At 36.8% G+C, this 72,089-nt stretch overlaps 1 long non-coding RNA gene across 6 annotated transcripts; it reads right to left on the bottom strand.

Moving 5' to 3' along the window:
- Positions 1-21,286: 21,286 nt before the first annotated feature.
- Positions 21,287-51,031, bottom strand: LOC311581155. 6 transcript variants are annotated; one of them, XR_014773669.1, is made up of 6 exons: positions 50,912-50,940; positions 48,739-48,882; positions 47,784-47,946; positions 33,374-33,492; positions 30,554-30,743; positions 21,287-21,698 (listed from the first exon to the last, which is right to left on the bottom strand). It is a non-coding gene; the product is annotated as an uncharacterized lncRNA (long non-coding RNA). The 6 variants fall into 6 exon arrangements; XR_014773665.1 differs by lacking the exon at positions 48,739-48,882 and having other exon boundaries at positions 21,288-21,698; positions 50,912-51,031; XR_014773668.1 differs by lacking the exon at positions 48,739-48,882 and having other exon boundaries at positions 21,288-21,698; positions 47,784-47,937; positions 50,912-51,001.
- Between the last annotated feature and the right edge of the window lie 21,058 nt (positions 51,032-72,089).

The raw sequence follows: 72,089 nt of genomic DNA, 5'->3' as shown, positions 1-72,089 counted from the left end.
CCCTGCTAGTGTTAGGAGCTAGGACACTGGGGTGAGCTGGAGGAAGGCAGCTTCAAGGAGAAGTTCTCTGTGATCATGGGTCATGGGTAATGGGCTCAGAAAGAGAGGAAAGAAAAAAAAAAGACCACAACAGGTTTCCTGCTATAAGACTTCAGATGAGACTGATAGTATTGGATCTTAGGAGCAGTAGGAGAGGTATGGATCTGCCTTCAGACTACTTGGTGCCCTGGAAGGAGAAGTTCTTGGGTTACTAGTGAGGGGAGAAAGGGTATAAGGGGAAAATCTGTTGGATCCACTGGAGATAGGTGCAGGGGGGCAGTGAAGGCTGTTATGGGGGTACTGTTCTAAAACTGGCCATGAAACTGGGGTATTGGATCTCAGGGAACAGGAATACTTATATAATTTAAATATATATCTACTTGTTTGGGTGGCTTTATATACATAGCAATATTTCTTAAAGTATATGAACTTACATATGGAATATGGAATAACTATTTTGAAGTTGCCAAAGTGAGAGGATTAACATTTTCAGTGTGTGTGTGTGTGTGTGTGTGTATGTGTGTGTGTGTGTGTGTGTGTGTGTGTGTGTGTGTGTGTAATATTCACTTACACTTAAAATAACTTTCACAATAAGGTGAGTAATGTAAAGGTGTAATGTCATTTTAATTTCTACTTTAGTGATTTTTTTCTTTACCCAGGAATATATTCATACAGAGAAAGTTCAGATTTGGAGAAGGGAGGGTTCCCTAGCTTAGAAACTCTTTATTATTGCCTTGTACCCTGATTTTTATTTTAAGAAATCTTAGTTGTCATATATAGCCACACTCAATTAAAAATTTTGTATTGTTATATGCAAATGAAGTAATTTTACTTTCAATCTTTGGTAGCTAGAATCTGAGAGGCGGCATGGAGCTTCTGAGTCATTTCTCTCTGGTGGGAAGTCTTTCTCTAATTAGGCACACACACTCAACTCATACCAGCTCCATTTGTATTGAGTAGAGCACAGTCAGAGGAGCCAAGATCATGACTCGGTAGAAAATGCACACGTTCACACCACTGCTTAGAAGATCATGCTTAGCCTTCATTTTTAGAAGTGTCAGAACAGTGTAGGTTTGAGCTACTCTGACTACACAGAGAGTTTTAGAGATGCCAACAGTGTGTCTGATAGTGATGAGTAATTAAACTTTATTTTCCTATTCAGTGTAAAATTGCACAAAATAGTATATAGTAAGAGTAAAAAGTGGCCTCATAGAAACATACTGAATTTTCATTATAGAGTTTAAAAAGTTGACAGTAGTTATGCTGAAGTCCTTGAGTCTAGCTTAGTTTTTATGTCAATTACTTACTAGCTGGGAGAAGTTAGAAAGTCTATGGATGCTGTATCTCACTTCCTTAGTTAGATAATAACTGCTTTATGATCTGAAGCTAATAAGCCCGAAGCTTGGGGGTTTTGAGGGAACTCAGAAAATGCTATCATTATCAGACCAGTTTCAAGCTGAGAAATTTTCTGGTAATCATAACCTCAGAAGCATTATTTTCTAGTCTGATTTTTCTTTTTCTTTTTTCAAGAGTGAAAAAATGAAACTGTGTATCACAGTCTGGCCTAAAATTCATGTCCCTCCCATCTCGGCTCCCAAAATGCATGATTTACAGCACTTTACCAACAGATCTACCTTTATCGTTCATAATATGAAGTATTTTAACTTTCTGAAGCTTTCAAGGTTTTCAAGATTTTACCATCACCTACCTTTCCACATGCATTTTGTATTAATTTATATTTTGGTAATTTTGCAAATCACATATTACATGATTATTGTAGATTTGTTATATGTTTAAAAATCTAGAAATATGATGTTTCCAGCTTTTTATTTTTCCTAAAGACATGTTAAGATATACATACCAATGAAATGAGAGAGAATTTGTTAAACAAATACAGGTGTAAACTATTAACAGATACTTTCTATGAGTACCAAGATTATGTGATAAAAATGAATAGTGTTCTCAAAAGATAATAGTAGGAAAACTGGATATTCACATAGGAAAATGAAATTAGACACTTATTGGAAAAATATGCAAAAATCAATGAAAACATAAGACTTCAAAACTTGATATAAAAACAAGGAAAATGTGGAAACATTAATGACTTCACTCTGCACAAATGTTTCATGATTACAAAACCCCAACATGGAAGCCACAAAAGAAAAACTAATAATTGAGAGTGAATCAAACTGAAGTTTTGCAGGGCTGCAGAGATGTCTAGTAATTAAGAGTGCCCTCTGCTCTTACAGAAGACGTAGGTTGATCCATATCTACCTTATTAGGCAGTTACAACCATCTGTAACTACATCCTTAGGGAATGTGACCTTGTCTGCATTCAATGAGAATCTTCTCACAGTGTACACACCTACACACAGATAAAGAGACCCATAAACATAGGGCTTTTTAAAAAGATTTTCTTCTTCATTGAAAAGCTTGTGCATACAAAAGGGAACAAGCAGCAGAATAAAAAGATAAACTTGGAATGGTAAAATATTGACAAAGCATATGCCTGCTAACAGAGTGAATAATCTTTAAAATAAGTTTTCCTACAATCAATTATAAAAAAATCCTCTAATAAGCCAATTTAAAAATGGGCTAAGAATCGAAATAAGGATATCATCAAACTCTTACTAATTTATGAGTGCTCAATGTTACTGTCATCAAGAGAATACAAGTCAAGATATCTCATATCTGCTAACATGAACATTATCAAGATAAAAGTGTTTTGAGACTAAGGGAAAGTTAGAATCCTGCAAATGAGAAGAGATCCAAGATGGCGGCACTGATTGCACACTGCATCTGATTAGCAGGACAACCACGACTGCATAGAGACCTAAAGACCAAACTGAGATCTCCAAAACACACTGCTGCTGATTCCCAGGTGAGAGGGATCCACATTGTGTGGTACACAGGTGGGTCCAATCCCTGGCCACCCAGCTAACCCACAGAAAAATCCTAGGGGAAAGCCCATATTAGCCACGACATTGAGAACGACTGTGGGATACCTGGGCACCTTTGGGCTCTCACAGCATGTCTACTGCTTGCGGGATTCCATATGGGGAACGGACAGGCAGAACTGAGTTCTGGAACTGGACACAATCCACATTAGCTGCCTCCCAAGAAAGAGTTGGTGGCACCCAAGCACCTTTGGGCTCTGATCTCTCTCAGCCACTCAGCTGCTTGCTGCCCTAGCCCAGCTGGGTCACAGAGCAGATAGGGAGAGCCCTGCCATCTCAAGAGGGCCTATGGAGCGTCCAAGCAGCTTGGAGCTCCGATTTCTCACAGCCCCCCAGCACCTCACCAGCTGAGCCTATTTATGACAGAGAGCATACAGGCAGAGCTGAATCCAGGCGCTGCCCACAATCTACATTAGCTGCCAGCCTGTGAGCAACTTCAATCCTGGGTCTGTCTCTACCCGCCCACCTGAGACATACTGCTCTGAGGCAGCTAAGACACAAGACAAACAGGCTGAGCTGAGGTCTGCATGGGCCACAGTCCACATTAGCTGCCCTCCTGTGAGCAGCTCTGGGCCTGGCTCTATCGCCACCAACCCATCTGAGATATACCGATCTAACACAGCTGAGACACAAAGCAGACACAGAGTAGAAACCTGCGTGGGCCAAGATCCACATTAGCTGCCATCCTGCTAGCAGGTTCTGGCTCTGATCTCACCCCACCCACCTGCAGCTTATTGGCGTGATCCATCTAGGTCACAGAGCAGACGTCCAGAAAAGAGACCTGTGCAGTCCACACCCGCATTAGCTTCCATTTAGCGATGAGCTGCTTGGAGCTCTAATCTCTTTTCACCGGCCAGTGGCTTATCAGCTGAGCCCAAGTGGGTCACAAAGCAGATAAGCACAACCTTGTCATCTCAAGGCCTGTAGAAAACCCAAACAGCTTTAGGCTCTAGTTCCCCTCAGTCCTCACCTGTTTACCAGCCTGGCCCATATACAGAGCAGATAGACAGAGCTGAGTCTGGCACAGACCAAGGCTCACATTTGCTGCCATCTCTAAAAGGTCTGTGGGGCACAAAAGAAGGTACTAGCTTGAATCCATCACAGCTCCCCGCTCCAGCTGCTTACTGCCCTAGCCCATATGGAACACAGAGCAGATAGACAGAGCCCTACTATCCTGAAAAACATTGTAGGGCATCTGAACAACTTTGCGCTTAGAAATCTATCAGCCCACTCCTTTCCTGCCTGAACCAACTGGGATGCAGTCAGAGATTCCAGCTGAGCTGAGCTGGGTGCAGGCTCTAAAACACCCACTGTCCAACATTCTGAGGAGGCTTCTGGGGAACCCCTAGCAAACAACCTTTGGCTTGGAGCTCTCTTTATTTGCTACTAACATGGCTGGTCAATGTGGGACACAAACAGTGACCTCATTGGAGGAACCTTTGCTAACACCAGAGACCACCAGATGCCCACAGGACAGTGCAGGAAGAAAAGCACCAAAATGCAGGGCTGTATAACAACACCAGAAACCAGTGATCTTACCACAGCAAGTCCTTTAAATCTGAGGTGATGAAAATGATAGAAGCTTTGAAAGAGGAAAAGAAATTATTCAAGGAAACACAGGAAAATACATTCAAACAGATGAAGGAATTAAATAAATCCTATATAGAATGATAAGAAAATACATCCAAAGAGATGAAGGAATTCAATAAATCTTATAAAGAATTAGAGAATAATTTAATCAAATGGGAGAATAGAATGAATAATACTATTCAAGACCTAAAGAGGGAATTAGAAGCAACAAAGAAAGCACAGCTGAAGCAATCTTAGAGTTGGAAAACGCAGGGAAGAGAACAGGAATGATGCACACAAGCCATGCCAACTGAATACAAGGGATGGAAGAGAGAATCTCAAGTGTGGAAGATTGAACTTATCCATATACCAAGCAAGGAAAATGTTAAAACTAAAATGTTCCTGACACAAACAACCCAAGATATCTGGGACACTATAAAAATACCAAATCTAAGAATAGTAGGAATAGAAGATGGAGAAGACTCCAACCTCCGAGCCCAGAAAGCATTTTCAACAAAATCATAGAAGAAAACTTCCCTAACCTAAAGAAAGAAACGCCCATAAACATACAAGGAACCTACAGAACTCCAAATAGATTCAACCATAAAAGAAAATCCTCCCCCCACAATAATCAAAACATTACATATAAAGAACAAAGAAAGAATATTTAAAATGTGCAAGAAAAAAAGGTCAAGTCACATATAAATGCAAACCTGTCAGAATTACACCTGACTTCTCAGCATAGACAATGAAAGCTAGAAGGGCCTGGACAGAAGTCGTGTAAACATTAAGAGACCACAGATGCTAACCCAAACTACTATACCCAGCAAAATTTCAATCACCATACATGGAGAAAACAAGATATTCCATGATAAAACTAAGTTTAATCAGTACCTAACCACAAATCCAGCCCTACAGTGGGTACTTCAAGGAAAACACCAACCCAAGAAGGCTAACTACCCCCAGAAAAACACAGGAAATAAGTAACTCCACATCCACAAATCCAAACTACAGAAACATACATACTCTACCACAACCAACATCAAAATAAAAGGAACTAACAACCACTGGTCATTATTGTCTCTTAATATCAATGGCCTCAATTCCCCAGTAAAAAGACAGGCTGACACAATGGATGCAAAAACAGAATCCGTCATTCTGCTGCATATAAGAAACACACCTCAGCAATAAAGATATACATAAACTGTATTCCAAGCAAATGGACCCAAGAAACAAGCTGGAGTAGCCATTCTGGTATCTGATAAAATAGACTTTGAACCAAAACTAATCCAAAGATATGGAGAAGGTCACTTCATCCACATCAAAGGAAAAATAGGCCAAGATGACATCTCAATTCTGAAAATCTATGCTCCAAATGCAGGAGCACCCACATTTGTAAAAGAAATGTTACTGAAGCTTAAACCCCACATCGAAACCCACACATTAATAGTGGGAGACTTCAACACCCCTCTCTCCTCAATAGACAGAGATTATCAAGACAAAAGCTAAATGAAGAAACAAGGAAACTCATAGACATCATGAAACAAACGGACCTAACTGATATGTATAGAACATTTCACCCAAACACAAAAGAATACACCTTCTTTTCAGCACCTCACAGAACCTTCTCTAAAATTGACCACATACTTGGTCACAAAGCAAACTTCAACAAAAACAAGAAAATTGAAACAATCTCTTACATCTTATCAGACCACCGTGGATTAAAGGTAGAATTCAACAACAAAAGAAACAACAGAAAACCTACAAATTCATGGAAACTGAACAATTCCCTACTCAATGACACCTGGGTAAGGGACGAATTAAAAAGAGAAGTTAAAAACTTCCTAGAATTCAAGGAAACTGAAGCTACAACATACCCAAGTTTATGGGACACAATGAAAGCAGTGCTAAGAGGAAAGTTCACAGCACTAAGTGCCTCTATAAACAAACTGGAGAGATCCCATACTAGAAAATTAACAGCACATCTGAAAGTTCTAGAACAAAAAGAAGCAGATACACCCAAGAGGAGTAGATGGCTGGAAATTATCAAACTCAGGGCTGAAATCAATAAATTGGAAACAAAAAATCAACGAAACCAAGAGCTAGTTCATTGAGAAAATCAACAAGACTGACAAACCTTTAGCCAAACTAACTAAAAGGCAGAGGGAGAGTATTCAAATCAACAAAATCAGAAATGAAAAGGGAGACATAATAACAGACACTGGTTTATGGTACTTGCTACTTAAAATGGCTCCAACTCTATCTTACAAGTTAACCTTTGTTATAGGTGTTAGGTTTTTTTTGTTAACCATCTTTAATAACTAATAAGTTATAAGCAAGGTGTACAGCATACAATGAATTTATACATTTAAAAATCAAACATATAGTGGCCACATACATTAATACATCTTAAGACAGGCAGACAAAACTTTCTCTAGATGTAATTTCAAGCGAAAAATACCTTGTGCCCTGTTAAATGCAATGGGTACAGGCAAGAGCTGGGGCTTTCCAGTGGTGTCCTGGATCATACGGCCTATGGCGGCAAATCTGTCAGTAAGCACGCCCAAAACCAAGGGGTCCTGGATCAGGTGTCCACTGTCCCATACTTGGGGGTGGGGGCAGGCTTTCAAACAAACTGCAAGCTGGAAAAACCTTGCAGCAAGGCCAAACAGTATCTGCCCCCAAAAACCCTGCAGTTCCTGTGTCATCTTGGTGCTTATTCTGCAGAAGCGGTGGCAGACCTTTGTAATTCTGTTTCCCTTTCTCTTAACTCTGCACACTCAAGCCAGAGAGTACAAGTGGGTGGGGATCAGGTCGTGCCACTGCTGGCTCAGAACTCAGGTGTTTCAAACTAGCAAGGATCTGATAGCCTCAGGGGTCCCCAAAGGGCCTTTCATGCTTGGGACAGGCCTCTCTACCAGAGTATCCAAGTGGGAAGTCGGAGGCACTAGACTCAAGCTGCCATGCTTGAGACCTGGCCCATTTCTAGAAATGAGACAGTTGCAAGCAAAGGGAAACACAAAATGATTACACACAGAAATGTACCTGTACAGCAAGAGAAAAGAACCAAAATTACACCAAACTCAAAGCAGCTTAGCCTATAACTGCTCTCTGCCTGAATCAGAAAACCAGACCAGCTCTGGACTTCTTACAAAGGATTCTTAGTCACAAGAGTCACATGCAAAGAAACAAAGCACAAACCAACAAAATCAGACTTCCTGGTGCACGCAGGTAGTGAGGTACGGCGACCTGCTTTGTCTCCCAAACTTGAGGTTATCTGTCTCGCCCTTCTGGCCATCAGTCTCAATCCAAGAATATCATCAGTCAAAATACAGAAAAACAGACACAGAACAACACGCCACTGTCACTGGCAAGAGAGAAACAGAAAACAGGATAGCTGCTGGGACTGGAACCCGGGATCAGCCGATCACCTAAATAAAGGAGGTGGCTACCAGGACTCGAATCTACGATCAGCCAACCACTCAAAGAAAGGAGGTGGCCACTGGGACTTAAACCTGGGATCAGCCAACCAGTCAGAGACAAAGAGATTCGCCATGGCTACTGGTGAGGGAAATACCAGACCAGTGGGCAGAGGCCCGAAATCTTTCTGGACACAAGGCGCCCACTTACCAGGAGGAGACCTCATGGCCAGCAACTTCCAGTGACGATCCTGTAGCGTTCTCCCAGACACTGCAGCCTCTCTTGGCTGCCCAAGCAGGGACTCTAAGCCCCGCCCCCCCCACCCCGCATCGGGGACCCCTAACCTGACTTCAGACAAAGGGGCTCTAACCCTCGCAGAAGTTCGCAGACAACCCAAAAGTAAGACAGACAAAAAAGACTCCGGCCTGCACAGAGAAGGTATGACAGAGCAAACACAAACAGAGGTACCTGATAAGTGCTCTAGCTGTCCTCCGAACCGCAGCTTTAGAGACTCTCAAATGGAACTTCAGTTCCCAGCCAATGCATCAGATGTGAGACTCTGGAAGAGTCTAACCCGGAAGCAACAAATGAGAGAGAGTGAGTCCAGGACAACGTAAAAACAAGAGGTTTATTGTTCCAGCGCACTAGGGTCTACCTGCACACAGGATTCAGACGACCCCAAACAGAAGAATTTTCGGGTTTTTATATTCTTAGGCTGGGCAGATTTTGGTCACAGTTCCTGAAGGGGAGGGAGAGGTGAGACTGTGAAAACGTCACAGTTCCTTAGGCAGGTTGGGTGGAGATTGAGTCTCCAGGGAAGATGTTTTATCTCAGCTAATCACTCCGGTAGAGTTTCTGGAAACTGCTAGCAGGTATAGTTATGGCAGAGCGTGGTCATTCCCGGAAAGCAGGAAGAAGTGAAGTCACCTGGAGACAAGTTCTCATACAGAACATTGTATTAAATGCAGAATATAAAATTACATATAGGATATAGCATTAATTTTTCCCCCACAGTTACTGTTCTCAACAAATAATATGGTGGTACATGAATTTAAAAAAAAAAAACAAAAACACCATTCTGGTGAAAGGGGCCGAAGCCTTAATGTTCAAGATTATAGTCGGTTATGCAGTCAATTCAAGGACTAATGGGGAAACATGAGGCCTTGTTGAGAGGCGGGTGAGGATTAAAGTCAGCCAACTAGATAATGGCTAATGTAACAAAAAGACTAGAGAATTGAAGATTTGGTAAAAGAGTTACAAACTTTCAACAACACAGGCCCTAGAAAGTAAGAGAAACACAGCTGTAAATCTCTCCTGATGCTTAAACTCTCTGCAAAGCTGCTTTGCCAGAGGACATCTGGGAGCCAGTATCAAAGCTCCCAGTCTCCCTCCTGGCAAAATGCAGGCCTGGTATTTGGGTAGGAACATTTATGCTTCTTGTCAGGGGGTGCCTTCTAAATCTTAAGAGAGAGCCTTTAGATTTCACACCTGGCTGCTGCTGTAAAGTGAGTGAAGAATGCAGATTCTAAGGCTAACTCCTGAAAGACAAGTTTCCGTGATATGTTAAAACAGTGGCCAACACACACTGGCAAATAGCAGTCTAATGTTATCCTTGCAGAACATGAAGACAATGGATGTATAAAGTTACAAAACATCAGGACTTAAAACCCATTCAAAGGCTCTTCCCTGCTCATATCCTCACATGGCCTGTTGTCAATCTTGACCACGTAGCTTTAACCTATGTTACTATTTTGTTTTAAATAATGTGTGTGTGTGGTCTTTTTCTCTCCTTTTCCTTTCTTTTTTAGATGCTTGCCACCATCAGTGGAAGCCCCTACTAGGAGCCATCAGCTCTAGGCCCTGCTAGGAGCCATCAGCCCTAGCCCTAGCTTTCCACCATCAGTGGAAGCTATTTCTGGTAACTATCATTCCGCCTTGGAAGGTTGCCCTCAGAGAGAGTCTTCAGGGTCACCAGCCAGCCAGCCACAGGAACATACCCCACCTCACTTTTCCCCAGTTGATGTTAAAGATGGGCTTTGATATCACCTGTTCAGATCTTGCCAATGGACAGCACATGCTCCACAATTGTGTGACGTGCAGGAACCAACTGTGACATGAACTATGGTGTCCCCTATTTGACCACTTCCCCTTGGTGGGGTGGCCTGGTGACACTCAGAGGAAGGATAAGCAGGCTAGCAGGATGAGACCTGATAGGCTGTGATCATGTGGTGGGGGAGGAGGTCCCTTGCTGTCACAGGCTTTTTGGAGGGGAATAGGGTAAAAGAGGGAGAGAGAGAGGGGAATGGGAATATACAAGTGAGGGGATAACAATTGAGGTGAAATCTGAATAAATTATTTAAATAAAAAATAAAGTCTGCAGACGCAAATCAACCTCAGGTGGACTTGTCTGCATCGGGTCTTTCTCAAAGACCATGCACACAATATATACTTTCATCTGGAAGTGCTAGCTTTAAGGCTTTTGGTGCCTCCTTAACTAGTAAGAGCCCAGTGGTAGTGGAACATGCCTTTAATCCCAGTACATGGAAGGCAGAGGCAGGTGGATCTCTGTGGGTTCAAGGTCCGCCTGGTCTACAAAGCAAGTCTAGGACAGTCAGGGCTGTTACACAGAGAAATTCTGTTTCAAAACTAGTGGGAGATGGGAGTTGAAGGATTAATTAGCATCTGAAATAGGAGATTATGTATTGTATGGAGTTCTCTCTGGGATGCCCTAGCCAACTCAGGCAGGGTTTCATAGCAGTAAACCTCTATTAGGTTTTTTATTCTCCTGTTACTCACTCACTCCTCCAGTTTTCTCAACTCAGGTTCCTGTGATCAAGTTCCAAATAGACTGTTTATCTTCTCCCCCCCACTCCATTTTTTTAATGTGGTATCATTTTAGCATACCTTTTTTTTTTAAAGTCTTTTTAGCTATAACTTGAAGAAATTTATTTAGATCAATTTTGTCTATCTTCCTCAATTCCACACTCATATAAACTGTACATAACAGCATTTTGTTGTCCTTGTTGATGTCAAATAAATAAACTTATGAAGATCTTAAAGAAATCACAAATCTAAACTCCTATATAAAAATAATCAGCCATGTCTATTTTAAATCCTAAAGGTGCTCATCTACTCTTTATTATGTTTTATTAAATCATATAAGGAAGTTGAGGGCAGAAAAATAGAATAAGGAAATCAATTGTCATCTCAGTCACCAGCTCAGCTTGAAAATGTGACATCAGTCAATGGTACTATAGGCCATTGTTCTTGCTTTGCTAAGCTCAAAAAGTCTCTAGCTTTAATATTAAGAGTGTACTTTGTCTTAACTTCAATTGTCCCCTAAGATTTCCTGCATCAGGGCCAACAGCAAAAACATCTTTACTTTACTTTGCTAAACAATCTATTTGCCCCTAAGACTTTCTACATCAGAGCCACTAGCAAAAGTATCTTTTCTTAACCTTGTTAAACAATCTATTTTTCCAAATTCTTTCTAAGGGTAGTAATCATTGTTAGCAATCTACATCCATAGGTTGTTTTCAGAGATGGTGGTTGAATCGTTAATTTGCTCCAGCAGCAATGCCTAAGAGAGATCACACATTGCTATTGTGTATGCCAATGATACTGCCCAGTGAGGGGCTGGGAGCCCCCTTTATAATACTCACACAATTCACATGTTATGGGGATTATAAGGACCACAAAGGTGACAAGCAGAGCTGTGCTCCATAACAGCATGAAGTCCTCAGGACACGCAATACTTAGGGTCATGCCTCGTTGAGACACACCCATCATGAGTTTGCTAACCGGAGGGCCGTACTCCATGAGTTCTAGAGCTGTTTCACTGTTCCTCTTGCACAGACCCTTGCAAGGCGGTCTAGGTGTACTGCATGCATTACCTTGGTTGGTACAGCATTTTGTGCAGGGCCCCCTGGGTCCAGATCCACCAGTCTTGATGATCTTCTTGTAGGGCTCCAGGACCATCCAGGTGCTTCTATTTCTCTATTCTCCCATACCTCTCTCACCTGGATTCCCAATAGCAAATCCCAGCATCAGTGCCAATCCCCTGCTGAATGAAGACTCTCAGAGGACAGAGGACATCCATGTTGGGCTAGTATCCAATAATAAGTGAGTATATGCCATCTGTATCTTTTTGGGTCTGGGTGAACTCACTCAGGATGATCATTTCTAGTTCCATCCATCTGCCCTCAAATTTCAGGTTTTTTTTTTTATGCATTCTTTGACTAAGGGGCATTTAGGTTGTTTCCAGCTTCTGGCTATTATGAATAAGGCTTCTATGAACACAGTTGAGCATGTGCCTTTGTTGTGTGGTGGAGCAACTTTTGGGTATATTCCAAGGAGTAGAATAGCTGAGTCTTGAGGTAACCCTGTTCCCAGTTTTCTGAGAAAGCACCTGATTGATTTCCAAAGTGGTTGTCCAAGTTTGCACTCCCACCAGCAATGAAGGAGTGTTCCCCTTTCTCCATATCCTCGCCAGCATGTATTGTCACTTGAGTTTTTGATCTTAGTCATTCTGATGGGTATAAGGTGAAATCTCAGAGTCATTTTGACTTGCATTTCCCTGATGACTAAAGATGTTGAGCATTTCTTTAAGTGTTTCTCAGACATTCGATATTCCTCTCATTTCTTAATTGGGTTATTTGGTATGGTGGTGTTTAATTTCTTGAGTTCCTTATATATTTCGGGTATAAGGCCTTTGTCAGATGTAAGGTTAGTGAAGATCTTTTCGTAGTGTAGTCTGTTGCTTTGTTCTGTTAACAGTGTCTTCTGCTGGTCTGCAGGCTGTATGATAGCCCCACTTGCCTGGAGTCCTTCAGTGCTGCTTCTGAAAGCAGAAGAGCAAGGACATGACTACTGTACCGTTTTCACACAGCTCAGATCCAGACCTGAGAAGAAATCTTACTTTTCACAGCCTTGGTCTTCTTGGTTTTAGTGAGGAAGAATAAACAAAGACAAGCTGGATAGTGTTTTGGTTTGCTTTTTAAGGTTTTTCATAGAATATATTTAATTACATTCTTTCCCACTCACAACACTTTCCTCTTTTTCTCCCTATACCCAATTCTTTCTCTTTCCTGAAATAAAACAAGCAAAAACAAAACAAAACAAAAAACAAGAGCACACACCAAAACCAAACCAAATTACACCAAACCACAAAGAGTGTAATTTGTGTTTGCCAACCACTCTTGACATCTGCACTAGAGTGTGGTTGATATACCCATTGTCAGTACACTGAAGAAATCTGAGCTTTCTTCTCCTAGCAGGAATCCATTGCAAATTGCTTCATAGTTAGAAATGGGACTTTTGCCTACTTCCCTTTCTTTCTGTGGCTTGAACTTGGTCAGTTTTCGTGTATGCTGTCTTGGTCGCCATGAGTTCATATGGGTATAAGTCTTGCTGTGTCTGGAAGACAGTTTTTTTTGGAGTCATTCACTCCTAGAGATACTCTTTATTGACAATGTACAACATTTTTTCAGCCTGATGTTTTGATACCCATAATCATTTTCAGGGTATCACCGTATGGCATATCTGATATTAACTATATGGCACATCTGCTATTTCACTCAGTAGCCTCTACTCAAATGTGATACACTTGTGATAAGCTCTCTTATATAAGTATCCATTAATTATTAGTAGTAGAACTTGAAGTGTTGTTAAGGCATTTGGTATCTGCCTTTCCCTCAGTGAGTCTTGTTTCAGAAAGCAGCGTCATCTCTGGAAGCTAAATGAGGTTTCAGTGTTGCCCATATTGTTACCAACTTGGTAAGGGGTGAGTAATAGGCTACTTCATCTTACATTTCCTATCCAAAGTCCAGGATACTTCATACATGTAAAGAACAATTTTCTACCAGTTCAGGGTGGTATTTTATTTGTACTTCTTTCATTTTCTGACACATATAATTTTGTCATCAAAATATGAATCCTTTTGATATTGGAGAGAATAACTCTTATGTTTTGTATATGATTTGTATTGAAAAGAATGTGGGTTTATCATCTTCACTTTGATCTTAATATTATTGATAAAACATTTTAAAATGTTACTGAATGTTCAGCTTCTTTTTTCAAATTAAAGAATAATTATAATTTTTCAAATAGATACAAATACCAATATTTTAATGACATTTTTATTTAGACAATAGACAAAATAATTTGTCTATTTGATGTATCTTGTGCAAATAGTAACACAACTCTATTGTTAATGGATTCTGGTAGCTTTTTGCTTTATTTATAGTAGTATCTATTCTATTAGGAACCTATAGTTCATGACTCTTTAGAAGTCATTTTATATTCACTGTAAAATATTGCCCTCAATATATTTTTCTTTCACTTCTTTTTCTTTTTAGTTTATTTGACTTGTGTGACTACAGAGTCACAATCTATGATTTGTCTTCATATGGATGGTAAATCCTAGTCTAAACAATGTCCATTTTCTGAATTCTTGTCATAAGGTCATAAATGATCTTCATGGCCTATTCGTCACCCTTGATAGTTTGTTTTCAAAGAGGACTTGGAGCTACCTCTGTGAACTTAGATCACTCTTGATCTTAGCAAATCTTCCCACATCACCTGGTATTCTGGGACATCAGAATTTCTAGTATCTATTTTACCTCTTTGCATTCCTGCTCTCCATGTCAATGACCGCGGAGTTGTATAAAATTCCCAACCCCAGCTACATTCTCACCTCAGGGGCTTCTTACTAACTAGTCTCTCTATCTGTAACACTCAGATATCTGAGTGTCTACTTTTCTTTATACTTCCCACCTCTTCTCAACAGTATGATTACCATTCCTCCCAGGCTGATGTAAATGGCTCCCTGATGCTGGTCTCTCCTCCCCTGCTCTGCGTTTACTCAACTGTTAGTTATTACTAAGAATCCCAAGCCATGTTGCCCAGATACCTAAGGTAGAACCAAACAGGACTGGCAAAAAAAAAAAAAGTCAGTGAAGTGATTTCTATTGATATTTTGTTATACTCATAAATTGGAGCGTAAATTGGAAACAGAGGCAGACACACACCCAAACATTAGATGAAGCTCAGGGATTCCTCCTAAAGAGGGAGATGAAGGATTGTTGGAACCTGAGAGATCAAGGACACCCCAAGAAAACTCACAAAATCAACTCACCTGTGCACATAGGGGCTCTCAGAAACTGATCTGTTAACCAGGGAGTCTGCATGGGTTTGACTTAGGCCGCTGCACATATGTTACAATAGGGTAGCTTGATTTTCTTGTGGGACTCCTAACAGTGAAAGCAAGAGCTGTCTCTGACTTTGTTGCCTGTTTGGGGGACCCTTTTCCTAATACTGGATTGCCTTGTTCTGCTTTAGCATGAGTGAAATTGCCTAATCTTACTTCATAGGAGTAATCTTATCTGTAGGAGGCCTGCCCTTCTCTGAAGGGAGGAGGAGGAGGAGTGGATGAGGTGGGGGATGGTGATATTGAGATGGGAGGAGAGAGGAGAAATTGCTGTTGGGATGTGGAAAAATAAAGAAACGAAAAGAGAAAATATATATTCATAAGAATATACATATATATGAATTTTCATATCATCTAGACAGGCCTCTTACATAATTTGCATGGATATTGTCTTCTCCCTTATACTGATCTTACACTGTAAGAGTGTAACTCGTTAGAGAAAGCTCTCAAAGTATAATTGAACCTACTGTAACTGTCACTTAAAGTCTTTTAGGGAACACCCCATCATCTTACAAATGAAAGCAATACCTTCCATCCTGAGGAGAAAGATCCTTCCCACTTTTTCACAGGTTATCTCATATTTCACAACTCTTATTTTATATCGTACATTCCAGCTGTGATAAATGGGTCACATTGCCCAAAATACACTATGTTTGTACAAATCTGTGTGCCCCTGCCCTTAGGTACATTGGCCATATAATTCATCGTCCATACCAAGACACTTCTGAGTTAAAGTGGGTATTATTAATAATTGTACCAGGCCATCAGGCACAGAGCAGAACTCTTCCAGACAAAGAAAGATGACTGGTCAGCCACATTACCCAGAGGCCTTCTTTCTGAAAAGTCCTTTCTAATTTCTTTGCCTGACTCTTTCAGAATATCTTTCATGTTTCAGCCACTATGTCACTTCCTTGAGTAGACATTTTTATCTCTATTTTAGACTATAAATTCTACTTTCACACCTGATCATGATAAAGGTCACCTTTTTGCAATCATCATTTAATTCCTTATGTGGACATTAAATATTTTTTTGTATGTTCCCAGAAGGTAAACCTCTTCCCCATCCCATTCAAAAAGGGTACCTTGGTGGTAATCATAGAATATAGTGAGAGTATAAATCAAGGAGATAAGTTTGAGGGTTGTGGAGGCAGATGTGTAAGTTTATATTTTGGAGATGTCAAAATTTAGATGTGTATTCTTGAGAAATTAAAATCTGATCATAAAGAAGATATGAAGTTCAAATTAATTAATTTAAAGTTGAGGCGACAACAAAACAAGAAAGTTAAGTATCTAAGAAAAGAAGGAAAATAAGTAAACGTTTAGAATGTTGATAGTAATTCAATAAAAATCCACGGAATTCTTCAATAGTTTGGGCTTCACAAATATGTCTACCACATATAAATGGGCCATAAGGCTGAAGGTGATGCTCCAACATTATAGAGAATGTTGGATGACTGTGTAGGTAGCGAACTGTCTCTGTCACTTTCTCATTTTGGAAGCTGCTAAGTTGTACTTCCTGCTTACTCAGATAATTAATTTGATTCCTTCTCATGTGTCTGATGGGGTTGAAGACCAGACAGTTTAGTTTTATAATTAAGCTTAGTTGTTAGGGGTTAAAATATTTGTAGCTTTAGATAGATGTTTTAAGTTGATAGAGATGAGATATGATAGATATTGATTTACATTCAGAATTTTAGACTCACCAAGATAGGAAAGATGTTTTCTTCAAGGCTGCCAAATACAAATAGCCAAAACACTCTGAATGTAACATTTATATAATTCCTGATTGTGTCACGGTTCTTCTTGCTGTAGACAGTTTATTGTATATATGTGTAATAATATAAATGTATATGTAAAAGTAAAAAATAGAATAAAATAAAATCCATCAAATAAACACTATTATATATATTTTTTAAAAGGCAAGCAGCAATTTTTATAACGCAGAGTCTCACTGAACACAGATCTAAAATTACCTTGAACTTTTTATTTCACTTGTTTTTCTAAGACAGATGTTAGGAAGAAGCAGCCTTCAGAGTGAGAAATAGTTCACACAGAGTGGGAAGAATTAGGAGATATGCTAAGTTATCAGGAACATAGATTTCTGTGTGAGCTGTATGCCCTTGATCTGTAATATAGTTCCCCTGCCCACTAACAGGATACTCCACAGGGGTGTAGTGTGAGATTTCACTTTATCTCAAGTGTGTCTTCAACTCAATACAAATGAATTATTGTAAGTCTTTTTTTTTTAAGAGTAAAGAGGGAAGGTGGGATAGAGGGAGGTAGGGGGAAGGGGATGATATCTGTTCCTTTACACTTAAATCCAAGAACTATGAATATAGAAAATCATAATTTTGTCCAAATTTCACTTGTGAATGCATAGGAAATTACTAAAAGATATTAGAAATCATCCATATTAAGATTCCAGTTAATTGACATACTGTAAAATTTTCTTAAGGAATATATGGGACTTACGTAAGACAGTGAAATAGATGTGCATTTCTTTTCACTCTCCAGTCACATGTACGTTAGCCTTACACTAGGAAAGGTATATTCATTGGTCTGTACTGACTTATAAATCATGTTGATTTTTTTAAAATGTGGAAGCATCTCTTTAAAAAGTCTCATCTTTTAGTCCCTATATTTCAAGGTGGAATCATTGTGTAAGCACAATTAAATGTATATAGAATGCCAAATAAATGTCCTGTGTTTTTGCTTTTATTTTTTAAAATAAAAATAAAAGAGTGAGTTATATTGAAACTGATTTTGTTGTTACCAGTTGAAGTGTTTTATTCTTTCATCTATCAAAGCAGACAATGGTTCAATTCTATTAACTGGTTTAAAATGTCTATAAAGATTGACCGCTGAGTTACTGAAGTGTGAAACTGTGGACAAAAACTTGGAAAACATTCTTTTGGAATTATAATGTGGTATGAGATCATATGGTACTATAAATTCAAAGGATTAGGCTGAGTACAATGTATATATCTATAACAATTTTAATAAAATAAAAGGTGACAGACAGTAGTAATAACAAAAAAAGTGTACAATAATGAGATAAAGTCTTTGTGAAATTAGGAGTTCCAAATATGCCTTTCATTCATTCCTTTATGGATTTATTCTTAAAAGAGTAATTAATAATATTTTGCTAAGCTAATAACTGCAGTGTTAGTACTAATAATAGAATTATCATGATATGTAATAATTTGAATTATTAAAATACTTTTCATAACAGCAATCAATTTAAAAAATTATACATTCCTAACAAATTGAGTGTGGTCTTTGGAACTACAAATAAGATTCTGACTTTGAAGACAGGACAGACAGCACAGAGCTTGAAATAAGTCAGAAGAGTGAAACCACCGTACAGAAGCCCCGCTCTTTTAATCACGTGTATTTTGATTTTATAGTCTCAAGATGACACAATGCTGGTTCACTGACTTAACATAATAAGTTACAGAGCCTCAAGCTTTAACATGAAACATTTTCAATAGTTATTTCAAGCTTATTATCATTACATTAATCAGGAACTAGTTATTTAAGCAAAATGAAAACACTAATGAAAGAAAAGGAATTTGAATTTTCAAGCACAATCCATATTTTAAAAATCCTCTACTTAGAAATTTAATATAATAAATTACCATTGTCTCACAATTGGACCCCTAACATCCCAGACTGGATGACCAATCTGCACATATGTGTAGGGGGTCTAGGTCTAGTCTGTGCATGCTCTTTAGTTGGTGGTTCAGTCTCTGTGAGACTCCATGGGCCCAAGTTAGTTGGCTCTGTAGGTCTTTTTGTGGTGTCCTTTATTCCTCTGGCTCCCAGCATTGCCTGGCTGGTTTTAGGCCTCCGCATCTGTTCATCTGTTTCCATCAGCTGCTGGATGAAACCTCCCAGAAGACACTTATGCTAGGCTCCCATCTGTGAGCATAGTAGAGTATCCTTAGTAGTATCATGGAATGTCTCCCTCACATGGGGTGAGTCTCAATTTGGACCAGTAATTGCTCTGCCATTCCCTCCATCTCTGTTCTGTCTTATCCCTACACTTCTCGGAGGCAAGACAAATTTGGGGTCAATGTTTTTACGGGTGAGTTGGTGCCCTCCTCCTTCAACTGGAGGTCCCACCTGGCCAAAGCACTTGGCAACTTCAGGATCCATATTACTCTCTGCTAGGAGTCTCAGCCAGGTCACCCTCATAACCTCCAGAGAGCATCTCCTCTCCCAGAGATGCCCCACCACTGATTTCCATTCAGTCTCCTTGTCCTCCTCTCCTGACACCTGATTCCCCACCCCACCCCCTCTAGCACCGAGTTCCCTCCTTCCTTCTACTTCATATTTGTATTTTATTTCCCCTTCTGAGAGAGATTAAAGCATCCTCTCATGGGCTGTCATTGACTCTTTTGGTCTGTGTGTTGTAGCACGGTTATACTGTACTTAATGGCTAATATACACTTATAAGTGAGTACATACCATGCCTGTCTTTCTGGGTCTGAGTTACCTCACTCAGTGTATTTTCTAGTTCCATCCATTTGACTACAACTGTCATGATTTCCTTGTTTTTCATAGCTGAGTAATATTCTATTATATAAATGTACCACAGTTTCTTTACCTATTCTTCCATTAAGGGACATCTGAGTCATTTCCAGTTCCGGTCTATTATGAATAAAGCTGTTAGGAATGTAATTGAGCAAATGTCCTTATTGTATGGTGGTGCATCTTTTGGGTATATGCCCAGGAATGTCATAGCTGAGTCTTGAGGTAGATCTATTCATCCTTGAAGCATATTGTGAAAACTAGGAGCATGGACATGAATCTTTTAAAAAATGGAAGCAAGGATATTTACAAGAAATCAGAAACAAATGCACACATTAGACAATAATTTCCAATACTCAGAATGTTAAGCACATATGGATGAAAGCAGAGAGCACTTATTTGTTAACTGAAATAGAGGAAAACTATAAAGCATTATTTTGGAAGTTACATTCTGAAATGTGAATTTATATTTAGAAATTCTAATGGATCAGTACTTGTTATTTAATTATTTTATTCTTATGCTTTGCTCATACTTTTCTCATACTGTGTGCAAATATTCTACAAAATCTACTGAGAGGGGAAGGATATGCTCATTAGTGAGCATTCCTTAGTGAAACAGATTAAAAGATAGAATGAATATATATTAAAATGACATTTATTACATTAACGAAGTTGCAGAATACGAGCTTCATGCTCTAACATTGGCTATCTACACATCAGTGTGGCTGAGAATCCAGTATACCTCAATTTGCGAAGCTGAAACCTTCAATAGTCCCTCCCTGGCACTGAAAACTGGAGGACACTGGAAAGACACTGGCCTCCATTGCCACATTAGAAACTGAGTTGCACATCAGAGAAATGATGGCAGTGGCAGCACCACCACCACAGCAATAACACTATCCTCAGAAGAGATGCACTCACAAGAATGGGCAATGTTGAGCATGCAAAGAACAAAGGCTTTTAATAGGAGATGTCTTCCCAGATCCACCTAGAGACTTAGAGTTTAGTTGATACCAGATATAGTGACCTTGACAACGAAGATTTACTGTAATAATCTGAGGTGACTTATGGTTTCTGAGGATTCTGTCCCTCATTTCTCTCCCTCAGACTTTTGAACAGATCAGGTGGGGGCAAGAGCTTATTGTAATAAAGGAGAATCTTTTTGTTCTTGTGGCTAAAAAAAGAGCAGGACAGTATACGGGTCCCAGGAGCACAACCCCACTGACCTTTCTTTAGCTGAGCTCAACTTCCTAATGAGCCCATAACCTTCCAAAATAGTGCAACCACAAGATTCCTAATTGGACAACACGATAGCCCATGGGAGACCTTTCTTAGTCTCAGTACAAGACAAATTTTGAATTTTGATGTTTTTTTTCTGCTTGGAAAGTTAACTGTAATTGTGCAATTTTAACTTAAAATCTTCTGTGTAATTTTTTTTAACGATCTACTTCAAGAAAAATCATTTCTAATTAGAAATTTGTTTATAGTTTGTTTCAAATTTTATCATTTTTCATGTCCACATATCCACATAGGAATATGTACATATTGTATACCCAATTATATATGATCATATTAATCCCAAAGGCTTTTATTTTTTAATATAAAAGTTTAAAGAGCTAGGAAAAAACTAATAAAGATTGGGAAGATATTTACAAGGTATACCTTGATTCATTGATTGATTGAATCATTTATTCATTCAAGAATTGTTGGGGGGTTGCCATGAGTGTCTCCTTCACAATCTTCAGGGTGTCAGAGCGATAGTATCAGGCAGTGACCCTTTGAAGAATGATTAAATCATGATCAAGTCTCCTTTTTGAAGGCCCTGGTGAAAGAGGCCTCCTGAATTGCTCCATATTTCATCATGTGGAACACTCAAAGGAAAATGGTCTCTCCCTCTAGAGCATGCAGTCTTTGAAGCACAGAACAGTCTTCACAAAAATAGTCAAGCTCACAGGTTCCTTGGACTTTGAAGTCTAGATTCCAGAAAGAAAATACATTGGTTTTCTCTAAAACCCCTCAGTCTGCAGTGCTTTCATAACAGAAACAGAGTAGATCCACATGGAAACGATAAAGAACAATCGATGTAATAAAGGACAAATGAATCACGGGATTTTATTAAAACAGACGGGGAGACCTGGTGGCAATCAGAGGAAGGACAGCAGGTTACCAAGAAGAGACTTGATACCCTATGAACATATACAGGGGGAGGAAATCCCCCTCAGGAACAGTCATAGGGGAGGGGAATAAGGGGAAATTGGGAGGGAGGGAAGAATGGGAGGATACAAGGGATGGGATAACCATTGAGATGTAACAAGAATAAATTAATAAAGGAGAAAAAAAACAGTACATAAGTATGTAATTGTGTATCATATTATGGCTTTCAAGACGCCAAGGGCATAGGGATCAGTCCTTGGACTTTTTACCATTCTTGGTGATTAGCACGCTTAACTAACCTTGTGCTCCTAGAACTTAATTTCTTCTCATCCAAAAAATAATCTTGGAGATACCGATACTTGTCAATAAGTACCACGATTCTCTCTGTTATTACTATCAGGTCGACTCTACTGACCTTTGTAGTCTTTCTTTCTTAACTTAGCAATGAGAAAAGTACATTACTGCAAGCGAGTGTGGATATGATAATTCTGTGACCCAAAACAAATACTCAGTGAACTAATATTACTACCTAAGAATAGAAAATACACTTAACCTCTGGAAACCTGCTTACGGTTGCTAAAGGATATGTAATTCTATTGTGTTATTTTTATTAGTCTAAAGTTAAAAACTACATTGAAAAGCAGAAACCCATAAAAAGTTCACAGGTTAATGTCCATTTAAAGTCATTCTCAGTATAGCATTTATACAACCAAAGCTTCTTTCAAGATATTTGAATATTTTTAAACTGAGGACACAAGACTTTTTTTCTTCATTTAGTTTTATTAAGAATGCCAAATTGAGCCAGGTGAGATGATGCACGCCTGTAATCCCAGGACCAGGGAGGTAGAGGCAGGTGGATCTCTGTGAGTTCAAGGCCAGCCTGGTCTACAAAGAGAGTTTCAGGACAGCCACAGCTATTACCCAGAGAAACCCTGTCTCGGAAAAAAACAAAAACAAAAACAAACCAAAAGCAATAACAAAACAAAACAAAAGAATGCCAAATCAGGATTCTAAGTTATTCTAAATAATGTTAAATTAAGCACAATCACCTCACAATTCACCTGAACTATACATTATTATAATTAGGAATCATTGTAACGACTTCTTATAAATAGTTCTTCAATTTCAGTGCATTCCGTGACATCTTATTCAGAGGAAGGAAAGCCAGAACTCAAGGATCAAATCTATCTTCTGCTAATCTTTCTAAGTGGTTTGGATAATGCCTGCAGCTGCTCTGTAATGGCCCTATTCAACATTTAATGTATGATCTTCACAAAATAGAAGTTATTAACAGATCTTTTACAAAACATCAGCTGACCCTATTTAGATCTATTTTTCCATGAGTTTATCTGCCAAAAATTTGCTAAGATCCAAAGGAAACAGTATCAGTAGAAAAAAAAAATCCAGATAACTAAAGGGAACATTAAGAATTAAACTTCTAGACTAGTATACAAATGCAAATTTTCTTTTCTAGTTCAAATTGCATAAAATATCAAATTGTGAGAAAATGGGAGAAGGCTAAGGGGGTAGTCAATATTTCTGATTTGAAAGTGGAAAAATTATTTTAATTTTGCAATTATTTTACACATCACAAATTCTGTGGTGGTAAGATTGACCTTAATTTTACTGTAAAATATTTGGACGTACAGAAGCATATCATTACAAACAAACACAATTATTATTAATAGTTAAATATTTGACATTTAAAAATTAATATTCTCAGTTATATTTTCTGGTGCCATAATTACAAAAAAAATCATATGTAAGCTTCATTGCTACATACTTTTCTCAGTTGACATTGTGAGTGGTCATGCTTACATGATGTCTATCTTAGCACGTTCATCATTAGTATGTAGAAAGGCTACTGATTTTTATAAGTCAGTTTTTTAACCTGATACTTTGCTGAAAGTATTTTCACTTAGAGAAGTTTCTAGTTGAATGTTTGGGTTCTGTTATGTATAATAGTAATTATCTGCAACCAGGAACAATTTAACATATTATTTATTTGTATCCCTATGATTTCCTTTTCATGTCTTATTGCTTTAGCTAGAGTTTCACAAACCACTACTATTTCTATTTCTTTAATTTCATTATATTTCTATGCTATTAAAAGTTTCAAATACTATATTGAGGATGAATCAGAACACTTGACAGCCCTACCTTCTTTTCTGATTTTAATTGGCTTGCTTTGAGATTTCCTCTATTATGGATGATGTTGGGTGTGTGTTTGCCATATAAAACTCATGTTATTTTGATGTATGTTCCATTTAGTCCTACATTCTCTTGAACTTTTACCATGAAACCATGCTATATTTTTTTCAGAGACATTTTTACAAAATCTGTTGAGATGAACATGACATTTACCTTTAAGACCATTTATACGATTTATTACATTTATCAACTTACGTATGTTGAACTAACCTTGTATCTCTATTTAAAGCTATCTTGGTTGTATGAGATGATTTTTAAAAATATTTTAAGTTTTGAAATTAGCACTTAATTATATCATTTCCACCTTCCCTTTCCTCCCTCTAATCTTGCTTTCTTCAAATTAATGGCCTTTATTGCTTTAATTATTTGTGTGTTTGCATTCACACTCGTACACACACACACACACACACACACACACACACACACACACACACACACGTAGTCTCTCTCTCTTCTCTCTCTCTCTCTCTCTCTCTCTCTCTCTCTCTCTCTCTCTCTCTCTCTCTCTCTCTCTCTCTCTCTCTCTCTCTCTCTCTCTCTCACACACACACACACACACACACACACACACACACATACACACACACACACGGGCAGATAATTGCTCAATTGTACTATGCTGCTTGTATAGCTATGATTCAGAGCTGATCTCTGGGTATCAGCTCCATCTGACTGACAGAGTGCACTTCATACACCTGAGGCACAGGGAATCACAGTGCAAAAGGCAGCAGAAAGATTGGAAAAGCCAATGAAAAAAAGGAACTTTGTATTGAAATTAAATGTTTTTAGCAGTGTCAGAGGAAGAACAACCATGAAATTTTATGAACAAAGATGATCTCTTTTTGGCATATATCTGTGTGCAGTTGGCTACATTTGGTTGAGAATTTTTGCATCTATGTCCATTAGGGATATTGGCCTGTACTTTTGTTGATGTGATAGTGTCTTTACCTGGGTTTGGTATTGGAGAAATAATGGCTTTTTAAGAATGAGATTATAAATGCTCATTTTAACTCTATTTTGAAAAAGTAATTTGAAAAATATTTACTATAGTTCATCTTTGTAAGTCTGGTAGAATTCTGCTAAAAGTCTAATGGGCCAGAGACTTCACTCATCTCAATGTTTGGATTTGTTATGCGTATCTTTGAATTTTAATTATAAAATAATAATCCATTCCTGGTCATATAGTTTATATCATATTTTTCTAGAATCATGGTTATCACAATTGTGTTCATGACTGTGTTGTTCTAGAAATTAAATAAACTATCCTGGAAGAGATAGTTCAGAACTCCATTAGGCTTTGTCCTAAACAAATGTCTTCGTTTGACAGTATATTCTAATCAGAGTCCTATGCATTTCTGATGCTATTTAGATGAGAAATGACTCAAGGCAATATTAAACATGACACCAATTAGACTCAGGGTGAATCCACAGTATGTATAAAAGTCTGATGTTAGGGTATTTGGAAATAATCCAAACATTTTAAAGGAATTTTTGAGGGTCCCTGAGTTTTTTCACATACAGTATTTGAAAATTTCAAAGCTTTTCCAAAGGGACAGGTTCATGACCAAGCAATCTATAACTACAACTGGGTTAAACAAGATAAGATTTAGTAATAACTATGGCAAACATACTCTAAAATCAGAAATTAAACTAAGGAAGATCAGAGTAAGAAAACTTGGGTAAAAAAGCTTTAGGTAATACTATCGTTTTCTAAGAAGTAGGGAATGACAAAGGAGCTTCCTGCTTTCTGTGCATTCATTCTCTCAGAGGATATTGCTGTCACCCTAGACAAAGAGATAGTCACATCATATTTTTCAGAGAACCTCAGCAAAATTCAGCATCAGGTAGAAATCTGGGTTACAGAAACACAAAATAAACTGAAAGTTTGAATTTTGAGTCGGCTGGCGTAAAGAGCTTATCATAAATACATGAAGAACATCAGTCATCCCGTAAACATTATTAGGAACCAAAAATGCTAAAACATCTCAGGCCACTTGTTTAACAGTAATGTATTGTAAAAACGTTATTATTTCTTCGAGCATTTCACACAATCTATCTTGATCATCTTCATTCTCAACTTCTCCCAGGTCAATCACTTCCACCCCTGCAGTTTGTGTCTCCCTCCCTCCCAACCCCTCTCCCTTGTAGGGGTGGGAGCTAGCTCACAACCTCCTGGGGGAATTGGTTTGTAGCATTAATTGTGGCAGACCACCCAGAGTCAGATGGTCTTTTCATTACTGAACAGGTGTAGCTTTCTAGGAACAGTAGAGACGGAAGTAGGTGGACACAGTTGGCATGAAGGGATAACGGGAATAATGGGTAGAAGGACGGAAGGCAGGAGTGGGGAGCAGGAGAGGTAAAGGACACCGGGGGTGTTTGAAAGAGCCATTGAGAATTTTAAATTTTTATTTTTACTTGTATAACACTTAACATATCTGTTACTTCAGCTCTCTATAGTGATCTTGAGCTACCTTTTTGCTAAAACTCTCTTTTTCTGTGTGTGTGTGTGTTTGTGTGTGTGTGTGTGTGTGTGTGTGTGTGTGTGTGTGTGTGTGCACGCATGACCATGCTTACTTGCTGACTAATGACTGAAGACATTTTGATATTGCAGAAGATATCGTTAGCCTTAGCATTATCATTCACATATTTCATGTGGTGTTTATTGTTTGACTCCTCCTTCCTGGGTAAGGTGTCACATTTCTACTTTTCCTACACTAAAAGCTCCACATTTCTCATTTTCAATATGGCTGCCCTTTTACTGTATACATATAATACAATATCTATTGACTAGTAAAAAGGACTAGGCTAATAAATTTTGATATATATTAACTAAAACAACTTTACCAGTTGAAATTTACCTTATTGCAATTTTGTTTATATGAGTTTCACTGGCACTAAACGAAATATGTTGGCTGTCTTTGTCTGATGTAGGGAAAGTTTAAGCTATCATGACTCACATAATACACCCTTCCTAGGTACATGTTTCTGAGTTATGAAAAGCCTTTAGTTAGTAGTGTCTTTGTCACCTCTCCATTTGGTGCATGCAACATATAACAATATATCAGTTTGTGAAGTGAGAATTATCTTCAGACATCTGAATTCTCATCATTGCTTTAATATAGCCAAGTAATTGAATCAACCAGCTGTTTCTCTTGGTTAAGAATGAGTTTATTCTACTAATATGCTAATCTCTTTAAACAGAAGTAAATAAAAATTTAATTTGTGCTTCTGTGGGCCACTACCTACAAATGCCCAACTCCAGTAACATTTATATAGGATGAAGAAAAAAAACATAACAATAGGTTTAATGTGTTTCAACCTGGGTGAGGCAACATATAATTAGGATTGTTTTACAAAGGATCCACATTAAAAGATTTTAACTATATACTATATATACTAGTATGGGCTTAAATTTATAGAAAATTTTACCAGTGAGCATTCAACCTAACTCTTCACAACTACTCAACTTCCTAAATATCAATATTCTGCATTGACATAATGAATTTGTTGAAGTTGATGAATCAGATCTGACGTAGGTTTTAACTAAGTGCACACAAAGTTTCATTATCATTTGCTCTGTTAGACAGTCCATTAGTTATGATGAGTCCAACGTCTACGCATCCACTGTTAGCAGAAACACGGATAATAGTCTCCCTGCCCTTCAAAACCCCTGTAGAACACCTGTTCTTCCTTTATTCCTGACCAAACAAGCATTTGGCAAACGCCCATGTAGTCCCTATTTCTACAGTTTTGCCTTTTTACAATGCCACAAAGTTGGAGTTCTACCGAATGTAGTATTTTAAGACTGGCATTTTTCACTTAATGATTTGAATTTCAACTTCAACAATCTTCCATGTTTTATAACACATTTCTTAAGAATACTGAATAGCATTGTATAAACAGAAGTTCTCGCACTTTCTTCACCCATTTAATTACAGGAGAACATCTTAAGTGATTTTGAATTTTATCAATTATGAACAAATAGAACCATGAGTAACATTTTCCGGTAAATGCTTGGACTTCAGATTAGCCCTCCCTTTTTTAGGTAAAGGTAGAAACAATATCGTTGTGAGTTACAGTAAGAAGAATAGTTTCATAAGAAATTTCTTAAGTGTCTTTTCAAGTAGCTGTCTTAATTTGCATTCACAACAAATAAGAATAAAAGCTCCCATGGCTCCATATCCTTGGTGGAATTTACAACAGTCCGGTGTCTGGAATTTAGCCATTCTAATAAGTAGTGAATGGTATCTGCTCATTGTTTTCACTTGCACCTACCTCGCAATACATGATATTGTGCATCCTTCCTACTTATATGTGAAATATAAACTCTTGGAGAAAAGTCTACATAGATTTATGAATAATTTTATTTTGTTTGTGTGTGTGTGTGTTTTGCTCTATTTTTTTGGATAGTGTTCTTTGTTGTTTTTATTTTTTTACATATATATAATTTATATTATTACACATATATACAATAAAATCCCAACAGCAAGAAGGATCACAAAATGATCAGGAATTATATAAATGTTACATTCATAGTGTTTTGGCTATTTGCATTTGACAAGCCATCTTTCCTATCTTGGTGTGTCTAAAATTCTTAATGTAAATCCTTGGTGAAAGGTCTACATAGATTTATGATTAATTTTAAAGCTGTTTATTTGTAGTCTTTCTGTGAGAAATTTATTTTAGAAGTTCTTTGTATATGCAAGAAATATATCAGTGACATGTTTTCTTGTACCTTTAGAAGCTTTCTCAAAGCTGTGTTGTTTAACTTTCATTAAATATAAACTTTTTTTTAATTCCTAATTTGTGTTTGAAAAATTTTACATAGGAAGTCATTGCTAATGTGACGAAATATCTCTTTGGATCATTCAGAAATTCTATGGTTTTGTCTATATTTTTAGGTCTATGAAACAGTTTGTGTTTATTGCTAAAAATGCACCTTCTCATTTCAATTTTTCTCACTTTTTAATAGTTTTTAAAGAATTGCCTATAATGCATTTTCATCAAATTTGCTCCCTCCCCCATCGTTTTCCAGATCTGTTCTCCCCACACTATTTTGTGTCCTCGTTTTCCTTCTTTCTTTTTTTTTTTTAAATGTATCAAATACAGTTTATGCCGTCCATATATTCCTGGTTGTTTGACCTTCACTAGAGGCGGTCTATCCAGCACTGGCTGAACACTTAATGGAAACTGCTTCTCTACTAGAAGCCACCAGCTTCCAATAGCTCCTTACATAGGGATAGTGCTTTGTCCCCACCCTGTCTCCATAATGGAATTTTTTTCTGTCTCAAGCTTCAGTGAGTTTTATAAATGCAGGAATTCACGCTCAACTGCCCCACTATATCCATACGACACTGTTTTCTTGTAGTCATCTGACTCCTGTAGCTTTTGAAATCTTTTGCTCCTGCTTTTGGAAGGATCCTCGAGCGCTGATTTTTAGGGAATGTGCTATAAAATATTCTCTTTCGCGTTCAGCATTATTCTCTGAGCTTTAATCAGTTGTGGCTATCCGTGTGGATTGCTGTTTATTAAGAAATAACCTTCTTCTCTGATGAGGGATGAGAGATACCCCAAGGAGTGGGTGCAGTGCAATGTCATTAGCAGTCAGTTAAACAGTGTATCCATTTAACAAATAATAGTATCAGGTTCTCTCCTAGGGAGTATGATCTGTTTAGCCACAGGTTCAAAGTTAAAACCATGGTGAAATGCATGAGTTTCAGTTTGTAGAATAGACCGTCAATACAACCACAATGTAGTTTTGGTTACTCCAACGATGTTTGTGCCAGTGTTGTACTAGTGGGCCGATCCTTCCAACCTGGTTACTGATGGTACTTAGAGACTTCACAGAAGGGTAGGATTAGTTACTCCTTTTATTCTTTGGTATGATAAGTAGCACCTTCCAGCACTATGAAACCTATCCAATAGGGATAAAACTTCCAGGTGAATGTGCTCTGATATCTCCATGTCCTATGATACATGTTATGTTTTCGATAACAGATTTCTGGGTGGTGTGTGGATATCTAATTGTACCTCCATTCATTTAAACTACTATCCTCAGCTCATTCAGTTGCATTTTTGGTATGTGTCAAACATTGCTTGAGTTATTCTGTGTGGATCTACTTCTTAGTTCTAGTCCATTCTGTCCATTGCTCTCACGCTTAACCTTTTTTCTTTCTTCCATTCTGATTAATTTAATAAGTTCAGAACTATTATACAAAATATTGTGAAAAAAAAGTCTACTTGACCCAGTGATGGAATCAATGAAAGAACAAAGTAATGATTATAGTTCAGGTTGGTGAACTGATGATATTACTGGAGTTACTCACCAGAGTATGGATCAGGGGCTATATAGAGGATCATGGATGGTTCAAGAGCAGCTGTATTGCAGAAAATCCCACCCCAGCATTGGTAACGATTCATGAATGCTCCAACTCTAGAACTTTCTTACAGAAACTTTACTTACGGTGTGGAATGGAGGGTATGCCAATCCACTGGCCAGTTTGAGTACCTCTTCATCTCTGTAATGGTTTACAGTTTCCATAACACTGAAAGAGGATGTAATGTGGATTGTTTTTTCAAGAACTTCCTGAGACTTGAGTTGTTTACTTAGCTTTGCTCACTCCAAAATGAATTGGTCAATTCAGAGGAAATTACTACAGAAAATTACAGAGAATTATTCCTTTACAGTATTTAAGTATATTTTAAATGTTATTATGTAATAAACTAGAAACCTAGATACCAACTTCATCCCTGTCAAAATAATTGTTCCCCTCATAGAAAAATAGTTGTTAATTAAGAATGATAATTTAGAAAGTCTTGGAACATGTCCAATCCAGTAAGAGAGACCTCTAAATATAGATATACAAACTGAATTTTATTATCATTCAAAACACAGGTAGTGGCTATCATTAAGTATTTCTTATTCTGTATATTTTATTTTTATTTATTAATAATCTTTTAAAGCAATGGGTTTCACCATTTGGAATGATAGATATCTCACAATGAGTAACAACCTTTAGCCATGTAAAAACATAAAATGCACTCAAATTTCTGCACACAAACTGAAGGTTTTTGTTTTCTTTGAAATTTATCAGTATGTGTTAAGATCAGTGGAAACTAGGCCCAAGCCTCACAAATGCATAATCAGAATTCAACACTAAGAAGCATTTAGCAATTTTCCTGGTTTCAAAAGTAAATTACATTTTAAAAATATGGTTCAGTAATATTAACTTTTTCTTTTTACATATACATTTATATTATTACACATACATAAAATAACCTGCCTACAGCAAGGAGAATCATGAAACAATTAGGAATTATTTAAATGTTACATTCATAGTGCCTTTATCTACTTAAAACATCTATAGTCCTAAAAGTATCTTAACCCCTAAACAACTAAGTTTAATTGTAAAACTAAAGTATCTGGTCTTCAGCCACATCAGAGACTTGAGAAGGAATAAAATTAATTACCTGAGTATACAGGGAGTGCAGGTTAGCAGCTTTGAAAATGAGATGATGGAGACAGTTTGCTGTCTGAACAGTCAACCAAAACTCTTTATAATGTTGGAGCATCATCTCCAGCCATTTGGCCAATATATCTACAGACATATTTGTGAGGCAGGACCTATTGAGAACTTGATTACCCTGTCTTGGTAGAGTTTGGCCGTCTTCTCTGCCATCATCTGAGCTTGCCCCCTTTTAGGAAGAATTCTGTCTGTTGCATAAAGGAGCACATTTTGCCCAGTGGCTTGTTTGCCACCTTTGAAGCCATCTCCATAATGAGGTGCACTGATGCTCATCATCTTAATATTAAAATTTTAAAATATAGAATCTTTTAAAAATTACGAACATTAATATATACTGTAGCTGTTCAAGAGAGTTATATATCCGTATAACATTTCTAGAACTGATTTGAAAAACTGACTTTACATGTTCATAGGAACAGTGTTTTGACATACTTTTGAAGGCACTGAATCAATCCAATTCAAGTGACATCACCATTCTGGTCGAATAAGAAATAGGCCCCATAGGCTTATGTATTTGAATATCTGGGCTCCAATTAATGTTACTGTTTTTGGAGATTACAGAAGCTATAAGAAGTAGAAGTTTCTTGAAGGAGGTAGCACATCATTAGAAGAGGACTTTGAAAGTTTATAACTCACCCACATCCTATTCTTTCTCCAGTGGGGATATAAAATACTACCAGCCAGTTTCCTGCTACTGCTATCATGTCTAGCTTTACTTGTTACTGCCATCCTAACCATGATGGAATGTATCACTACCTAATCCTAAGCCTTAATGAACCCTGTCTTCATTAATGTGCCTTTGATGATGGCATTCTATCACATAAACACCCCCACACCCACACATACCCCCCCACACACACACGCACGCATGCATGGGCATACATACCCAAACATACATATACATATATACATGATGCTTAAGGATTGAACTTGACATCCAGAACTGAGGTACCCTATGTTTACTCAATACATCAATAGATTTACGTACTCCACACAAAATTTTTTTACTATTGGCAATCTGTGATCAAACCACAACAAAAATATCAGGCTATGTTGATCCTTCATGGGCTTTTGATGTGTTGTTCAAGTTGAATGCTTAATTTTTTCCAAGTTGAATGTTTCAAGCTGAACACTGCATTTTTTTCTTCATGTACATAGTATCAAATGGGAAACAAAATTACATTTTCAATATATTAGTGTTCAAATCTTGTTATGTGATTTGATACATGATTTTGTCTTTGAAATTTTGGGCCTCTACATAAAGTATGTCAGTTTGACTTGATTTCTATTGATATCAACACAATATTTAGCAATTTAATATAAAACCACCTCAAGAGATAATGATATATATTGTTATTCCTAAAATACTTCAGTGGGTTCTTAACTTATTTCGGTCTTCTTCTAGAGTGATTAGTACACATACCACCATGGTTTTTAATTTCACAGGAAAGACATCAATGGTTTTTGTTGTTCTTCTTGTAAGTGACTTTTGTTCTTTTATCCTATTGTTCATCAACTTTCTAGAAACTAGTATCTGGGAGTACTCTTCCACGTGAAGAGAAATATTTTATAAAGTTTAGACATGAGAAAGAATCATGATCTCTTTCTCTCTCTTGCCTAATATTGTATCACCGAGAAACAAGTTAACTTAGCATTCCCCTTACAAATGATGCCTGAGGTAGCAGTTTGTTTCTCATATACTGAATTTCCGTCTTTGCTGCATTGTATACATGTCACATCCAATAATCATATATTACCTGATATTGCTCTTAAATTTGTGACTCTCAGTTCAGTAACTTGTATAGTTGTTGATGTTTGAAAGAATGATGAACACATGTCAGTTGCCTGAGAAAAGCACCCTTTAAAACGAGAAATGCTGGAGAGAAAATAATGGAATATTTTAGATTAGTATGCAATCTGTCATGTATGGCATAAAGATTCCAAAATCTACAAATAAGAAGAAACAAACCAGTGCTTTTCCTCTGATGCTTATGCTGTTAGCTAGTCATTGCACATTTAGGATTAAATATTTTGAATCAAAGTTATAATATCAAGTTTTTCATATTGCAAGGATAACCATGATATATAAAATGTAATAGAAGCAAGGTTCAAAAATGACAGAAAATTCTTGTGCAGAAGAATTTCAGTCATGTGAGTTTGTTTACTTTTGCAGCTCCAAGTGATATCAGACTCTGTCATTACAGGAAGGGAGCAGAGAATTTTATTTATTCTTTCTCTTGCCTTTAGTAATCTGTGAAAATTTTTAAAAGCTGAATTCATAATTCTAAAGTATATTATCGAAAAGCTTACATTCAATTAATGATTATGATTTGAAAGGTGATATGTAACTAGACTTTTCAAAAATGTGTTCTAAAGTATTTATTAAAGTCACTTAAACAACACAAAATGGTGGTTATGGGTAGAAATGCTTCCAATAATGTTTTCTATATATAAATAATTTTCTATCAGCCTTCTAAATTTGGATTTATCCTAGGATTAAAATCTAGAATATGAATAATTCATTAGGTACAATGTTTAAGGGAACTAATGTCTTTGATACCCATGAAGTTTGTGACCCTGATTCTATTCGTTTGATGTGCTTATTCAAATTCTGACAGTAAGGTTAATTAGTCCAGTTTATGGGGTATCAGATAAAAGGGTGTTCTTTTATAGGAGTAGGAGTAATAAGAACAGTAGGAACAGGAACAATAGGAATAATATTGAGGGCAATATACTAGTCCATAACATTCAGTAAGTTAGCAGTTCATTACAGGATGGAGCAAACAGAAATCCAAGGTGCACTGACTGATGCGCACAGTTTATTTCACAAGAGGCAGGGAAACTATACTAATATAAGTAGCTCCATGTTTATTTCACTGAGTGAGATTTGTCTGTTGTTTTGATTTAAAAAAAAAAAAGTAAGTACTATTTAGGAAGTAAACTGACTACCTGTAGATTTTCCACAGGTTTTTATTTGTTCGGTGTAAGGGCAGTTTTTCAAATTCACAGAATATATGTGACACCTGGAATCATCGTTTTAGAAACGACTTTTGAATCTTACAAAAAGGTCTAGTTTTTTACACATGTTTAGGTGCACCTAGGTAATCTATACTGATGAGGAACAGGTTATGAATATTGAGAAGAACAAAGAGGAGTACATGAGATGGGTTGGAAGGAGAAGAGAGAAGGGGATGATTTTATAAAATAAAAATAAACCAAGTAAAACTTGAACACCATGACATCTGGGAGGAGAAGAACATAGCATCCTTAGAAGACAGTCATACAACATGTGTACAGGACGGGGTACCATATCTTTGTCCCATCACATCACTATTTCAAAGACAATCACTGAGGTTTATCATTTTTAAAATTGTCTACAGTTTAATAGATTATTTAAAAGTGTATTTTTACTCACACATACTTTTGCAGTATTTCCTATTTGAAAAACAGTTTGAGGTAAATTATGTTTTCTAATTCAAATAATTCAGTTCCAAGTTAAATGTGTTACTACACAGTCTTAAAGCAAAACTCCCACTAGAATCTTGAAGCATTGGAATTAGCACAAACACCTTAATTCTGTGCTTAACTCTCATATTGCATACTCCAAGTTGAGGAAAACAACAGCAACAAAAAAACAACAACAAAAACTTGTGTTTGTTCATCTGTGCATTGGGAATAAAAGCATTTTCTTATGACACTTTGTGCTTTTACTATTGAATATAATATATTCTATATAATAATAGTTATGAATTAAGGTAATAATGTCACTTATATTTAGTATACCTCTTTGATCTAATATTGACCTTAATATTAGAAATCTAATTTACTAACTTATACTTATTAATTTTCTCATTTGTAAATTCCAGAAAATAACCCAGGATGACTTGAGCAGAGCAGTACTTATGAGGTCACATTATACATAGCTATCAAAATCTATGGAAACTGAGAAAATATAGCTTAAAGAACTGAAGACTAAAACGAAATAAATGGTAATTGGAGAAACCAAGACCTAGATCTTCATTGCCAAGGCAAGAGTAGGGCCATGGCTGGGTATTAGAGTTCTCACCGCGGAAGGAAATTCTGATCTGCCTTTTCTTCCTTGAGACTCTCCTTATAGAACTTTGTGAAGGTACTTTTAGTAGGTCAAACATAAGACATGGGCCATAGTGTAGCTGCCAGGGTTTAAAAGGGCCATTATCCAAACTTTCTATCCTCTGTTCCTGGCTAGAGGTATCCTTGAGAAGCATCAGTTTAAATACGGGGTGGCCACCAGCAGACAAGGTGTCAACATCACAAAGTGGTGGAAAGAGCACGCATTCTGAGGACTGGCAGATTAGAATCGCATCCACACATCCACATTATGAACTGTTTGTGTAGTAGTTAGCAGCCTATTAACATCTTGTGATTATTACCATTCCCACATGGCCACCTGCTAAAATAGTAGGCATCATTTGAAAGTTTACTATGAATACATAATGAGGTGTTTATATAAAACCTGTATGGATTATAATAGCTAACATATTCGCATACACCCCTTTTGCCAAGAGAGAGGTGAAAGGGGGGAGGGGGAGGAAGGAAGGGAGGGAGGGTGGAGAGAGGAGAGAGATGATACTGAGACTTCGGTATCTCCAAACAGTATTGAAGCTTTCTGTTTTGCATCATTGGTTGACATTAATAAAACACTTCAAGCTGATGTGGGTGGATATTCCTTCCTGTTGCAAAGAGAACAAAACCCTCAACAAGGAGCAGCTGGAGAAAAAAAATTGGAGAGTGGGGAGAGCAGAGAGAAAGCAGATAATGAGGCAAAGCTTTACCACTGAAATCGCACATTAAATTAAAATAAGAGAGAACACACAAGAAGTTTATAATGTGTGACTGTTGTGGCACACTCAAGAGTCATTTTATTGAGATCCACAGAGGAAGTAAAACACATGCGTAAAATCGTGTACTCCACAATTCAAGGCAAGTGTTTTATCTAATACATTTATGACAATTCCCTACTGAGTCCTGTGAAACAAAACATAAGCCAAAAAAAAAAAAAACCCATAAGTGTGATGACCATTAACCATCAAAATTTCTTTATATTTTAATATGGAAGCATGTAAGTTAACTTGACTTCAAAAATAACCTTTATCTCACCACTTTTGGTAAAAAGTGTAAAGTTAAAATCAGAAGGAAAAAAACTAAATGCTCTGGGGAAGGTGACAATTTCTCCCAAATATAAAACGTTGAGTAAGAAATCGGGTCTGTCCTATGGTACAACTAGAAAGCAGATTAAAGATCATCTTTTGAAAATTAGTTTTTCAAATGACAATGATTCCAATTTGTAACTCTAAATGTGAGACTCTTGCCACCACAGACTGATGTTACTTTAAAGTTTGAAAGTTAATGGTGCAAAAGATCACAGGCTTCCCATCTGTCAACATGAAGTCAAGCTACATACCCTGATGAATTTCAGATACCTTGCTGACATAAAAGTTTCATCTGAGACTCTTTCTGCCTTGTTAATTAATGCAGTAGGGAGTGGACCTGGCTCTAGACAGGTATCTTTGCTATGGCTTGCAGGAGATGATTATTTCAACCTCAAAATGAATCTACCCTTTGGCATGTTAAAATTTTTATTTATGGGTGTGTGAGCATACGTGTTCATCAATTATATATGCCCTTCTTATTCTTGAAATGCAATATGAATTTTGCCTTACAAGTGCATGTATTTATGGGTCCTAGTATAAGACTACATTCAAACATAGAGGTGCTCTGAAAGAAAAAGTGGAGGTGAGCTTCTTGCCTTTTGTTACCTCTCCATCATGAAAGTTCCAAGTGACTAACAATTTCCACTGCTAACCTGAGAACAGAGGTTGTCTTTGTTTTGCAGTTTCAACTAAGGCAAAGCCTCAAAATGTTCATGCTCCTGGAAGTTCTGCATTTGTAAGACACTGAAGCAGAAGAAGGAATCTGTCTGAAAACATGGGAAGCCCACATTAGCTTGAAGGTAAACTCATATACAGGGGATCAAAGGAGACTGAAATGTAAGATTTTTGTGTTCAACTTTTAGATGCAAAATTAAGGAGCATAAACCTCAACTATGAGAAAAAGTTAAGGGGAAACAATAAGTATTACCTAGAAAGCTTACATTGGAGGAAGACGTGCTCTGTGTTTCAGATCAATAGACTATGTGTTTAATCCTTTCCTCTCTTGTATTTACAAACTGTCAAAACAGATTGCAAAAACTCACAAGTATTTGAATTTTAATCACAGTGACATATATTATTCAATGCTTCAGAATTTTGAATCATAATCAGTAGATGTTGCTCATAAGCATCATCTGTAATTGTATGCATTTACAGTATGTCCTGGAGAATTGTGGCAAGGTCATAATTAAGAAAAATTTGCAAAACCCAACAGAATATAAAGCAAAACATCTTTTTGTTACACAAAAAATGCTATAGGTAAATTTTACTTATTAACTTGATGAGGTTGCCTAGAGGTACACTCAGTCTTAAAATACTTCCTTATTATGGAATACAAAAACAAAAAAAAAATTGAGTTATATCCCTAGCACTAGAAATGAGAAATTAGATTAAAACAAACATTTGGATTGTAAAGAAACTATATATAATCTACTACAATAATGTGTTAGATAAGTTAATTTAAAGTAATTATATTCAATAACAGATTAAGAAGAATTTACATATATTTCAACACTCAAATCTAGCATAATAGCATGAGAAAAAAGTGGAACTTCTGTTAATGCTGGTAAAAAAACCATTATTACTAACAACATATTAGGCTATATTTGAATATTTCCTTACAAAGATAATTGAAGTATTAAAAAAGATTTAAAAAATCTTTTTCTAGAATAAAATCCTATGGAATGTTTTAGTAAAAATATATTTTAGTAAAATAAAATATAATAATATCACTGAGGAAAATAATTAGCAATATAACATGATAGATTAAATGATATTCTATGAAGTAGTAGCAAACTTTAAATTTAAATAAACTTGCATAAGCCACCAGAAATGTATCAGTTTCTTTAAAATGAATTTGTCGATTTAAATTGGTAGTGAGAATAATGTATTGATGGAAATAAAACCAACTTCAAAGGGCTACTACTGTGAGGTTAGAGAACAGGGGCAGCAAGCTGGCAGGCAGGCATGATGCCTGATTTCAACCTTGAAGCACTCATAAAGGTCAAAGAAAAGAATGAAGTCCACAAAGTTGTTCTCTGACATAAGCCTAAACCTTCATGTGAGACCCCACACACCTCACACATGCACAAAACAGTAAATAAATAAGATTTAGAAAGAGATTGCCAATGGTTGCTATCTTAAAATGAAACGTAATAAAATTGCACTATAAATAACTTTATGTTTCATTGTTCAGCTAGAACATTTCAGTGTAAAATTCTTCTGGCGAAAACAACAACAAAACGGCAAGTTTGCATACAGACAGAGTTGACAGCCAAACTCTGCCAAGACAGGGTAAGCTCACAAATATGTCTGTCACATATATTGGGCCAGGAGGCTGAAGAAGATCCTCCAACTTTATAGAGAGTTTTGGGTGATTGCTCAGGCAGCAAACTGTCTCTGTCAATTTCTCACTTTGGAAGCCACTAACCTGCACTCCCTGTTTACACGCAAGTGATTAATTTTATTCCTTTTCAAGTCTCTGATGGGGTTGGACACCAGATAGTTTAGTTAGCAACAAAATAATAAAAGACCTGGGATTCAACACCACTATGGTAGCCAAAAGTCTGACAACATGCCCTTAGTAAGTTTGTAGGGTTTGGTGGCTTGAATGGAAAATGTTCTCTACAGGATCAGATATTTAAACAGTTGGCCCCTGATTGGTGATGCTGTTTGAGATATCATAACACCATAGCTGTACTAGAGGCAGGAGACCACTTGGGGCTGGCTTTGAGTGTTTGTAGCTGTAGTCCTCTTCCAGCGTGCTCTCTTTCTTTTTATTTTTTCATTTTAACTTTTCATAATTTATTTACATTATATCCCAATTATTACCCCCTTGCTCATATCTTCAAGTTCCCACCCTCCTTTACTCTTCTGCCTATTCCCTTCTCCTAGTCCTATCATGGGGGAGCACTCCTCCCCCATCATTTGACCACAGCCTATGAGAACTCATCAGCTTAGCATGCATCACCTTCCCTTGTGGGCCCTCAACACTGCCCCACCAAGAGGAAGTGATAAATTTCACACACCAGAGTTCATGTCATAGGCAGTCCCTGCTGCCAACCACATTGTACAAATGTACCACAATTTCTGTATCCATTCTACATTCGAGGTATATCTAGGTTGTTTCTAGCTTCTGGCTATTGTGAATAACGGTCCTATGTACATAGTTGAATAAATGTCCTTATTATATGGCGGAACATCTTTCAGCTATATGCCCAGGAATGGTATAGCTGGGTGTGGCGCCCGCACCACCGCGGTACCGAGTCGAGGGTGAGGAACTGTGGATTTAACTCATACACACACACACACACACACACACACACACACACACACACACAATAACACAGTGGGTCCTTCGTGCTAAGAGAGCAGCAGCCACAGCAGCAGCTGCAGCAGTGATTTATTATCCCCTTTCCCAGAGTTCCAAAGAGCCTTCTTATAGGGAGCAAAACAGGAATCCTCCTCCCAGGTGAAAGCCCTCAAGAGGTGATTACACACAGGAGGAAAAGTCTCTAGGAAGGGAGGGGTGCGTTCTCAGAACAGTAAACATGACTAGCTAACAAAGATAAACACAGACATGGAAGCTGCTAGAAACAGGATATGAAACAGCAAGACAAGCAGGCAGCCCAGTCAGGCCTGGTTCCCTCAGCTGGGTCTTGAGGTAAAGCTATTTGCGGTTTTCTGAGAAAGTGCCAGATTGATTTTTAAAGCAGTTGTATAAGTTTATACCCCCACCGGCAATGGAGCAGTGTTCTCCTTTCTCCACATTCTCTCCAGAATGGGCTGTTATTTGAGTTTTTGATCTTAGCCATTGAGATATGTGTAAGATAGAATCTCAGCCACTTTAATATGCAGTTCGCTGATGTCTAGGGACAATGAACATTTCTTTAAGTGCTTTTCTGTCATTCCATATTTCTTTTGAGAATTCCCTGTCTAGCTCTGTACCTTATGTTTTAATTGGATTATTTGGTTTGTTGTTATTTAGTTTCTTGCGTTCTTTATATATTTTGTATATTAGCCTTCTGTCAGATAGAGGGTTGGTGAAGATAATTCTCAGTCTGTACACTGCTAGTTTTTTCAGTTGAAAGCGTTCTTTGCTTTACAGATTTTCAGCCTTAAGAGGTCCCATTTACTAATTGTTGATCTTAGAGCCTAAGGTGTTGGTGTTCTCTTCAAGAAGTTGTCTCCTGTGCCAATGAGTTCAATGTCATCCCCCACTTTTTCTTCTAACAGATTTAGTGTGTCTGTTCTTATGTTGAGGCATTTAATCCCCTTGGACTTTAGTTTTTTGCATGGTTATAAATATGCATCATTTGCATTTACCTATATGTAGACATCCAGTTAGACCAGCACCATTTGGTAAAGATTTTTTTTTTCCACTGTACGGTTTTGGCTTCTTTGGCAAAAATCAAGTATCCATGCTGTGGGTTTATTTTTAGGTTTTTATTTCAGTTTCATTGATCAATCACCCTATTTCTACAAGAATATTATGCTGTTTTTATTACTGTTGCTATATACTATAGCTTGACATAAGGAATGGAGATTGCTTCAGAAGATCTTTTATTGTACATGATTGGTTCTGCTACTCTGGGTTTTTTGTTTTTCTATAAGAAGTTGAGAACAACGGACCTTTCAAGTCTGTGAAGATTTGTGTAGGCATTTTAATAGGGATTACATTGAATCTGCAGATTGCCTTTGGTAAGATGGCCCTTTTTAATATTTTGATCCTTCTGATCCATGGGAGGTCTTTACAACTTCTGATATCTTCTTAAATTTCTTTCTTCAGAGATGAAATAGTTTTCATGCACATCTTTCACTTGCTTGGTTAGAGTTAAACCAAAATAATTTATATTGTTTGTACCTATTGAGAAGAGTATAGTTGCGCAAATACCTTTTTCATCTCCTTTATCATTTGTATACAGGAGGGCTACTGATTTTTTAAATTAATCTTGTATCTGGCTACTTTGCCGAAGTAGTTTATCAGCTGTGGGTGTTCTCTGGTGGAATTTTGGAAGTCATTTATGAATACTGTATCATCTGCACATAGCAATAAGTCTATTTCTACCTTTCCAATGTGGATCACTTTGATCTCCTTTTGTTGTCTTAATGCTCTAACTAGAACTTAAAGTACTATATTGAAGAGCTACAGAGAGAATGGACAACTTTGTCTTATCTCTGACTTTAGTGGAATTGCTTTGTGTTTTTCTCCATTTAATTTGACGTTGTCTGTTGGACTGCTGTATATAGCCTTTAGTATGTTTAGGTATATGCCTTATATACCTATCTGATCTCTCTAAGACCTTAAACATGAACAGGTGTTGGATTTTGTCAAATGCTTTTTCAGAATCTAAAGATATAATCACATGGGCTTTTTATATGGTTTATTTATATGGTGGATTAAACTGATGGTTTTCTTTATATTGAACTGCTCCTGCTTGCCTGAGATGAAGCCTACTTGGTCATATGTAGTGTATGAAAACATGTTTTCAATTTGATACTAAGTATGGGATGGGAAACAGACTTGTGAAAGAACAAGTGATGTTTATCCACTAGAAGAGGAACTATCTCTTTCTGGGACTTGGTCTTTGCCAGCTGATGAACATCCTAGTACAGACACAGAAAAAATAATCTGGAATGTTTGTAATCTCTTTTAATCTAATTATGTATCATTATAGAAAGTGGGGTTGGTAGCTGGAGAAAGAACATAATTGCCAGAAGTTTGTTGGTATGGGGCAAAGGTCAGATGAATGAATAAAGGTCCTGGCATTTTAAGGACAGTGAAAACATTCCTGTAATACTGTATTTAAGGGTTCATGATATGCTTTTACCAAAACTCCAAACCACTCAATACAGACTATGTGCCAAAGGAAACAATCTGAGCCTTGGCTAAGAGTACCTTAATGTCAGCTAATCAGTTACATCTTATATATCCTACTAACACAATGTGTTATTTGTAGGGAACTGTGCATCTGGACAAATATATAGGACACTGCTAATTTTTCTCCTCAATTTTTTGGTAAATCAAAGTGACTCCCTGGAGATAAAATTCACTGAATGTAAAAACTAAGATGGGGGTGGATCAAAGTTTACGAATGAAATTTGGAATAGTAACATTTTAAAAAGCATAACCAAATATGCAAATTAATATAACGTTAAGAGGTCTTGGAGGCAGTGAGTGAGCAAAAGATAATCAGGACATCAGTGTCACTGGGGAGTTCAGTCATTGTGGAAAATAGTATAGAGGCTCCTCAAGATGGAGAACGGAGCTAAAAATAGTCCTTTGTTCATTATGTAGATATGGCACTAACAAACTCCTTTAGCTGTGGTTACTTGAACAGTACCCGTGCTAGATCAAGTTAATTCAAATTCCAGTGTGGAGTTGGGAGGGATCATGATGCTCCATCCCTTAGGTGAGAAGCTAGGGTTCCAGCATGTAGAAGAGGAAATCATTTCTCTAAGGGAATGCGGCCACTAGTAGGTTGTTCCTGCCCTACTGGATGGTCATGCATATACATACATACAGTGCTGAGTGGACTTGGTGTGATATTTTAAAAAAATAAAAAGAAATTGAAAAAGAGCAAAGACAGGAATATGGGAGGATTTGAAGTTGAGGAAAGGGAAGAGAGAAATGTTGTAACCATAAAAAATATTAAAAACTAGAAGAAGATGCTGTAAGCGAGTGATGATGCAGGCCTTTAACTCCAGCACTCTGAGGTAGAGGCAGGAGAAGCTATGATCTCAAGGCCAGTCTTGACTATAGAGCTCTAGGATAGTCAGGGATACACAGAGAAACAGTTTCAAAAAACCAGAGAGAGAGAGAGAGAGACAGAGACAGAGACAGAGACAGAGACAGAGACAGAGACAGAGAGACAGGGACAGAAAGCAGAACATGAAATTGGGAAGACAACATGTTGGGTGGTGTGTGAATGGAATTGAGTGAGGGAAAAGGGGGATATGATCTAAGTCATTCTAGAGAGTACATCAAGGTAGAAAATTAAAGAATGAGAAATAAAACACCATGTAATTTCTTAATCCTTTCTTGGACATTTAGCCACAGATATTGATATATATATATATATCAATGTGCCAACAAAACCTTCACTCTTCTAATTATTGAATCATTGTCTTCAGTAACCAAAAGAAACACAAAACCTCGTTCGCATCAGAACACAAGTTGATAAATAGTATGTTGTAAGAAAATGTGATACATATATACATTTACCCACATACATGCACATACTGGTACCACTCCATGAGTTAGACTACTATTTATACATGAAAAAAAAAACAGAATGCTGTCATTAGTGTATGGATAGAGGTAGTAGTCATGATGATAAATAAAATAAGCCAGGAATGGAATGGAAAAATAATTAACATATTGTTCACATGTACAATCTGAAAATTTTATATTATAAAAATTAAGCAAAGAATGACTGTCAGCTGACACTAGGAGAAGTTGGGAAGGAAAAACATAAACAGAGGCACTGATTAATGCAAGTTTCAGTCAGATAGAAGATGGATTTCTGGAGTGTTATTCAGCAGGGTGGCTGTGGGAATGGAGCCATATAGTATATTTCAAAATACTTTCTTAATACTTTCTTTTTGTTGTTTTTTTTTTTTTTTGAGACAAGATTTCTCTGTGTAGCCTTGGCTGTCCTACACTCGCTTTGTAGACCAGGCTGGCCTCAAACTCGCAGTGCCTCTGCCTCCGGAGTGCTTGGATTAAAGGCCTGCACCACCACGCCCAGGAAAAGATCTTCACGAACTCTTCATCTGACAAAGGTCTAATATCCAAAATATATATAGAACTCAAGAAATTAAACTCCACAAAACCAAACAACCCAATTGCAAAATGGGGCTTGGAACTTAACAGAGAATTCTCCACAGAGGAATATCAAATGGCTGAGAAACACTTAAAGAAATGCTCGTCCTCGTTAATCATCAGAGAAATGCAAATCAAAACGACACTGAGATTCCATCTTATACCCATCAGAATGGCTAAGATCAAAAACTCAAATGACACCACATGTTGGCGAGGATGTGGAAAGAGAGGAACACTCCTTCATTGCTGGTGGGAATGCAAACTAGTACAATCACTTTGGAAAGCTATCTGGCGCTTTCTCAGAAAAATGGGAATAGAGCTTCCTCAAGACCCAGCTATCCCACTCCTAGGAATATACCCAGAAAATGCCCTAGCATATAACAGGGACATATGCTCAACCATGTTCATAACTGCTTTATACATAATAGCCAGAACATGGAAACAGCCTAAGGGTCCCTCAGTAGAAGAATGGACTAAGAAACTGTGGTACATTTACACTATGGAATACTACCCAGCTATTAAAAACAAGGAATTCCCGAAAATTGGACAAATGGATTGAACTAGAAATTATCATAATGAGTGAGTTCACCCAGAAGCAAAAAGAGACAAAGATATACTCACTTATATCAAAACACTAGTCCAAAGGATACGTCCCATGAAAAACTTTACTTACCAGGAAAGTGGGTCAGAGGAGAGGACATCCTATTGAGACTTTCGGCGAGAGTAGCATGGAAGAATGGGGAAATAGTAGGACCCACAGGGTCCTGGAAACCTACAAGAACTTTATGACAGGCAGATCTGGGTCTCCTCAAACTAAGGCACCAGCCAAGGAGAATATAGGCAGTAAACTTCCAACCCCTACCAAGACCTAGCCGATGAACATGATATTCTCCACCATTGAGTGGAGAGTGAGATCTGACTCTCACACGAACTCTGGTGCCCCTTTTCTGACCATGTCCCCTGGATGGGGAGGCCTGGCGGCACTCAGAGGAGGAATAGCAAGTTACCAAGAAGAGACTCGATATCCTAAGAGCATATATAGGGGGAGAGGTCTCCCTCAATCACAGACATAGGGGAGGGCAGAAGGGGGGAAGTGGGAGGGAGGGAATAATGGGAGGAAACAGGAGAAGGGTCAACAATCTAGATGTAATACAAATAAATTAATAAAAAAAAGAGGAATTTGTATGAAATAAATGATAAATTGTTGAGAAAGGAAATTTGTTTAACTTGATTTAAAGACTACACACACGTGCACAGCAGAGTTCACCCTCATGAACATCATAATGTCTAAGTTCTCAGTTCCCTGTTAAACTACTTCTTTACATAATCTAAAAGGTTCACTGCATAGTTAACCTCTTTGTATTAATTATCTTGCTAATACTGTGAAGGAGTGTGCTCAAATTACAAATCAATTTCAAAATCAGTAAGCAAAAACCCCAAATACTCGAGCAAAAAATGACTAGTGAGGATATCTTAAAATCCTCTTAGAATGTGGTGATAAGACAAAAGATAATGAGAACTCTTTATAATGAATAAGAAAGAGGCAGTCATTGTCAAAAAGCAAGCTCCAAGCACTTTCAAATTGTTGGACAGTTTGATTTTGAAAACACTGGCTTGGAAAGGGCGCTGACTTTGAAATGAAAGCATAAAATCCCTTCACATAGGAAGCTTCAATTGTGTGCCTGAAAATATTTTGATTTCTTTGTGTAAGTGCTATGGCATATCATTGCCTCTAACTACATGCTTACCACAGTGTTTGGAAATTGAGCTGGCAATTTACATAGCGTATCACAAGTGAAGCAAAGGAGGAGAATATTAAATGAATATGCAAATTGACTCATGAATATGAATAGTATCCCAAGTTACAGATACTGTCATAACATCACAGAACCTAAAATGGGATTTTGTTCCAATGGCTGGATTTCTGTAGAATGAAGTATAGCAAAATGACGGACTATCCTAATGTGTAGGTTCCTACACTCTGATTTTGTGAGACACAAACTGTATTTTTCTAATCGATATTTTCAAATAAGCAAATAGTGTGGATAATACACAGGAAGAGAGATGTGAGTGTTACAATTTCAAATACTCTAGCTGGTATGAGCAAAATTACTCATGATGCCATATTATCTGGATCCTATAAAGTACTGATGATGGAAATGTGTCCCGGGTTTTCTGGTACTGCAAGGTAAATAGTACAGGTTCTGGTACCTATATTTATACATAAGTAAATTGTACCTTAAAATATGTTATTTTTTTAAATTAAAATAATTTACATTTGCTTGTGTATATGTGCATACACACTCATGTGCAAGTGTTATGTGGTGACATGTGTGCTGGAGTTAGAAGAAAGCTTTCCGGAGTCAGTATTCTCTTTTCACAATGTTGGCTCTGAGAATTGAACTCAGATCTTTAGTTTTGTTAGTCAGTGCCTTTACCCACAGACTCACCACATTAGCACTCAGTACATTTTAAAATGTTGCAGTCTGACTCTCTGTTGGATTCCAGGTTTGTTGGCTGACACACAAAACATTGAATATTATTTGACTTTCTGACAGTGTCCTACAGATACAATTTGGTCATTTTTAAAAAGACAGACTGTGGTCCATGCTGTCACTAGGGGCCATGCTGATGTCCATGGCCTTGCTGTGGCCAAGGGGTCATTTTAATGTAAGTGTCTCACTCCTCATAAAGACTGACTGGACATCATGTTTTATAAAGAAAAGCATTGAAGGCCTTTCCAGTAAAACCCATTTTAGTTTTACCACTGCCTATGAGGAAAATGGCTGAATGTTTCCCTAGCAGTAGGTTTTTTCAACATACATCCTTTCCTGGGTTCTGTGTTTGCAGCCCTATTAGACATTTAGTAGTGAGTCTGCCTCCACTACTCTGAACTTCCTGCAGTTTCAGAACCAATATAGGTTATTAAAAGAGTGACAGATAATTATGCACATTAAACAGATAGGATATAATTTGCTGTAGTGTATATCCACTGTGGTCATGTATATCTATGTAATTAATAAATGCATTACCTCCCATAGTTAATCATTATATGGTTCAATATCTTTAAGGCTGCTTGTTTCCTGGTCTTTCTTTTTGCCTCTAATAGGATTGCCCTTTTGTTCCCAGCTCACCATGAAATGTTGTACTTACGTTTGAGACTCAGTGCAATTGTCACTTTCTGTGGAAAGCCATTCACTTCTCCCTTCTTTGTCCTGGAGATGTCCTTTGTATATAATTCTATTATTGCACCTTTTAAATGGGATTGCCATTATTTGTTCTTGTGTCTAAACATGCCTGGTTTCATCTAGATGGTCTCTCTGGAAACAGTAAAATAGACAGACACTTGAGTTCATAGGATCTTGGCCAGCTATTTTAATGAGAACACTTTTAAAATAAACATGAAAAAAAATGACTTAATGTCAAGCTCTCTGTGTTGACAGGAGCTGTGCAAAATGGCAGATAATGTCACTTTTGCATTTAAGCTCATTTTAGTGTCTGAAGGGAAATGGTCAGATATAAGAAAATGACTAAACAGACCATGTCAACAGGGTCTGCTTTAACAACAAAACTACATCATATAAGAATTGAGAAAATTTTAAGATAGTATTTGCTCAAGATATATCACATGCACATCCTTGTCTAGAATATTCCTCAAATTATTTTTAGAGAAGTTTAAATATTTCCTACACAAGCAGAAGGATGCTAAAAAGACTACAATTAGCCAAAATAAAACACAGGGATCCAAAACATACATGGACCCACTCTCCACCATAGGTAAAAATGTGATAAACTTAGGTTTTTTTTTTTCAAAATTACATTTCTAAGTGTTGTTAGACACCAGTTGAATCCCTCCTGGGAAATTTTGGAAGCATGGTGGTACTGCATATTTATTCATGTATTCTATGTGTACTGTGTTTCACACATGCACGGATAAGATATTTTCAACCTTCCATAGGAATAGTTTGGCCACCACTATGAAAGTATAATTTATTATTTATAAAAGTATTTTATAAATACTTATAAAAGTATTTATAAAAGTATAAAAATATTATTTATAACAATGTTGACTAGACATAGAAACAATGGAAACTTTTATTTTTATTACCTTGATTTGAGATATTTCAGAAAAAGGAACAATAAAGTGCAGCTAAGATTGGTATACTGCAGGGCAGCCGTCACCCCTAGGGGCCTTCCAGCTCTGTCTCAATTCTTGCAAGCCTTCCCCTGAGAACAGGTCCTGGGTGCTTTGCTGTGCAAGTTAAAGTTTTTCATAACATAGGTGAAGCTGGTTATCAGACTATCAGCTCAACTTCAACTTCTATAGAGTGCCACCCAGTGTTAGTTTTCTCAGTTTGTGTGTTCTAAGGGCAGTAGAATATTAATTCATGTCCTGAGACTAGAAGTCTGATATTATTTCCTAGCTTCTCAGGCAGGGAAATGGGGACAAGATGGATTGAAAACTACACCAATATAAAATAAAGGAAGATATTTATGCCAAAGTTTTATATAATTTATACAGATTCAGAAGGTCTCCATTTTTCTCACCCAATACATTCTTACAGATTTCCCCAGAGGTATAGGAGTCTCAATCTATTCTTCTTACTGGAAGTCAAAATTAAAAAAAAAATAGATCCATGTTTTTCATATACTATAAGGAATTGGTGACTCAATAGTACATATTTTTTGAGAAATACTTTTCTGTCTATGAACCACAACAATTAGCATAGCATGATAACCCTAAGGGTAGAGTAGGGGCATACATACTTGGAGGTAATCAACAACACCCAAATAGGGTTAAAGATCTGTTCAACAACAGAGATGTTGTTGGTACTGGAAACCTACCCAACTACCCAGGACTAGTGAAGTCATGGAATTTAGAGGAGAACTTATAACCACAACTTAATAAATCAGCGTAATCTGTCCCTAACTACACTAGATTTGTCCCTATATACACAGATAATTGTAGTTTTTATACCTCCCCAAGGAAAATTCTCTTCCTAACAAATGGAGGCCCTTATTAAAACCACAACCAATCAAAATACACAGTTGTAGAACCCAGTCACCATAAATACATCTACAATATAACACCCACAACTAAAGCTCAGGGAACAATTCAAAAGACAAGGCAAGAAAGAAGATTGTAAGGGCCAAGAGATCAGAGAGTTCACTGGAAGATTGTGTCTCGTAGTCATTTTGAGGCCATATTCATAAAGTGTCACCAAAATGACTGCATAAACATGAGTTCATTAGACATACCAAAGTAAACTAGAGAAAGCCAATGAGGTTTCAACCATACACAAAGAACTACAGGTATTTAAGGATGCTGAGAGTTAAAGAAATAGTCTTCTCTAGGGAAGACACACCAATTGGTTATCTACTACCAAATGGTCAGCCATAAAAACTTAGTTATAAATAGTACTATCCAGACTGATCATAGGGCATTTACCCATATATATATGTGTGTGTGTGTGTGTGTGTGTGTGTGTGTGTGTGTGTGTGTGTGTGTGTGTACATATATATGTATATATACATAATATGTGTGTATATATATATGTGTGTGTATATGTTTGTCACACAGAAGATATTCTGAAAAGGTCATGAAATAAGTGGAAAAGAGGCTATAAATTTGAAGGAGAGAGAAAAAAATTAATTATATTATAACTTCAATTTTTTAAAGTAAAAAACAAACAGAAATTAGAGAAATACTTAAAACTGGTATTGGTATGGGTGTGTAGACTTAACATCAGGCTGGATGGGAAACCCCAGAGCTCTTCCTCTCTTAGCATTTACAGTAGAGTGGTGGCAGGCATGCACCAGTACACCAGCCTTAGATACAAACCCAGGTCCACTTGCTTTACTGTCAAGAATTTATCAACTGAGTCATCACTAAGATCTCCTACACCATGTTCGAAGGCTATTTTTACAGCATGGGAAAGAAAACAAGCTGTGCCAGGTGTAGTGGGGAAAGTTCTCAACAAAGACCACTGTGCTTGGGAGGAATTGAGGGAGGAGGAATCTTTACAGAATGTTATCTTATTTGTGTCTCAGGCATGGAGTCACAGGTAGTACAATCCTTTCCAGGATGACATTTAGTCTTGTGCAGAAAGTAAGACATAAAGAAGCTGCCAAATTGACTAGAGGTTGCTCATACCCAAACACTAAACTGAAGGCTAAAGAAGATTAGTATGTTGACATATTGACACTGCAGACCTTGCCAGGAAAAGCAAGGACAGATGCCCACTGAAATCTGAAAGGAAAAAGGAGTAGTGCTACAATACCATGTGAATCAGGCTGAGTCTGGCTCCAGTTTAAATCAAACTCCATTCAAAATTCCATCCAAGAAGAACAGGGAGAGACACACTCCACAGTTCTCACAGGTCACAAAGATGAGCCTAGATCAGAATTCACATACTTCTTAGCAACAACTTCAGACTTCCAGAAGATAGTTTTAGAATCCTCCTCATCCACAAAGACAAAAGAGCTGACTAGTAAGGCAATGCATCCTTGACCTGATTCAGAGGATTTCTAATTATTTGTGCTCTGACTTTGAAAGGCTAAGGTCCATGTAGATTACAAAAGAAAGAGGCCTTTCAATTCTAATCCTTCAGTCTGAGAAAGCTAAGAAAACAGCAAATAAATACTGATTTAATCTTTCCTAAAGACTCACAAGAATAAACAAGTATAAGATTTCCCAGTGTACTTGCTTGCCTCAAGTGAAGGTGGACACCAGAAGAGCCCTATAGGATGAAGGACAAGGAACCATAATGATAAACCATCTATTTAAAAATATTAGCATCACAGTTTGATCATGAATCAAATCTATGGGCTTTCAGCCCAGAATATGTTCATATTTGGGCTCCATGGAATTTCCCTAAGGGCTCATGTTAGTAAATAACAAAGTAAAATACTTTGAATTATTCTGTACACATCTTGATTACATGGAAATGATTTAACACTGTATGGTAAGAAAGTGACACTCAAAAATGATAATCAAAGGGAGAAAAGTGGTATTTAGCTATACTAATCAATCCTGTTTTCTAATTTGTATGAAAACCAACAACAGAAATAGTGGAAAGCAGATACAACTGTTCATTGTTAGTCTAGAGGGAATCTGTCAGACTCTGGATCACTTCATTTATGCTTCTTGGTTTCTATCATATAGACATGGAGTCTACAAAATTTTCCAAGTCAGAAGAATATTTTCTGCTTCAAAGAAAACATCCAGACCTCAAACACATTCTAGGTCTGTGTGATCCCGCTGGAATGCAGACACACTCTGGATTACATTATGATATTACTGGAATACAACCATGCCCTTTAATCGCAAACAAAGAAGGTAAAATTAGTCTATAGAAAGAAGAGATATATTGGTAAGAGGCAGACTAAGTGACAAATCAAAGAAAGATTTGAGAGAATGAATCACACATAGGGTATTACCAACTCTCAGGAGAAGAGCACAGGAAAGAGAGCATACTTAGGAGCAGTGCAGGAAGACAAAGAGGGATTCTTTTTTTTAAACCAAGAGTTGATTATAAGAGTTTTTACAGAGACAAGGTACAGAGATGACAAGCTAGACACATATGAAAGAATGAGCCAGAGAATGCAAGGGAGCCAGAATATTAATATATATTGCCAGAATTAGATTGAGGTCAGGCAGAGCAATTCAGTCAGAAGCCAAGAGAATCTATATTGAATCAACCATCTTGGAAAGGAGTTTAGGCTAGAACCAGCGAACAAGAATTCAGCAAGACTTGAGAATGACTCTTAGCTCATACCCTCATCTGAGGAAATAAAATCAACATTTACAGGTGGATGACACATTATTTTCTTTAAATTAGACAAAACTAAAATTTCAGTGGTTTTGATGCAGATTAGACAATATAGAAATTAAACTTTCTTTCTCTAGTAGTAAAAATGTACCATATGGAACTAGAGACATAATTCATAGTTAAGAGCAGGTGTTGATCATGCAAAAGACCTTGGTTTGGTTCTAAGCACCCAGGTTGTGATTCACAGTCATCCATAACTAAAGCTCCAGGGGATCTCATACGATCTCCTGACTTCTGCAATCTGCAGGCACAATCATGGTGAAAATGCATACATGTAGACAGAAGGTTCAAATACTTTTATGTATTTGATAACTAAATCTACATATTTGATAAACAAATACATCTAAAGAGATATTTTAAAATATCACCTTGTATAGCTGTGCTTGTGAAGATTTTATGAGAAAAAAAATGAGAAGAGGAAGTGACAGTAATTGATGAACTAGCCAGGTAATGATTACTTTCTGAAAGTATATACATATGTCAATTAAAATATGTGTAGGATTTAAAGTCAGTAACATGAAAATTTTACTTCCAGGGTCAAAGGGATGCTTTCAAGAAATCAAAATATGAGGAACCATTTGAAAACAGAAATAACTGGACTTACTGCAGTTATAAAGTAAAAGAAGACAAGCTAGTCCTTCTTACTAAAACATGCTCAGCAGACATTGCTTCTTTAATGAGACCTAATCATCAAATAATTTCAGAGTACATGGTACTGTTCTTCCTGAACATATCTTAATTTGTAATAGTCTTCATTAAAATTTTTCTGAATGCTTCAGGCCCTTTAAACTGTCATTCATTTCTGTACCATTCACAAAGAAATGTCCTCAACTATATTCTCAGCTCCTCTTCCCTTTAATCTACCTTTACAATTCTAATTTGTGTATGATGTCTGTTATAATACAGAAATCCTCCAACCCCAGAAAAGGCAGCATTGTCCCGTAGCATTGCCAAACTCGAGTGAATTCTTTTTTTTAATGAATTTATTCATATTACATCTCAATTGTTAGGCCTTCCCTTGTATCCTCCTATTCCTCCCTCCCTCCTGCTTCCCCCCTTCTCTATGTCTGTGACTGAGGGAGCCCTTCTCCCTCTTAGGGTATCGAGTCTCTTCTTGGTAACTTGCTATCCTTCCTCTGAGTGCCACCAGGCCTCCCCATCCAGGGGATGTGATCAGAAAAGGGGCACCAGAGTTTGTGTGAGAGTCAGATCTCATTCTCCACTCAAGGGTGGAGTATATCCTGTTCATCGGCTAGGTCTGTATGGAATCTCAGTGCCCTTTTGATTTGCATTTCTCTGATGACTAATGAGGACGAGCATTTCTTTAAGTGTTTCTCAGCCATTTGATATTCCTTTGTTGAGAATTCTGTTTAGTTCTGAGCCCCATTTCTCAATTGGGTTGTTTGGTTTTGTGGTGTTTAATTTCTTGAGTTCTTTATATATTTTGGATATTAGACCTTTGTCAGATGAAGGGTTGGTGAAGATCTTTTCCCAGTCTGTAGGCTGTCGCTTTGTTCTGCTGACAGTGTCTCCTGCCTTACAGAAGCTTCTCAGCCTCATGAGGTCCCATTTATTAATTGTTGATGTAAAGGCCTAGGCTGTTGGTGTACTGTTTAGGAAGTTGTCTCCTGTGCCTATGTGTTCCAGGCTCTTCCCCACTTTTTCCTCTAACTGAATTAATGTCTCTGGTTTTAAGTTGAGATATTTAATCCACTAGGACTTGAGTTTTCTGCATGGTGACAAACAGAGGTCTAATTGCATTTTTCTACATGTAGACATCCAGTGAGACCAGCACCATTTGTTGAAGATGCTATCATTTTTCCATTGAATAGATTTGGCTTCTTTGTAAAAAAAAAAATCATGTGTGCAAATGTGTGTGGATTCATCTCTGGGTCTTCAATTCGATTCCATTAATCCACCAGCCTATTGCTGTGCTAGTACCACACAGTTTCAATTACTGTTGCTCTGTAGTACAGCTTGAGATAAGGTATGGAGATGCCTCCGGAGGATCTTTTATTCTATAGGATTGTTTTTGCTATTCTCGGCTGTATTTCTCCATATGAATTTTAGAATTGATCTTTCAATATCAACAAAATATTTTGTAGGTATTTTGATAGGGATTGCATTGAATCTGTAAATTGCTTTTAGTAAGATGGCCATTTTTACTATGTTAATTCTCCTGATCCACGAACAAGGTAGATCTCTCCATCTTCTGATGTCATCTTCTATCTCTTTCTTAAAAGGTTTAAAGTTTTTTTCAAATAAGTCCTTCACTTGCTTGGATAGAGTTACTCCTAGATATTTTATATTGCTTGTGGCTATCGTGAAGGGAGTAGTTTTCCTAATTTCTTCCTCTGCCTGTTTGTCATTTGTATATAGGAAAGCTACTGACTTTTTTGAGTTTATTTTGTATCCTGCCAATTTGCTGAAGGTGTTTATCAGTTGTAGAAGTTCTCTGGTGAATTTTGGGGTCACTTATATACACTCTCATATCATCTGCAAATAGGGATAATTGGACTTCTTCCTTTCCCATTTGGATCCCCTTGATCTCCTTTTGAAGTCTTATTGCTCTGGCTAGAACTTCAAGAACTATATTGAAGAGATATGGGGACAGAAGGCAGCCTTGTCTGCTCCCCGATTTTAGAAGGATTTCCTTGAGTATCTCTCCATTTAATTTAATGTTGGCTATTGGTTTTCTGTATATAGCTTTTATTATGTTAGATAAGTGCCTTGTACTCCCGATCTCTCCAGAACTTTAAACATGAATGGGTGTTGTATTTTGTCAAATGCTTTTTCTGCATCTAAGGAGATGATCATGTTGGTTTTTCTCTTTCAGTTTGTTTATATGGTGGATTACGTTGATGGATTTTCGTATGTTAAACCATCCCTGCATGCCTGGAATGAAGCCTACCTGGTCATGGTGAGTGATGTCTTTGATATGCTGTTGTATTTGTTTTGCGAGTATTTTATTGAGTATTTTTGCATCAGTGTTCATAAGAGAAATTGGTCTGAAATTCTCTTTTTTTGTTGGGTCTTTGTGGGGTTTAGGTATCAATGTGACTATGGTCTCATAGAAGGAATTTGAGGAGTGAATTATTATGCACTCTATGAGAAGAGTGCATAGGGAACTGTGAAGATTTTTTGAAAAAGTACCAATGATGCCTGTAGCTTCTTAGCTGGATGCATTGCTCTCCATTTGGGGTGTTTGTTTGTTTTGTTGCAATGCTTTTGATTTGGGGGATTTGTTTGTTTTGTTTGGGGTTTTTGGTTGGTTCATGTAGTTTTTAATGCATTCTATTCTACATTTTCCCTCCTGCTTGAAGAGTTTATTGAGAGAGATCATTCAATGAGGGATTAGGAATTATATAGACACCCTGCTAGGAAGAGAGGGAGAGAGGTCAGGGTTAGGTAATAATCCAAAATGCAAGGAGAAAGACTGCTACCACAATATCATCGTGGCCGTATTAATTAAAGTAAGCAATTAACTATAAAAAAAAACCCTCAAGTTTTTAATTCCTCTACACAGTCTGCCTCTCCAAAGACAAGGTTTAAGAGGTCAGCATTGGACATGGAAAGGTAAAGTTTTAATAGGACATGGGTAAGGAGTTCCAAATGGGGGAAACTGTCAGCCATATAGGTCCCGCTTATAAAAGCAGAACATAAGCAAAAGTTGATCATAACAACCTTTTGAAACAAAGACATGATTGCTAGGTGGTCCTAAGGTAGTAAGTCAAAACAACAAGTGGTTATAAAAACAGGTTGTCATAACAAGGTAATCACAGTTGATCATGTGTAGGCTTTGAACTTTTGAAAACCTACTTTATTTGGTGTTCTTTTATACTTAGGCCCCCCCCCTTCCACCCTGCCTACCTTAGATAGGAGAGAAAAGAGGTTAAAAGGAACAGAAGTAGACTTTTTTTAGATTCAGTTTCTTGGAGCAATTCCACTGGCATAGCTGGCAGGATTCCAGTAGACCTGTTAAACAGCAAACCAGCAATTCAGCAAAGGTGACTGGAATCCAGAGCAGTTACTTCTAGGTCCCATGTCCTGCTTACCATTGATTCTTCAGATGGTTTATGTTACAGAGATTGAATTCAATTAGCATACAGAACATTAGGTGTGATTATAACTTTCTCAAACAATTTGTTTTTTACTGATTCTTATTCTCTGCCTATTTTATCCCTTGGAAACAAATTTTGTACCCTTCTATCAATCTTCTTAATTATTCTAATTTTTCGACATAAGTATTTGTAGATACAAAGTTTACTTTCAGAACACCAGCTGTCCCCAGAGGTCCAGTTAATAATTTTTTTCATTTTCCTTTGATTCTTACAGCTTTTGGATTTCCTGTGGGATATCTTCAGTGACCCACTGATCAATGTACAGTGTATTATTCAAACTCTATATGTTTCCATAGTTTTTTATTATTGAGTCCTAATTTTACTTCACTGTGATATGATGAGATATGCAACTAACTATGGTACATTTGCTATTACACATTCATGGCTTAATATTAGGCTTACTTTAGTGAAAATTTCTAGGGCTACTGAGAAATTGCATTCTTAAATTCTTAAATTTACACTAGTCCTATTTAAGCACATTTGATGCTTAGTGTAAATTAAATCTGAAGTTTTTTTTTTAATATTTAGTCTGGATGATGAATGGAGCACTGAGGTAATGTGCTATTAGTATGCATATGTATATATTTTGTATTCCATTTGCGTTCATTTGTGAAATAAAGATACTTAACATTTGAAAACTATATAATGTTACATTTAATTGTTATGTCCTCTTGATAGAATATTCCTTTTAGTAATATGTGGTGACCTGATTCATCACTTTTGATTAATTTGTATTGGAGTCTACTCCAGCAAATATTGAAATGGTTAAGTGCACTAATTTTGAGATTCCATTTGCGTGGTGTAATGATATTTGTTCCTCATTTCTCAGTTCATCTGTAATTTTGCCAGAGAAGAGTATAACCCAAACATAACAGATAGTGGGGTCTTACTTTCTAATCCAGATAAGGCATTCTTTGTCATTAGCTGTAAGTTTAAAATCATTTTCACTTAGGGTTATTATGAAGAAATGTTTATAGATTCTAGTTATAATCATTTTTTCTAGTTGACTGTAACAGCAGCGTTTCTTTATCTTTTATATTCAAAGTAAGGTTTGTCAGGTTATGGAAACAGGCATAATTGATTACTTCCTCGTTGACCTGTATTCATCTATTTTTCTCAATCAGTTTATTCTTTTTTGATATCTCATAATTGAGACAGTATTTTTTTTTTTGACAGAATACCCTTGAGTGTCTTCTACTGGCTTGGTGTTCAACATTACTCCAGTTTGTACTTGCTTTGAAATGTTCTTATTTTTTCCCAAGGTTAAAAAATATTTGTGCTGGTTATACTTATTTTACTGCATTTATTTATTTTCAAAGTTTAAAATATATCATTACATGGTTTTCTAGGACTTAGGATCAATGTTAAAATTTTTGATATTTTACTGCATTTTCTTTTGTGAATCAACTGGAATTATTTGCTCATGATTATAATATATTTTATTTTTTAGTTTGAAGATTCTGATTATTATGTGTCATGGAGAAGCTAATCTGGCCATGTGTATTTGTAGTTCTACATGCATGCCTCCTGTGATTAGATGTCCATTCCCCTGCCTCAGGAATTGGAAACCTGTATACTATGGCTATACTGAATAATTATCTATGCCCTTAATTTTACCACAGCTTCTTTAATATTGCAAATTCTTAAATCTTTACTCTTTTCACTTTAAAGAAGTTTTGAAGTTGTGGCTATAATTGTTTTTATATTAAAATCTCTCATAGTAATTTTTCAAATTACCACATAGAAGAAAGACTAATATCTTTCTTCTCAAGTGCATAGTTTATTTGGATGGCTTTTTATTATGTCTTTGTTTTGATTCATTGAGTTTTTTCCTTACCATTATTTTCTGGTTATTTCATGCTCTCTAAATGTGTTAAGGCCATGTTGGTTACAGCTCAGTTGTTCAGTATCACTCTAATCACTCCAGAGTTATCCTATTGTGTGCACCCAGAAGCCACTTTTGACCACCTAGAGTTTGAGACAGCATATAACATGTAGAGCCTCACTCCACAGATTTTCCAATCTGTGCACATTTTAGTGCCAAATATCTAAATCAACGTCTGTATCCTGAGTGCGGATATGGGGGAAGTACCAGGAACAATGAGGTCTGTTATTACAGGGCTCCTTTCTTTGCTTTGTGAGCTACTGACTACAGATATTGTCACAGCTGGAATCTGCAGCTGCCTGAGCTCCTCACTATCTCTTTATTCCACCCTCCCCTGATCCATGCAGCCTTCTCTCCCACCCATGGGCCTGGGTAAGATGACTCAGGATCCCTGAATTGAAACTGGCCCCTTTATCATCCTCTAATACAGCAGAGTCTTAAACAATAGTTTTCTCCCAAGAGCCTGCCTGGTCACATTCTTCTGACACAAGAGGATGAGAAAGCAGACCCCTTTACCACAGCTAACCTGCATTAGAACAGTTGCTGTTTCAGCAGAGCCCCGTTTTGATTTGAGGCCCGCAAGGACAATGGGATTGTCCTCTAGCCAGGACTGCAAATATGTATAACTACTGATGTCTAGATTACAGTTTCAATGAGGCATCTGTTTTCTCTCTCTCTGGTGGGGAATCACTTGTGTGTGCACTGCTTGGTAGTCTTCTGCAAAGTACCTCTTCCATTTCACACACTGTTCAGCAGTTCTGTATCAACCTTTGTAATTTGCATTCCCCGCTCTTCCCCACTTTGAATGGAATTCATTCTTCTGTTCACTACTTTCATTCACTTCCTCCCAGAAATGCAGCTTCAAGCCCACCTTCCTTCAACAGGAATTCCCCAATCTCTGTTATATGTTTAAAATGTGCAGTGTTGCCAAGTATGCACACAAATGCTCTCTTTGCCTTGCACTAGAGAAACAAGCATATGTTCATTAGCTGTAATACAATTCTGAGACTGGGTATTTATTTTATTATTTAGAGAAAAATTACTTTGAGAACCCAGGCTCCATATTTCTTTTAGCATAAACAAGTATTCCCATGAAACACCTTTTTGAGTTTCAGTGAAAACCTCCCAATATTATTAAGACATAAAACCAACTTTTCTTCCTAACAGTAGTTGCGATCACTGAACAAACCATAGTATTGATTTTTATTTCTTGGATGTGGAATGAATTGAGAATGGAAGTGGCATGTTGCTCAAGGAATGGGGACATTAGAATAAGAAATCAAAATTGGAAAGTTTTGAGCTGACAATTTCTCAGCATACTTCAAGAAGTTTCTGATTTAGCGTCACAGTGTTGTGGATGTATAGTCAATTCTATAGTAAATAAAACTATGCTCAAGGCTTTATGTGTGCAGATATATGGCCTTTAATTTCAATGCAATTCAAAGCCATACCCTAAACAAAATCTGAAGACAAGCGGCTCTGGTACCTCACCAGAGAAAACAAAACCTATCCACCATTCCTGTTTGTTCATTCGAACTTTTCCAGTGTCGTAGCAGTGATGTCACAGCTTCAAGTAGCTGGCTTGACAAGCAAGTGTGAATATGAGTGATGGGGATTTGTTTTTTTTTTAAGAAAAAAATATGAGAAAATAAATTTTGCTACTTTGTATGAAATATTTGTTCCCATCACATGAACAATAACAAAACCACAACAAAGAGAAAAATGCATAAAATAACAGGACGTATTTCTGAATATTATGCAAGATTTATGTAAGAAATCATTCTGTTTTCATTTTTGGAGAAGTAATGCTAATTGTTAACAGAGGAGGGAGGGAGAGAGAGAGAATAAACAGTAAATATTATTGTATTTGGTTATTGGCAATATAGTGACATGGGGAAAATTGCTATATTCATATACTCTACTTGTTTCCCACAAGCAAACTTAGAATTCTTCCTCAGTTTTGAGCCACTGAAGTGACAGAATTTGCTTCAAGTAGTTGTTTCCGAAATAGTTTTTCAATTACCTCAATAAGTGTGTTCCTTCAGGCAGCTCAGAGTTTGACTTGCTGAAGGCTTCTATTTGTAGTCAATTGGCTCACCAATGCCTTTGCCTGAAAGATAACCCAGCAATGTTGACGTTTTCTCAGGGTTAACATGGTTGGGGAGAGGGAATATTTTGGCTATGGTAAAACAAAGAGCCTTGCAATGTGCAAACTCACTCCTTAGTCAGTGGTATTAGTTCAATTAGTGCAGAATCACACAGATCAAGCTTACTGTTAAGTAAATAATAATAATGAAAATTAATGGTATAATATAAAAATTGAAGTATAGACATTATCTCCAACACATAGAAAATCCATTGTTATAAAATTCATAGGAAGAATTTTTTTTGTTTTCTAGATCTAAGTAGAAGAATAACGGAACATTAAAAGTATTAGAAGATTCCCTGTGACTGAAAGGATACCATACTTATAAAGGAGGCAGTAAAAAATTTCCTGACATGTGTCTTACTTATGTTGTTGAAAGTAACTTTGTACCTTATTGTACTAAAGAAGATGCACAGTCCTATTTACTAATTTTGCCAGCATTTAATGTGATTACCACCACCTAAGAATATCTTCTGGCTTTCACACACCATTGCTTCCATTTGCATTTCTGTTTCCTCACATTGTTACGTAGGAATGTCCCTTCGAATAATTAGGCCCTTTCCCATTGCAAGTGGTTGTATCTAATAGACTCCACAAATTGAAAACATTCATATTGCCCTTCTCAATTAGCACACACCCCCACAAGGCAAGCACCAAGAGTGCTGTGTGATGTGCATAGGAACCTCCAACCCACACCCCTCCACCCACAGAACTCATTAATTCAGGATCCTAGGAATTCCCTGCCCCAGAAACAGCACACATAACCAGATAGCTTCGTGAGGCATTCCTCTCCCTCTTCACATCTACCCTTCATAGGATAGATGTGAAAATCCATACACATGTACAGGTTTGAAGGGTTGCCTAGCAACAGAGCTCTCTGTGGGAAAGGTGAGGTGCACACATCATTGCAGGCAATAGTGAACATAATCACCAGAGTGTGTTGTGATGGTGTACCAAAGATGGGCAGAACAGTGAGAGGGTTCTTTATTTGTATAGTTTTCCTGTGGAGTGGACAGAAATAAATCAGAGTAAATTCCTGTGATAAAGTTAATCTGCCACAAGGGGAGACAGAGACAGAGACATAATGACACAGATATTTTCAAGAGCACATTGTATAAAGCCCTTTTAAAAAGACCTAAATTAACAACTATTTTTAAACAAGATTTATTTCTAAAATGGCAGTTCACTATGTGTCATTTTTATATTATAATTTTGCAGTTCTGAATCTAACCTAGAGTATAATACACATTGACCACATGGTGAGCTATTAAGCTATATTCTTAATTCAGACCACTCATTTTTCTTACAATGATCTATGAACCAACTAATTTATTACCTTTATTATACCAAAAGAATTTCAAATACAGGAATGAATTATAGGTCATTTCCCTTTTGATCAAATGGCTCAAAATATGAACAAATTGATGTAGAAATATTTAACTAATATAATCTAATAAAATATGAAGGTATCTAAAAATATTATTGAAAATCCAATAAAATAATAAAAAAAGAGTGAATGTCCAAAAATAGTATTAGATAAAAGGAAGAAAGGCTTTTCCTTTATTTCAGGGAGGGTTAAGCAGAGGAAGTTAAAGACAATAAAAAATAACAGTAATATTATAACCAATATATCACTGTGTTAAAAAAAATTTAATCATTTTGCCTCTGCCCTCTCTCTCTCTCTCTCTCTCTCTCTCTCTCTCTCTCTCTCTCTCTCTCTCTCTCTCTCTGTTACTCATTACAAATAAGCCTGTAGAAATTATTGCCTTAAATTTTTTTCTCCATCTTTTTTTATTAATTTATTCATATTACATCTCAATGGTTATCCCATCCCTTGTATCCTCCCATTCCTCCCTCCCTCCCATTTTCCCCTTACCTCCCTCCCCTATGACTGTGACAGACGGGGACCTCCTCCCCATGTATATGCTCATAGGGTATCAAGTCTCTTCTTGGTAGCCTGCTATCCTTCCTCTGAGTGCCACCAAGTCTCCCCATCCAGGGGACGTGGTCAAATATGAGGTACCAGAGTACGTGTGAAGTCAGTCTCCACTCTCCACTCAACTGTGGAGAATGTCCTTTCCATTGGCTAGATCTGGGTAGGGGTTTGAAGTTTACAGCCTGTATTGTCCTTGGCAGGTGCCATAGTTTGAGCGGGACCCCTGGGCCCAAATCTACCTATCATAATGCTCTTCTTGTAGGTTTCTAGGACCCTATGGATCCTTCTATTTCCCCATTCTCAAGAAATAAAGAATACAAATAAAAAATACAAAAAGAAAGAAAGAAAGAAAGGAAGGAAGAAAGAAAGAAAGAAAGAAAGAAAGAAAGAAAGAAAGAAAAGGACCAGAAGATAATAGTCTTTAACAAATGAAACCAAAACTTTGAAGATGTATCCACTGGTATTGGGCTCCAACACCAAGCATTTTAATTGGCTATCATTTTCTGTAATGGACTCTGTCTGCTGAAAAGATGATATGGAGCGAGGGCTGTACTTCTCTGTAGCTATAAAGACAAATGTTTGCAGATTGTTGTTAAGAATTATGCTGGATAAGGAAATTACTGGTTGCAGATTCTCCTCCATTAGCCATGACTTCACTTGCACTAAATATTTAGCTAAGTTTCTGAGGCCAGACATAGTTTCCTGCTTGTGGAACAGGTCTTAAGTATAATTACAGAGTTACTACCAAAGTATACATGACACTATTACACCCTTAGAGTTACTGGATCGTGCTGGTCTTTTATGTGGTTCATAGGTTCATAGCTAGGTAGGGCTGTTGGTTTTCTCCTTCCTTTGGAACTTGCATGGTGCCTTCTAATACCACAAGAGCTAATTCTCAGCGAAGGATATTCACATCAATTCCAGCTCAGAGAGTTTTGGGCTGTGTTTCTGAAGCTCACGGTCTCTTCATCAATAGGCTTTTCACCTCTGCAGGAAAAGAGGATGACCAAAAGCAAAAGTGATAGACTACATGTTTGAGGAAATCTCTTGTACCGCCCTAGCCAACAACTCAATAGAGGACTTCTCCTGTCTAGTACTTGGATTTCTGCTAGATGGTCTTTGCTTGAAGGGAGCACAATTAGGCCAGAGAAGAAAAGTTCATTAAAACTCTGTATGAAAAACTCCTCTCATCATGGGTTAGGGACAGATACTGGGACTTGCAGGCTGACCCTGGGCAGAGCTGAGAGTTCTATGGAAGCGTGGAGGAGGGGGGATGGCAGGACTGGAAGGGGGTCAGGTGCTCCACAGGGAGACCACCCAGGTCAGGGAATCTGGACCCAGGGGGCCTGCACAAATTAATGCACTAATCAAGGACAATACATGCAGGGTACCAGACTTCCTGTTCAGATGTAGCTGATGGACAGCTCATTCTCAGTGTGTGTGGGGAAGGCAGAGTGAGGGAACTCTGGTGCCTGCAATTTGATCACTGCTCCTTGGTGGGGCAGCCTTAGGGACACACAGAGGAAGGGGATGCAGGCTACCCTGATGAGATCTGATATACTGTGATAAGAAGTTGGGGGAGGATCCCCCCCCTTAGAAGTCTAGAGGAGTGGAGGGCAGAAGAGGGAGGGGAATGGTAGAAACTGGAAGATAAGAGCAAGGTGATAACAATCAGGATGTAATGTGGATAAATTATAATAATAAATATGTGGATATTGATTTACATTCAGAATTTTAGACACACAAAGGTAGGAAATATGTTTTCTTCAAAGCTGTCAAATACAAATAGCCAAAACACTAAGAATGTAACATTTTATATAATACCTGATTGTGCCATGGCTCTTCTTGCCATAGATAGTTTATTGTATATATAATAACATAAATGTATATGTAAAAAATAAAAATGCTTAATAAAAATATGTGAAAACATAAATGGAGTGGGAAAAAGGAATAGAAAGTGTACTTTGGTATTAGTGCAGAGAGAAATGTCTAATAGTCTTTAAATTTAATCAGGAATTGTCACGAGAGACTTTACTCAAACATTAGATGAGCAGAAGCTAGAAGGTATAAAGACAGACTCGATTTGGATATTTGAATGAAGAACAATGTAAACAAAGAAAGCAAGACATAAGTTCTGATGTGATAAAAAGCATGACATGCTCCTGAGGATGATGCAGCAAGCCAATGTGTCCAGAGAGCCACAAGTCAAAAAAGGTGATAAACTTAGAGAAGTGCCCAGATAAGTTGGGTGCAGGTGGAAGAATATATGGTGAGGATATTTGTAAGTCAAGATCAAATCTGTGGCTTTTGCTTATGATGAAGCACAAGTGTTCATTTTGTGCACTGTACTGGCTTCTTTTTATTTTCACATCCTGGCTTAAGGATGAAGAACAGATTCACTGAGACATGGAATGTAAGGTAGAAAAAAGTCAGGACACTAGGGAGCTAAGAAAGAAAGTCTCAGGGTGGCTTGGAAGTTTGATGTCTGTGCAGAAGTTGTTGAGAGAGCTGAGATTTAGCATTTCTTCAAGAGAAAACAGAACTATGTTTAATATAGTATTATAGTAAGAAGAATGTGAAATGACTCCAACATTGTTGTCTTACTTAACTGATAATATTAAATAACTTTAACTAGAATATGGAAAGTTTCAATGGGTCCAAATAAAGGAATTCTGCAGGTCAGGTATTAGTTCCTGTGAAACTTCAATGCAATATTGTTAAATAACAGATATTGCTGTATTTTTATTGTGATGTAGTTGAGATTAATTATTGCATAAATATCATATACAAATTCATGAGACACTGTAAACTTGCCAGGAGTATAGATTAGACAGAATGGCAAGATGCTGAACTGCAATGTGTTTTGTATTTAGTGGTCTTGAGGTCAACTAGCAAACATGATGTCTTAGTAAGTGTTAGCTCACCCATTTGAGTTGACTTTCTTATTAAAATATAAACAACCTTACCAATATAAAAATAAGAATTTTATGTATCTTTAAAAATAGAATTGCATGTGTTATAGAATTTGCAAGGTAAGTTGCCAGTAGTATGATTCCTTGTGGCTTTCCAGACATCTCTACTTTTACTCTGCCCACCTTCTGTGTTTAACTCCCTCCATCCCCATGAAGAGGCATCCTTTTCCCATTTCTTGGATGAGATCACCTGTATCCCATTGTCTCTCTTCATCTTCCTCCCACTTTCTTCTCTATTTTACTTTACTAGATTCCCTAAAGAATTCCCCTTCTGTTCCAATGCAATGAAGAATGGGATCAAGGAGATGGCTCTGTGGGTGAGGGGCCAAGAAGCAGACTCGTTGCCCTTAGTCCATGTGAAACGAACAAACGTAAAAGAAAACATATTTGGCAGTAGACGCTGTACTTTAAGCTCTGGAAATGTAGAGAGTGTATGGAGAAATGCCGATCCCTGAAGCTCATAGGTCAGCCATCCTTTCCTTCCTAAGTTAGTGAACTTCTAAACCTGTCCCATGAATGAAGGCGAAGAATATGTGAGACTGAGGAAGAGCCTAGATAATTCTGAAGAAAACTAAAGGCAAGATAACCGGCCAGACATTACATGTGCTTAGGATATATTAAATGAAATACGTCTAACTGAAACAAATAGAAATGAGACCAGATGCACCTGTGCAACTCATGAGCATTTTGGATCTTTAGTAGGTAATAGGTTAAGGGCCAAGATTTCCAGTGTATACAGTGTTTCGCCTATGTGTATACATGCATTCCAGAAGAGGGCACAGAATTTCATTATAAATGGTTGTGATCCACCATGTGGTTGCTGGGAATTGAACTCAGGACCTTTGGAAGAACAGACTTCTGAGCCATCTTGAGGCAGCTCTCAGGACATCTTTGAAGAAAATTCAAACCCCAATTGGTCCAACAGTTGATTCAAACTGTCCCTCAAAGGAGACCAATTAAGCCTGGAATTTAGAAACTGGACCACAAGTGCTATTCTTAGCTTGTTTAACCATTTTCCCAATTTTATTTGGACCCCTACAAAGATATTCATCCCAAATCAGCTGGAAGAAGCCTTAAGAGTACAATACCTCATTTCCTTTAAGAGTGTAAGACTTTGGTTGCTTTCTTGGACTATAGAGGGTTATTTTTAATAGGAGTTGGTTATAATTTATTATTGATCTTATTTAGAGAGAAAACAAGGTTGGACTCCAGGATGTCTCTCTTTTTCTTTATCTTCCATTCTTAGATTTGGAGTTAGGAATTGAAGAGAAAGAAGGGGAAATATAGAAATATAAAGGAAGATATAACAAAAAGTAGATTAGTTAATCTACTCCTCAACTTAATGCCTTAATTGTCACTCACAAGATTATTTTTAATTCACTGATATAGAATTTTGTACATAGATGTTTTCTTCAAGTCTGTAAAATACGGATAGCCAAAACACTAGAGATGTAACATCTACATTATTCCTGATTATCTCATGGTTCTTCTTGCTGTAGGTAGCTTATTGTATATGTATGGAATAAGATAAATGTTTATGTAAAAAATAAAAATAATTAATATAAAACAAAACAACAAACGAACAACAAAAAAACAAACAAAATGATTTCCAGTGCAACTTCTTGAGCAGTTACATATCCTTTTCTATACTACCTGTTTAGCAGTGGAATACAGAACTCAATCTAGAATTATTATTTTTTCCATGACCCTTGGTGTGTGTAGGTCCACCTCAGGACTTATAGTTCTGGCTTTAGTGTCTTTAGAGAAAAAGAAGAGGTGGCAGCTTATTGACACAGGGAATACAAAATTCTAACATTATAATTATGCCTTTTCTTTGCATGCATCTAACAAAAATCTCCACAACAATCTACTCTAATGTATTATTTCTTTTCAGCTTATTTCCTAAGAAATATGAATAGTGATCAATTCTATTATTTAACTCTCTAAATTTTTTGATATAATGAATTAGTGCTTTCACCTCTGATAGGAACCAATTAACATTTACACACTTACAGATTTAAATATATTTTATTAATTCTCTACCATCATAATTCTTGACTTAATAAAGTTGAAAATGTTACATCATGGATCAGCAGGATCATCTTCCAATTGGTTGTGATGTCCTTTCCATGAGTTAATTAACTTTAATAGCTTCGTATATTTTTTATTTAACTTTTTAGAAAGTTGCTTGTGTGTACTTATGTGCTGTGCCAGAGGCATCAGAATTTTTGGAGCTAGAGTTACAAGTGTTTGTCCTCATCTTACATGACTGCCTGGAATCATACTTGAGTGCTTTGGAACAGTACTCTATATTCTTAACCACTGAGCTATCCTCCAATCACAAGGAGGATATACTTCAATATGCTTTTGGTTCAGAATCTGTTTAAACAATTTTTAAAGACCTTGTAAAATATTTTTATTAGAAATTATATTATATGACAATATTTGCAAAATACACATACTCACAGTTAGTAACATTAATTAATGGGAGATTTTTAATGAACCAATTTTGTGTATGATTCCACATAATCCTGTATGTACATATAAATAAATAAATATGCACACACTTAAATATATACATTCACTATATATTAAATGTTAAGCTGATTTTTAATTTCAGAACTCAAGTTATTCTACATTCCTTATAATTTTTAACTCTTTTATTCCACACAGATTTCAACAGAAAGTTCCTCAAAATATTCAATAGCACAAAGCCCAATTGAAAAATATTTCCTTTTAAACATCTATTTAATCATTTTATGTGATAATATTTTATTAGTAGTAATGCAACATTATTACTACCCATTACTGAAGATAGTTGAATATTTTCAATGTTCTGAGATATATGCTCAATTTAAAAATTTTGCATACATTAACTTATAGCTGTATTGAAAATATTTCTTTTTTAAGTCAATATTAGTTTTATGGGATCACATGGCGTTTCTGAAAACCTGTTTTTCAAGTCAGTGGAATTTTTATCAAACACTTAAGGTTCAGCATTAATTCTTGTGTTTTTATCTCACTAATCAGTTTGGTTAACTAATATTCTGAGTTTATATTTACAAAGAACTCATGGGGAAAGTTGAAAATATGCATGGAACATGCTTGAGAACATATATTGAGAGTCTACAACAATAAGTCAATTTTAATTCATTTTCTGGTGAGAAATGAGTGATGTCAAATAGATAGATGATAGATAAATAGATAGATAGATAGATAGATAGATAGATAGGTGAGAGAGAGAGAGAGAGAGAGAGAGAGAGAGAGAGAGAGAGAGAATAGTCTGATAGACATGTAGGAATTAAAGAGAAAAAAGGGACAGAGAAGAGAGCGAGCAAAACTGGTCTTCATTAGAGAGTACTTTAAAACTATGTTATGTTGTGAAACTGTAGTGTTTATTGGATGTTGGATTTTTTAAAAAGCTTTTTAAATAAAAAAATGAATTCAGAACCCATGAATGAATTTGATTCTAAAAAAAATTCCACTCTAAAAATTAACATAAAAACCCTGTATTTGTTGCAACAAATGCTGGTGCATTATGTTGCATAATGTCACTACCCTCCTCCAATCGCACTTTGCTGTTTCTAAAGTCCCCTTCATACTCCATTCAGCATTACCTCATTGACAGAACAACAATAACAACAACATTTAGGAATATAGCAAACATAGCCTGTGTCCCCTTAGCATCAGCACAGGCATTTTCCAGGAGTTCTTATGTCCACTAGAGAGAGCATGCTCAGATATTATTACTGCAGAATCTTTTAAAGCCCCTATTGCTCAACTCCTCGTCCTACCTTCAGGTGAGGAAAACATCACATGGCTGGTACGTGAATCCCTTACAGCTGTCCTGAAACTAAGTTCCACATTTAAGACTTTGTCAACATAATTAAAGCCATCGGACTGTACATATATGTAAATGAATGTGTGGAGTATGTCTTAGGAAACTGAATCAACTATAACAATCTGAGTTCTTCAGTTACTAACCTTATGGCATATAAGTTATGAAGATTAGTAATAAACTAACAATATTTTATAATTATGTGTGTAAGAATAACAAAAGCGCAACATATTAACTGAACAATAATTTGTGATCTTTGATGTCCACTGTATCATTAAAAATAGAGCCTCAGTATTAATGCTAAAACATTTAAGTCTGTTTCAAATCATGAAGTTTTTAGGTATCATTTACTCAATTTAAAGAAACATCCAACGACAGTATAAAAGTATCAGACTTTCCTGACAGAGTTTCACGTATTCCCCCCAAGTTGTCATCCTCCTTCCCAGTTAAAATAAACTTCTGTTTGTATTTCTTATTAGTATAATTTATGGCAAATAATCCTTATGTCCATAACAAAATATTTTCAGAAATGGTAGCAATGTGTCAATTACAGTTCTAAACACCCAATTCTAAGTACCTTCCCTGTAACTCACAGGATTGGGGAAAATCTTCAAAACAATTGATTTGAACTGATTTTAAAACAAAACAAACTAAGACAAAAGGACAATGAGTTCGATTTCACTATCATATTATCACAGGTTGCAGCGCCCAGAGGTAGCCTCCACTGTGGTTACCATGTCAAGATGAAAGAGAGAAGATTTGGGGAGAGAATAACAATTTTCAAGTATGAGTTTTGTGTTGCTACTATGCTAAATTTGCTCATCAAACCCTATGTGAGGAGATGAAGGGTTGTTAGCATCAACTGTATTTAACTATAATGAATTCCCCAAATATTTTGTTCTTCCTTCATACAAGGGTCTGCTTACCCTTACTCTTGATGCTCACCTTTCTGCTTGTGAATTTATAAACAGCAGCACTTCTCTCTGCACACATGCACATGTGTGTACCTCCACCCACTGATAAAAATCACATTTCAATTAAAGTTATAACATTTCTACAATAGAGTGTCCAAGCAGAACTCATAGAGTCAGCATCAAATCCTAGCTGCTGATCAGAAGAACAATCAGCCTCTCTCTGAAGGACACCTTACTTCGATGTTTCCATATAGGCACAGGGCTTTGCTTGAAAGAATTCTTATCTTACAAAGGTTTGCATAGATTAAAGAGAAAAATCACTGACACAAATCAGTCTGAAATCACAATCTTTTCTTTTCTTTATTTTTTATAATTTTTATTCTTTTACATATACATTTATAGAATTACACATATATGCAATAAACTGCATACAGCAAGAATGACCAGTCTCTTTTCTCAATCCTATAGTCTGATGTAGCAAAAACTTATTAGAATGTATGTCTCTGAAATTAAGGATATAATATGCATTCATCATTGAAATAAGCACCAGCTTCTACTTCTCAGGCCCGAATGAATTCTCTGGGTCCCACGTTCGCACCCATCATAGTAGGAATACTATGAATGCAATTTGCTGTGTTCCAAGGCTTTTTGTTTGTTTGTTTGTTGTTTGTTTGTTTTTGGTTTTGTTTTTAATAGTAGAATAGCAAAACACATTTTACCTGGCCTCATATCCCATATTGTTGTACTCTTCCCTCTGGGTTTTTCATAATCTGTAATAAAAATTTTCACTATGGTACCTATGGGATGTGCTGTTTTAACATCAAGTAATAAAGATAAGTGAACATCCCATAAAATAATCCCCTTCACACACTTTCCATCCCTAGGGCCTCTTCCTGAAATGACAATTTTAGCAACTTTATCTCTTGGTTTAGCTCTATGACATTAAATATCAGATATTTTCTTAATAAACAGCAGGTACCATGAAACAATTAAAATGAAGCAACTAAAAATTCTATGGCATATATAAATTCAAAAATTTAGTGCATACAAAGCAGTGCATTAACTACCACCTTTCAATTATGAGGGCTACAGAAAACAAACATAAAAATACAGGTAGAAATTGACATATTGTCTGGTACTAAGATTTTCTGAGGAGAAATATGTAAGACAAAATGTTTTACTTTAAAAGAAGGACAAAGGCTTATGTGCATGCACACATTAAAACATCATATAATATATACTGTGTTTATCTACATATCACATATGTAGATGTTTCATTATAAACAAATACATGGAGATAGGCATAATGTTACATACCTCCAAACCCAACATTTGAGAGGTAGAATCAGGAGGAAAAGGAGTTCAAAGTCAAGACTTTCATAGAGATTTTGAGGCTAACATAACACACAATCTCATAAATATTTATGCACGGATTACCATTTTGTGGCTACAGAAAAATTGACTACTGTAGAACTATTTGCTTGCTTAATTTTACCTGATTAGTATCATCTCTATCTGAAACTATAAAAATATACTCCATTTTGACAAAAATATTTAGACATGAATTTCCTTCACATTTCATAAAATATGCATGATGTATTCACAGAACCAACAAGAGATGTTCAGCAACTTCGGCTTTTTATTGTTACTCATGATGGGAATCCCCTTTACTCCTAAGCACCTTCCTTTCACAGGGTAATGTCCTAAGATGTGTCAGTCTCTTGTACAGCCAGCCAAGATAGGCAATTATTCCTCTCGACTTTTACATTTAGCTGTTTCTATTTTATTTGTATAGTCACTCTAGGAGTTGTTTTA

Source organism: Acomys minous, assembly GCF_964271855.1.
Source record: "Acomys minous genome assembly, chromosome: 13".
In the NCBI taxonomy this organism is placed as follows: Eukaryota; Metazoa; Chordata; class Mammalia; order Rodentia; family Muridae; genus Acomys; species Acomys minous.
This window is presented reverse-complemented; position numbering and strand designations above follow the sequence as displayed.